Here is a 72,089-nt window from a genome sequence, read left to right as displayed (position 1 = left end):
AGCTCTCCGTGTGTGTGGCACCATTCTTGGGCAGGCTGTACTTTCTTTCGCGCTGGGCGGCTCTCCTTATGGGGCACACTCCTTGCACGTGGAGCTCCCCTACACGGGAAACACCCCTGCGTGGCAGGGCACTCCTTGCGCACATCAGCACTGTGCATGGGCCGGCTCCACACGGGTCAAGGAGGCCCGGGGTTTAAACCGCAGACCTCCCATGTGGTAGACAGATGCCCCATCCATTGGGCCAAGTCCTCTTTCCAGAAGCCCTAAATTGATTTTATCAAGTAAATGTAATCAGAAGCGCCTCGCTGAATTTAAAACAATCAAAGAGTATCACACCCAGAGGAAGAGATTAGTTTATAGACACAATCTTTCTCTTTTTGGGATTCACAAAAATAATCTCAAAAGTGTCACACCAGCCTAATCCTCCATTTTTGTGCACATCACATCTCCCCCCAAACTGCGCCACATTTCCGATCTCACCTACATGGTTCAATTTACATTCTTTTTCCATAATTTCAACACACTAGTTAACTTATTATGCTTATTGTTGACTTCCTCCTCTCTAAAATGTAAGCACCATGAGGATAAGGACCTTTGCCTGTTTTGTTCACTGAAAAGCACCTGGCACCTAGTAGGTGCTCAAGAAACACCCGTGGGCTGATTCTTCATGGCCACCAGCTCCTGCCCAACCGACCCCACTAGCCCCCTGCCTGACCCACCACCACCGCCCCCCCCTTTCCCAATCCATTCCCTGGTGTGGCATTTTTCAGAGTGCAAACCTGATCACGTGTCAGCTTTGTGCTGCCTGCACCTGTGCTCCCAGACCGCAGGTCCCCGGGCTCTTAGGATAAAGTCCATCCCCTGACACAGCCCACACAGCCCTCCATGGCCTGCTTCGGCCTTTCTTCCTCTCTCTGCTCCAGCCACACTGGCCTCCCCGCAGCTCTGCCGTTTGCCACGATCACTCCCACCCCAGGGCCTGGGCATGGGGAGTTCCCTCTGCTTGGCGTGCTCTGCCTTCCTCCTTCATGCCTCCTCGTTCTTCCCTGGCACGGCTTCCCACCTCACGGGTCAGACGCCCTCGCCATAGAATCTCACATGCCCTCCATGTACTTCTCCATAGCACTAGTCAATTTTACACCCATCAGGGGTGGTTTTAACTGCTTTCTCCCTGATGATACAGCCCGCCATGAGGGTGGGACTATCTTCATTGCTCACCATTTTATCCCCAGTTCTGAGCAGCATGACAGGCACATAGTAAACACTCAATAAACATCTGTCAAATAAATTGAGGAAACTAAGCCCCAAGAATTGAAGTGACTTGTTCAAAGTGAAACAGCTTGGAGATGACCACACTGGACTCAGTACACTGAGTTCAGGACACTGCCCAGACTTCAATACACTTGCCTTCAACAGGCAGTGCCAAAGGTTCCCCAGAAAGAGGAAAACTGTAGCTGACAGCACAGCGGGGTAAGGGTCCAGGCAAGGGGATAGAATCTGGGACTTCCTTGGAGCAACAGCTCCAGGCAGTCTGATTTGATTCTCTCAAGACAAAGGGTCAATATTTTTGGAAAATATTCCACACTGAATTCCCCTCTTGGAAATTACAAATCGCATCTGCATGTTGAAGGCTCCAAAAAGTCTGAAGGCTGAAAAGAAACTTCCAGATAAAAGGTAAGCAGAAGATGGTATTTGCACAGAGGAAACATTTCCTCACACCTCCAAATAATAGGTCCTGGAAGCAGGATTTGCTGAAGGTCAACTCCAGGTGCAACCAAGTGGGCACTCATTCTTTCAAAGAATTTTTATCAAAGAACTACTCGGTGCTAGGCAGGGGCCAGGTGCCAGGGAAACAGCAGAGGGGAAGATAAGCTCGGCCTCCACCCTCAAGGAGCTTCTGTCCTAGTTAAAGTACCAAGCACAAAATCAGTTGAAAAATGAAACAACCAACTGGCCCCTTCATTGCTGAGTTGAAATCCCAGTATATGCATGTTGTGACTGGGCGGTCTATAGTCCCCGAAGAGGGACCTATACTGATGACACCTCAAGGCACTGGGCCCAGGTTGACAGGAAGGCCAGGGACAGACAATGCAAGTAATCCATCCTTGCTGTGAATCTGCTCAAGACAAGTTCTCCCAGTTGCCTTGAGCAGCACGCATGGACGGGGTCCCCACAGATGGACTTCCACATGTCTTCTCAGCAACCTCCTAAGTAGAGACACAGCAGTGCCTCTGGGTTATGACTTAGGAAGGGTGACATAGGGGCCCGGAGCTATAAAATTCCAAACACATTGGACCTGACTAGTGAACCGCATGCAGGAAGGGAGGCGTCCTTCATAGACAGAAGCTCTAAAGCCAAGCAAGATGAATGTATGAATCTCTCATTGAAAGGGCTAAAACATTTCTGGAGAGCAAGGGAATTACTTAAATGGAAAATAATTGTTGAAGATCCATAATTACTAATCCAAGATGTGTCGAATGACATTGAGGTGTTCTATTTAATGTACTGTCATTACTATCACCTTTAACAGAATTTAAAAATAAGCGTTCTTCTGATGGCCCGAATGCCCATACCTAGTTTCCACATAATATCTTTAAGTCCATCCACCTGGAATTCTCCAACCTTGGGAGTGTTCAAGAACAAAACCTCCACAGCTGACGAGGGGGAGCCACCAATGTCCGGTCCTTGATGACTCTGGCAGCTGCTGAAATGTTAGGTAAGTTCCTTGAACAATTTGTCCAAACGGGCTGTTACAGAGCCAATGTTCATGACACACTCTCTTAGCTAGCAATCCCCCTATGTTGTGTAGGACATGAAAAGCAAATTGGATGCTGGATATGGGATCCCAGCCTGGCAGTTTGCCCTGTCTGACCCTGCCAGTGGAGCGTGGAGAATTTCCCAACATTCAAAGAACTCTGGGTGCTGGATGAAACCAGCAGTAGATAAATAAGGCTTGACTGACCCCGTGTGGTGCTCTCTGAGAACCCACTCTTGGTGGTCCGGAGAGGTGGGCAGAAGACTGAGTTCAGGGCAAATGTGGGTGATGCCTTTTATATTCAAGATGGGGATAAGGGTAGGAGGGCTCAGCTAGTAGTTCCCACATGCTACTCTGTGAAGGGACTTCACCAGGATTACTCGTTGCGCAGCACTTGTAAAACAGAGTCCTAGACCATAGCCCCAGCGATTCGGATGGGTAGTCCTGGCATGGGGAGTCTTTAATCTGTATGTATTTAATAAGCTGTCCCTAGTCAATTCTCCTGCATAACCAGTTCTGGAAGGCACAATTCTGAACAACCCAGGGATAACCTTTGTGGTAGTTATATCCACCTATGGTTAGGTGGGGTCCAGTGAAAAGGTTTGACCAATGAGTTGAAAGCAAAAGTGCTGTGTGTCATCTCCAGGCTGAGCATTTAAGTGCTAATGTGAGACCCTCTAGAGCTCTCTTTCTCAGTTTGGGATTGTAGCCACTACAACAGCCTGGATCCCTGAACAACTGAGCAGAATACCCCTGCCCACCTGCAAGGGACATGTAACTCTGGGGGGTTGAAAGCCACTGAAATGTTTGGGTTGTTTGTTACTGCAGCATAACCCAGCCTATCCTGACTGATTCAACTTTTAAATATGGGAATATTTTGTTTCAACCCCAATTTACCCTCCCTAAGGCATAACTTAGATACACATCAATTTTTTGAGCTTTGTGAACAATTCACTTAATGCTTCAGAGTTTTCATAGTGAACACTTATATTATACAATGGAAGCTAGAGGACACTAGACTGGACTAAATCAATATTGGCTCCTAAACAAATTCCAGAACTTGTTTTTCTTGCTATTTTCTTGATTTACTAAAACTAGTTATCTCCTAGCCAGCATCAAACTTTAATGTATATACATAAAAATCATCTGGGGGTCTTGTTAAACTGTACAATGTTAAAATTCAGTCAGTCTGGGATATTTCTAACAAGTTCTTAGGTGATGTCAAAGCTACTGGTCCACAGATCACACTTTGAGGAGCAAGGTTTTAAGAATACTTTTCTCCAAAATTAATTATTGAACTAATGATTAAGTTAATTTTATAACAACCATAATTACAATAACATGTTATCTGTAAAACCATCTATAGTTTCACACGTGTCCCATTTCAGCTTCATAATAGCCCAGCTGCAAGGGAGACCAAGTAGATATCCTTATCCCTACTCTGCAGATGAGAAAAAAAAAAAAACAGAGAGATTGAGACTTCCTTGGGGTCACAATACTAGGAAATGTCAAGGGCTAGACTAGAATACAAACCTTTTTTATGCCCTGAATCTGCCAAAATAATAGTCTCCAATGTTTCATCAGTTTCATCCCAGCAAGATTCTAAGCATGGGTGTATATGTGTGTGTGTGCCTGTTGGTGTATATATGTGTATATGTATGTGTGTATATATGTGTACATGTGTATATGTGTGTTTGTCACTGGAATTCTTGGGTCAGTTCAACTTGGCCGCTCAGTTACGCGAAACACTTTGGCTTTCTTGGGGAAAACATTGCCATCTGGTGGCCTTTCAAAGAATTGGTTTCTAGGATATTAAGTCCAGGTCCTACCCTTGCAACTAGAGCCCTGCCTTGGGCTTCACATTTCCAGTTCCTTGGTCAACACAGGCATGGCATAAATCATGGACCTTACCTTCTCTGAGCTCTTGAGACAGGGGAAGAGACAGGCAGCATGAAACAATTTGTACAAAATTTGTGTCCTAACTTTGTGATCAGAAGTTATGGGTAAGTTTTCACATTTATTAGCTGTGTAACCTTGGGCAAGGCATTTGACCACTTTGATCCTCAGTTTCCTCATTTATAAAAAGAGAATAAAACTAGGCTTGCCTAGCTGGGTCACTGGGATGAAGACAAGAGATTTGTTTCCAAAGCTAAGAGGGACTGGAAATGGACAAATTCTAAGGAATGAGAATGGTGAAGGTCATGATTCCAATATGGCACCAAGAATTTGAACCTGGTTGACAGGAAGAATGGTGGTGCCATGGAGAGAGAGAAGGCGGACAGCTCATTTGGGGGAGATGACAAGTTTCAATTTATGTACAAGTCTGAAATGACACCAGGACAGCTAAGTGGCATATCCGAAGCAGTTGGAAGGAGCTGTGGAGTGAAGATACAGGTTTGGAAAGGCAAGAGAACACAGTGGTCAGGCACACGGGCCTGGAGCTCAAAGGCCTGGGTTTAACTCTACTCTCCACTGCTTCTGACCTATATGACCTTCAGTGAGGTACTTAATCTCTCAGTGTGTCAGATGGCACCTGTAAGACACAAATAACAATGGTTGCAAAAATGAAATGAGTTAGTACAGGTACATGGGTTATATTGAGTGCTTTCTATTTAGTGGAATATAAGCTCCATGGGGACAGGAGCTTTTTTGTTGATCTATTTGTTTCTACATTTCCTGGCATGGATTTGGTACTCAATAAATAGTCATTGAATAAAAGAGTGAATGAGTGAATGAATGAATGAACGATAGACATAGGACTAATGAACAGAAGAGCTGTTAGAGGGAGGGAGTGAAAAGGGAACCCAGCAGGCTGAGCCACGGGTCCTGCTCGGAGTTAAAGGGCTGATGGCCACCCTCCAACCAGTATTCCTTTTAGATGTACAGAATGAAGGTTTTCCAGTGGAAAGGAAAGGAAAGTTGGAAAGTGGTTCCCAACTAGGGCAGGGTCTGGAGACATTTTGGGTTCTCACAACTGAGGGGGATCAGGTACTGGCAGCTAGTGGACAGAGGCCAGGATGCTGCAAATTTCCTGAGGCAGCTCCCACAACAAAGAGTTGTTCAGCCCCAAATGTCAACAGTACTGAGGCTGAGAAACCCTGGACTAGACGTAGGAGTCTAAAAGATGATTCCAGTCCCACCTGTGACCTTGTCAGAGATGTCTTTTAATTTTTCCTACCTCTCCTTGAGTCAATTTTGTTTAATAATTTTTCTAGATGTTTCTTGAACGTTTAAACATTGTGGGCATAGAGCCATCCATATTACTCTTCAGCTATCTTTTCTGTTGTATACTTGTTAAAAGTGCTCTTTTAGATTAATTGAGATATACGTTCTCTCCCCTATCATCCAAGTGCATTCATAAATTTCTATGAAATGAATTCGTGAAATATGGATGAAATCAACTGGTTAAAATATTACTAAACATCCTTATCTACAGCATCCAATTCTTCTGAATCATTTTAGACTTGAATTGTCAATGTCCATGTTTTCCGTACATTGTTATCCTCTGTGTCATCAAGAGTGTTTGCTGATGACGCATTTTATAAAAGCATGCTCCATTATTGTCTCCAGGATTTTCATTTTTTTCTCAAAGAGTACAACCAATAGTATTTGGTATCATCACAGAGTTGTGCATGCATTACCTCAATCCATATCGTCAGGGACATCTTGATCCCTCCGAGTTTGTTTCCTTATCTGTAAAATGGGAACAGTACTACAGACCTGAGCGTGGTGGTAAGGAATGGGAGGACATATTCACAGCACCTGCCACGTGATGGGCCCGTATTAAACCCCACTCTTACTATTCCTTACTGCTCTCGTGAAAGGCAAGTGTAGCCCAAGCAGAGCCTTCTCTGCTGGGTGTGTTATTGAGGCTCAGTCCTGCTTGCAGAGCTTGAGAGGGCCACTTGGAAGAGGTCACGTTCATTCACTCTTAGCTCCCACCACCCTACACACAAAAGCAATCATGCTAATAATGGCCCTGGCTCCTCTTTGCATCTGTGCCGATGTAGGTGGAAGGTGGAGGAAAGCCGGAGAAGGAGAATCCTCTGCTTAGCATCAGTTCACAGTCTGCTCACAGCCCGAACCCCGACTCCCGCGCCAGGCCCCTGGCCTGGAAACAGGTAGGAAGACCGAGGCTGCCATGACCTATATGCATCCAGCCACCTCGTGTGTCCAGAATGGCACAAAATATGGTGATACAGCCATGGACCGAGCATCTCCTTGGTCAACTTCCATCACTCTGCAAGCAGAAATGATCTCTCAGGGCCACTCCCTGCCCCGGTGGATGGCTTCCCTGCCCCCATTCGCTTAGGAATGCTCTTGATTTTAACCTAGGCCCATCTGGATGAAGACGTTTGCAGAGAGGGGACTGGGGCGGGAGGCAGTGCCTGTCCTGATGGCAGGATCTGGAAGCGACCGGACGCGACTCTTACAGAAGTTGCCAAATGCCTCTAAAGGCTTCCACAGCAAAGAAAAAACAAATCTGGGTAAGTTCTTGTGCAGGCTGTGCGTTTACGTAGACACGGCTGCTAGCCAGCATGCCCGTGCATGGCCCTGCAAGCACGTGTGACTTACACCGAGCTTCTGGCCTCCCTGAAGGCACCACGTCACCCTCGCTAACGCTTGTGAGTCCCAGCTGTTAGAGACCCCGCCCCACATGTGCCCTTTCCTCTCTGGCCTGCTCCGGCCAGGGTTTGGAGAGGACTCCACAGCTGGCACAACCGACTGTGCCTTTGTTTTATGAGAACAGAGACCCAAGTGTCAGTTCTCTTCTGCCCTGAAACCTCACAGGGACACAGGGAAAAAAGAAAAAGGGGAAGGAATAGGTCAAAAATGCACTGCTGGGAAAGAGTAGAGCTCTTGGTGGAATAATAAGAGTGAAACTTTTCTGAGCGTTTACTTTATACCAGGCACTGTGTGAAGCACCTCTTGCTTCATTATTTCATCTAACAACCCTGCAAGCTCAAGAGTGCCCATTTTACAGCAGTAACATGGCCTCCAGCCATGCTGTCGCCTCACATCAGCTCCTTCTCAGTCTAATCAGTAACTATGACCCTCGGGTAGCACGGCAAATGCCAACCTTTCCACCCTCTCGGGGGGGGGGGGGGGGGACAATACCACCTTCGGACCAGGTCACGTACCCCAGTTGTGTCACCCCAGGGTGGGATAAATCTGGGTTCCGGTTTGTGTTCGTGCCATGTACAGAGGTCCCAGGAGGACTGAACTCCAGTTTCCTGCAACAGTGACCGGCCTCCTTCCCTTCTCGGCCACCCCAGTCCCTCCACCCCCACCCCCATTCTCCTGGCGCTTCCTGGGATCACTGCCCAGTTAAACCACTACCTCTCAAAGCCCTATCTCTGGGTTCCTTTGGGTGACCCGGTCTAAGACACACAGTAATCACAGAGTTAAAAAGGCAGCCCCCTTTCCTCCGCGCCCTTGTTTGTTTGCCCGGAGCTCCCGCTATGGAAGGGCACGGATCTCCTTGCCTCGGTCCCGCTCACTTGAATAACTGTGGCCTGTGAATTATGTTAGCTCCTCTCTCTGGCTCGTTAACAACATTATTAAATATTGGGTGAGGAGGGGGGCCCATTAAACCCCACAAACTGAAAATAATTCTTTCCCAGACAACGTAAGCACTGCTATTGCTGCTCAGGGGCTGAGAATTCCCCCCGCCAGGGAGGACAGTGGTCCCTCGTGGTACAACAGCGAGAAGGACAGGTGGCAGGAGGGGAGCGCACCGGCCGCCCTCGCCCCAGCGAGGGGGCTGCGCTGGAAATAGTCCCTCCTGACCCGGCACGCTAGCCGCTGGCCAAGGAAACACTGCAGGAAGGTGAGGGCCCTGTCCTTGAGGAAGGCGCCAACGCCGTGACCACAGGGACAGCCCCGCCACCACGCAGCTCCCAAACCAGCCGTCCTTGTGGATCCAAAATAGGGCAGTGCCGCCTGGACCCAGGAGGGACTGGCTTTGAAGCTGGTCCTTTGACCCCGAACCTGCTTAATTGGCTCTCTTCCCACCCCTCGAGCAGGTCTGTTTCTGTCCCTCCAGGGGAAGTGGCGTCATACCCAAATGGTTTGGACAATGAGCTGAAAGGCATCTGTATTTCCACTGCACCTGCCATCTTCTCACACCTGCGGCCAGGAGGACTCTCTCCAAAGCCACCCCCTGGGGACCCGGGCTCTGTGGCCTGCGTTGTGTGCTGCGCCACTGAAGGAAGTGCTGAAGGACAGAGCCAGTCATCTCGCATTGCGCCCATCGCACTTCAACCCTGGGGCTTTGGTCCTGCCCAGCCCCGACCCTCTGACCCTCTGGGTGTCCTGAGCGATGGGCTGCAGTTGAAGCCTCAGAGCCCACAGCTGCCTCAGAGCCCACAGCTGCCTCAGAGTCCACAGCTGCGGAGTGGGATTATAATCACAGCCACTCCAGACATTGTGCGGAGGAATAAATGAGATAATACACGGCGCCTGGGGGGGCAGCCAGCTGGGAAGAGCCGATAGTTCCAGGCAGGGCGAAGGGGTGGTTAGTGTGGACGCAGATGCTCTCTTTTTTCTTTTTCTTTTTTGCTTTTAATCAAGTTTTTTTTAACCTTTTAAAGTTTTTACCAGAAGGAATCAAGCAGAAGGCATGAGTGCAGGGGACATAGTCTTCCAACACTTCTCCTGTCAATCCAAACCTCAAAAAGACTCCTTTTGCAGCGTAAAAAGGCTTTTGCTGTTTTTAAGTTTATTTCTGAGTTGCAAAGATTATTTCCCCTTCCCTGTGTTTTTAGAATTTCCTGTATTCCCCCGTTCGGTCTTGGCTGCCGCAACCAGACAGACGGAAAGCGCGAGGACTTTCTTTTTCTTGCATCTGCAGTGGACACCTGAGCAGCAGGCATTAACTGCTCCAGGTGCGTCGGAGATGCAGTCAGATGTTTTCTTGTGCAGACTCCAGCAGCTGCAACAAGGCTATGCACTTCGTGGCTCTGAAGCAGGCTAATAAGATAGGGAATTAACAGACGGATCTGGAACCTACCCGAGAGTCCATGTGGACATCAGAAGCGCCCAAGAAGGCTGCTGGAGGACCCCCGCCCCGGGATTCTGCTACGTAGAACAAAGGCTTCTTCCTGGGAACCAGGAAAAGCCTGGATGTTCTCCAGGAACTTTATCGTTGGGTCCTCACTAAGAGATTGATGGGTGGGGTTAATCAATCCAAACAGCAAACAGCTGGAACCCCCTCCCCTGCCATTAGCAAAGGGGTGGGATAAGTAGCAGCTTAAAAGCAAACCTCAGGCTTGGGCTCGCTCGCTCTCCCTGCTCTCCTGCCTCTGAACCTCTTCTTTGCCCTCTCTGCGCTGCTTTCGCCATTTTTCCTCCTCCACGTGGTCATGCAAGTGAACCTGGGGACTCACAATCTATAACGGGGAATTGTCGCTTGTAAACCAGCCCTCTTCATCCCTTTCGCCCCTTTTCTCTCTGCCTGGGACCCCTGCTCTGTTATTTTCTGTTATTTTCTCCCATTTCTCTTCCCTCCCTACCTGAGTAAATTACTGGCCTAACTTACCCCGCGTGCTCTTGAAATTCATTTCTGCAGCATAGCCAAGAACCTAGATAGAATCGGTGACAAATTCTCAATAAATATCTGCGTGAAAAAAAATGGCTGAGCCAAGCCAGGCTGAAGACATTGCTTAAAGCTGGCATTGACTGAGGGCTTAGATGCCAGGTCCTGCGCTCACTCCATCACGGGAATTCCTACTTTACTGTCGTTTGATTGCTCCCCACTTCCGAGGTTTCCTTCCACCTGCTGAAACACTCCTGGCTCTCTGCACCCCCACCCCACCCCCCACCCCTTCAGGGGTGAATTTGGAAAAAGAACCTGGGCGGCGCGGCCGAGCCCCTCCCCCCACTGCCCTCCCTTTCGGGAGCGGGCTCCTTGCTCTTTGATGATGCGAGTTGTGAAGGTCCAGGGCTTTCGCTGGCCAGTAAGTAAATGTGTCAGTTCTGGGGTTCAGTGTCAGGAAATCCGCTGGCCCCTGGATATTAGGTTCGTGTTGCCTAGCCTCTTTCAGTAATAAGGTGATGTTTTCACCTCCAACAGCCAACTCTTTTGTCTTATTCAGGAATCAGCGCAGGCTCAGGTGGGGAAGGGAGGTGTGACTTTTTAACTCCCTACAAGACTAACAATCTCTGCACCAACCCAGCGACGTGGGTAACATTTATCTGTCCCTCCCCACTTTTTTTTTAAGCTCAGAGAGATTAAGTGACTTGCCTAAAGTCACACCGTAGAGCTAGGATTCAGACTTCCCTGTGTTTGACCCCGAAGAATGGCTCTTACCTCTTAATGTAGCTTTCACTGAAGGCACATGAGAATAACGCATTTTCAACCTCATGAGAAGAGGGCACAGAGCACCTGTCTCCTCGGGGGACCCGGCCTGGACCACCAGGTGTGCTCCCCCAGACAGCCCTTAACAGTGAGCACTTTGCCCAGCTCCCCCCCTGCTGGGCCTTGCCGGACCGTGCCTCTGGTTGTCAGGAATTTTGGCCATACTTGTCTTTTCTTCTCCTCCCTACTTTTTTTTTCATCATTTGGTAAAAAGTAATCCAGGCCCTGAGGGACATAAAATTCCAAGTTACACCTCTCTGAGCATTTCCAGATTTCTCCTGGTTGGCTCCTTTCTGGTCCCTTGCATTTGCTCCTGGAGGAGGTCATGATGACGTGGATTTCAGGCCCCGTCCATTTTCCACACAGCTGGGTGACGCTGCCCCGTGGCTCTGTAATCAGGAACCAAATGCATCCTCATTGCTTTCCTGTGCCATTTCTTTAGTGCTTTGGTAAATACTCTCACGCGCTCCATTCTGTGGCTATCTATGGCGGAGGCCAGGAATTTAGATCTGTAATGGACTCTATCTTCTCCACCCTCCTACATTTCCTCCTCTTATTCTCTCAAATAACAGTAGTTTTCTGCATCTGAAATACAGAGCCTGATTGTAAACTTAAAGAGACCCTGCCTCTCTAGTATTACAAAGGAGGCACAAGTTAAGTGACTTGCTAAAGGTCACACAGAGAACAAGTGGCCAAGTCTGACTAAACTCTCAATCTCTTGACTCTGAATCCAGTGCTCATCCAGAATGCCACACCACCAATTGGTTAAATTGGTCCACTGGGTTTACAGTCTTGAGTTCAGGATCTCATATTGAGTTAAGCACATTCATCCCATTCTCCATCCCATTGCAAGCCGAGTTCTGTCCCAAATGTTCCATCAGGGTCTAACCCCATCTCTTGCCTCTCTGCCCTCTGCTAACTCTCCTTACCATTTTGCAAAGCCAGTTCCTGCCCTGGGCTTTGGCATTTGCTGTCCTTCAGACTGAACACTTCCCAGATCTTTGCATGAATCTCTCCTTCCAAACAGGTCTTGGCTCACATGTCACCATCTCACTAAAATTGTTCACTTCTATCACTTTCTACATCCCCTACCCTGCTTTGTAGCTATAGATAGAGATGATAGAAATAGAGATAGACAGATATAGATGATATAGATAGAAATGATTTAGATGTAGATATAGAGAGATAGAGGTAGATACAGATAGGGATGATGATAGAGATAGAGATACACAAACTTTTTTTTTCTCTGAAGACTGGTCTCCTGCTCCAATGTCCAGAAGGACCTGTAACACCAAGTGGCAAGTGCTGGCTTATAGGCCTACACCTGACCCCACTAGACAGAGTTCCTTAGACAGGAATTGAATTTCTTCTCTCCCCAGTCCCTTACACGGCCCCAAGGATGAAGGGACCCCTGCATGGTCTGACAATTAGGTAGAGTCGTCCCCAGTTTATACTTGAGAAAAGTGAGCCCCAAGGAGGTGAGAGCCCCAAAGGCAGTCCTCAGTGGACTTGAACTAGAAATCAGTGTACCCAAGTGCTCATCCAGAGTACTTTCCACCAAGGCTCCCTTCCCACGGCTGGGTCTCCCCACACCTGAAGAAGGAACATCTTCAAACTCGAGTCCTGTTCCCTGCTTTGGATTTTTAGAGTACTTATTATCTCTGAAATATTGTTTGTTTGAGCCCTTGTTTTTTTGTCTGCCTCCGGCATGGAAATGTAAACTTGGTGAAGAGAGAGTCTTTGCCTTGTTCACCACTGTATCCCCAGTGCCTGGTGCCGGGTAGATGATCGATAAATAATGAGTTTATTATTAATATTATTGATTAATTGTTGTTAGGGCCAAAATATACCAACTATAGGGTGGCAGGCTATCCAGAAGGCTGTCATGAGACCTAGAAGGAAATTAAACTACCGAGACCAGACGTAGTGAAGCTGTCCTGAGTGGCCCTGGGTTCCAACCACCCTGCAGGGCACCACCCCTCTGCGTTCTGAGGGAGGCCCGACTTCCACAGGAGAGAGGTCACGTTTCCGCCTGAAACGCTGGAACCTGGGCAGAATGTCAGGAGCCCAGGCCGGAGCAGGGAGCTGTTCCCTGTATCTTGTGCCTTCAATAACAGGTTCTCAGATCCATCAGACCACACAGGACCAATGTTTCTCTTGCACTCACCACCTTGGAAATGCAGGTTGTTGGTGGCCACTGCATCTTCTATCTACAAGAATAAGACAATAAATAGTAAACGGCACCATTAGGTATGCAGCCAAACCAACCCACTTATCAGCAAAAATGAATGAACTGGCTCCTGGTAAAGACATTTGGGGTGTCAGTGGGGAGCTGGGGAGATGTTTCAGGCCCAGTGGCCTCCTTTCTGTGACTTCTAACATTACAAACCAATGGGTGCCAAGGAAATCCTTCCCCCACCTCATGAGCCCCTCAGTCAGAAGTGAGGAGGGAGTCACCACTCAAGCGATCACAGTCTCCTTTCCTAGACCAGCACTGAGACCCTCGGGGTAGCCCAGTCTTTATCCCGCCATTGGCCCAAGCCAGGAGCAGCTCTGACTGCTGAGAGAGCGGAAGCCAGCCAAGTACTAGGGATGCAACGGTTCAGTTCTACAAAGTTACCTGAGAACCCTACAGTGCCCATGAGGCAGCCCAATACCGTCCAGCCCTCAAAGATGGCTCCAGTGTTCATGATTTATTATATATTCTATTTTTCATATTTATTTCTCCTCTCATTTGTGCTTGCAGTCTGCTCTTTGTGTCTGTTTGCCATGTGCTCTCTGTGTCTGCTTGTCTTTTTGTTTTTTAGGAGACACCAGAAACCAAACCCAGAGTCTCACATGTGGGAGGAAGGCACCCAATCTCTTGAGCCACCTCCATTTCCTGCTTTTTGTGTCTTTCATTGTGTTTCCTCATTGTGTCTCCTCATTGCACCATCGTGTTGCTTCAGCTCAGCTTGCCACACCAGCCCATTGTATCAGCTCACTGTCTTGTGCCTCTTCTTTAGGAGGCACCAGGAACTGAACCTGGGACCTCCCATGTGGAAGGTGGGCTCCCAACTGCTTTAACCACAGCTGCTTCCCTATATTCTATTTTTGTTTTAACCAATGGCTAATATTAATAATATTATCTGCTAGGCAGTCTTCTAAGTAAATTACTTGTATAACTAACACAATAAAACCCTTTGAGATAAGTATATTTATTATACCTGTTTCAAGATGTGAAAACTGAGGCACTGAGTGATTGATTTGCACAAGGCCATGCAACTAGTCAGTGATAGGCTATCAGGGATTTTTCAAGACCAGAATTTCTTGTTAGTACAACTTTAGCTATATCCTTCAGTTTGCAACTTGTGCTGCTTTCACTGTAATAAATTTCTAAATGTTGAAGTTTTGGTTTCGTTCATAACCAAAGAGTTGTTTAGGTGAGAGTTTAAAATTTTTCACATGGTTTGAGGTTTTGTTTTTATTTATTTGCTTTTATGAATTAGAACTCTGTTTACGAGTTCAGGAAAATAACTCCAGCTAACTTAAGGAAGAAAGGAGAATTGGTTATGGGGGTATAAGGGCCTTGTGTACTCCAAAAGCAAGAGTGCAGAGGGGACATAAATTAGTGACTGAGAAGTCATCAGAAGCCTTTCCCCATTTCTACTCTCTGCTCCCTCCTATGCTTCTATTTCACTTCTTTTTTTCCAACTAATTTTTTCTTTACATGACCAATCATGATCACTGAAAATCCCCAAATCAGTATATTGCAAGTCTAGCCATCTGAGAGACGATATTTTTCTTTCTGTGTCTCAATTCCAAATTCCACAAGAAGGAACTTTGGCCCATCTGGGCCAGGTGTCCAATTCTAAATCCATCAACCAAGGCCAGGGAGGTGAGGTCAAGTTGTACTAAATAGCTGTTGGAAGCCTAAATCTGGGAAAGATAGTTTTGGGGGCCAGAAAGAAGGAAAGAGGAGTTATTGTTACCAGATTAGACACACAACAAGGTGTCCACTATGGTCTGTTTTTTCTTATTTATTTCTGGTTTTATTACATTATGGACAGAAAATATAGTCTGTTTTATTTCTGCCATTATGAATTTACAGAGATTTTCTTAACTATGGATTTTTTTCTCATTTACTTTTACAGAGAGAGAAATGTGAAAAGTTCCCACTATTGTTATTTCTATCCCTTTCTTACTATATTCTAATACTATATTGTTTGGCACAGAAAGTTTCAAACACATTACATTCAATTTAAGAATTATTTTCTCATTCTCTGGGATGCTTAGTGAAAACAGAGACTTTCAGGGGTAGAAGAAATTTTCAAGGTCAGTTAGTTCACTCCTCCTTCGAAGCCTGCCTGTGCGCTCCAACATTCCCCCAAGTGGCCATTCAGCTGTGTTCACACTCTTCAGTGTTAGTCAGCACGTGCCCCAGCGCCTGCCCCGGAAGCCCACTCCATCATCAGGCTGCTCCGACAGCCCAGAAGTTCTTTCTCCAATTGGATGGACGCTGCCTTCCAGTCACTTCTAACCACCCGTCTCAGTTCTAACACCAAGCATCCTCTTCCACCCGGCATCCTTGCTCATTTTTCAGACGAGCTTCTTTTTTTTTTTTTTTTTAAAGATTTATTTATTTAATTTCCCCCCCTCCCCTGGTTGTCTGTTCTTGGTGTCTATTTGCTGCGTCTTGTTTCTTTGTCCGCTTCTGTTGTCGTCAGCAGCACGGGAAGTGTGGGCGGTGCCATTCCTGGGCAGGCTGCTCTCTCTTTTCACGCTGGGCGGCTTTCCTCACGGGCGCACTCCTTGCACGTGGGGCTCCCCCACGCGGGGGACACCCTTGCGTGGCAAGGCACTCCTTGCGCGCATCAGCCCTGCGCATGGCCAGCTCCACACGGGTCAAGGAGGCCCGGGGTTTGAACCGCGGACCTCCCATATGGTAGACAGACGCCCTAACCACTGGGCCAAAGTCCGTTTCCCTGAGCTTCTTGAAACACAAAATTAGAGCCCTCTTTCTGGATGCCTTTTCTGACAGCTTCAAATGCACCCATGTGTCACAAACTCCACAAGCCAGTTGGAAAAGAAATTCTTCAGTCCCCTTTTATAAGGATACATATGAATGCATTTAGGGTCTACCTAGACAGTCCAGGCTAATCTCCCCATCTCAAGATCCTTAACATAATCACATCTGCCAAGACCCTTTTTCCTTAGAAGGCAACACTGACAGGTTCTCAGGATTCAGACCTTTTCCCTTTGGGGACCTGCGCGTTAACCCTTATGGAGCATCACAGCCTCTTCACAAATTTGATTAAATCTCAAGCCCTCCCTTCAGAAAAACTCTCACAGGTCTGCACACAGTTGGCATCCTGTGCAGCGCATTCTTGGACCCCAGATGAAGATGCCTCATGTAGAGACTGAACGCTCTGATGGGACTAGTTCCAGGAATAAATCAGCCTTGATTCAGAAGTCACTTTATTTTCAAACCATCTCATGTGATTCCAAAACTAGTGTCTTAGTTTGGAGGGAGCGAGTCGAATGAGAAAGACAGAGAGAGAGAAGTGACATTTAAAGCGCACCCACATCTAATTCGCAATCAGTTACTTTATTTTATTTACGCTTGTGAGAATCCAACATTATTTCCATTCTCTTCTTGGGGAAATGTCTTGCTCTGTATCAGTAAGTAAAAGATTAGGTGATCTGAAAGGTCATTCTGAAGCAGATTCCTAAGAACCGCGTAGGTCTGTGAATGGCAGGAAATGCCCCCTCTCCATCCTTTCCTTCCCTTCCAGCAGGCCGTGGGTGGCCCCTCCCATCCCACAGCCCACCCTGTTTTCTCACCCAGAAATCAATGTACACCGGACACCCGCACACATTGGGATAGGCTGTCGGGCTCAGAGCCAACCAGGAGCACCGGAAGCCTGTGAACAGATACCCCATCCAGCGCTGCCATGCCACGTGTGGGCATTACAGGATTCAGCTGGGAAAACCTTGAAAATTTGTGGTTAATTTGGTGGACATTAATTGTTTGGGGGTTACAAATCCCTTTGAAAATCTGATGAAGCTGCACATCCCTTCATGGAAAAGATATACCACGTACACAGAAACAAACATTTGCAACCAGTTTCAAGGGATTCACAGACTCCCTGAAGCTTACGCATGGCAGCCACTGGCCCTTGCAATGCGGCTCCTCTGCCCTGAGATGCACTGTGAGGGTAAAAGGCAGGAATCGAGATATACTTTAGGCATAGCACATACTTGGGGCTCACATTACATTTCCATTGGAAAACGCTACAGAGACCAAAGCGTTTCAAACTTGAGCTTGCTCTGGAGAGCTTGTTAAAATCCAGATGCTTGCCCAGTGGTTAGGGCGTCCGTCTACCACATGGGAGGTCCACGGTTCAAACCCCAGGGCCTCCTTGACCCGTGTGGAGCTGGCCCATGCGCAGTGCTGATGCACACAAGGAGTGCCGCCCCACACGGTGTCCCCCGTGTAGGGGAGCCCCACGCACAAGGAGTGTGCCCCGTAAGGAGAGCCGCCCAGCGCAAAAGAAGGTGCAGCCTGCCCAGGAATGGTGCCGCCCACACTTCCAGTGCTGCTGACGACAACAGAAGCGGACAAAGAAACAAGACACAGCAAACAGACACAGAGAACAATCAACCGGGGGAGGTGGGGAATTAAAATAAATATATAAATCTTTAAAAAAATAATAAAAATTAAAAAATAAAATCCAGATGCTTGGCTCGCTGCTGGGGGTTCTGAGCCAGCAGGCCTGGGTGGGACCTGAGACCTGCTTTCCTATTGTGGTGCTGATGCCATCAGTCCAGGGACCACGCCTTGACTCACAAGACTTGCGGGACCCTGAAAGCCCAAACTGTAGATACTTGCTTCAGCCCCTGTCCTGAGGGCCCCGCTCTAGTCCCCACTTTCTGAAGCCCTCCCAATGGCCGTGCCAGGCAGGGCTCCCCGTGCCACAGCCTTCCCCCTCCCTCCCCCAGCAACAGTCCCTCAGGGCTGAAAGGGGGCCTGGGGCCAGGAAGGAGAGGCCCTCGTGGGGCACCAGGAAGACGTCCAGTCTCTTGGCCGGCAGGTGTGGAGAGGACCTCTCGGCACTGGCAATGCCACCAGGAGAGTTTTGCCCTTCCCTCCAGCCCCACGGCCTCAGAGGCAAACCCTCGGGCCCAGGTGCTGGGGCCTGCAGCGTTTAAGGACCGGGTCCCAGCCCCTCAGGCCCAGGTGCTAGGGCCCCCGCAGCTCTTAAGGACCAGGGCCCAGCTGTCTGCACAAAGCTGCTTCTCGAGGCTGCGTGCAGCCTGTGTGATGGTCTCCGCTGCCTGGCACTGACGCGTTCACCAGCCCCTGAGTGTAAGCTCGTTCTGGGCAACGTCTGCTGGAAGGAACCAGAAATGCCGTCCAGTCCAACCCCCTCATTTTACAGATGGAGAATCTGAGGTGCAGGAGGGTCAAGGGACGTGCCTGAGTCACAAGCTCGTTAATCATATTGCCGGGTCTAGCACGGCACCGGGCGGCGAATGCATGTACCAGGAATGAATCCGCGATCGGTCCAGGAGAGGAATGCAGAGCTCTCGACGCGCAGTCCAGTGTTCCTGCTGCTACACCCCTCTAGCAGCCTGTCCTCCTCCCCTTCAGAAAACTGGGAATTCGTTTACCCTGCTGGTAAACAACAAGGGGAAGGATACGGGAGAAGAACATCAGAACAGAAGAAGAAAAAAGGAGAGATTTGAATTGAGAGTAACCACTAGCTCTAATCAACCCGCCCTCCTCTACGGGGAATTTTAGGATGTCTGCCCCGAGGCACTCTCCCTTCTGGAGACCCATCCCACGGAACAGCAAATACTCTAGTATCCAAATTAAGTATAATTTAGACCTTACTATTGAAGGTTGAATTACAAGGAACTAGTTGACATAATGTTATGATTTTATAATGTTTAACTAAATCATTACTAACCTTAATATTTGGTTGTGTTTTGTTTCTTTTGGTGTGTGTGTGTGTGCTTGCCTGTTTGCAAAATTCAGAACCCAAAGGTGGAGATATTCAGCTGTGCCTGTTGTTTATTGCTGATACCCATCTAATTGGTCAGCGCCTACACTTACTAGATGTTCATTAAGTTTTTTAACATTACCCCTGTCTAAAGAATAAAACAGCTTTGTCTCTCATGGGCTTACTTGGTCATCTTAGGTAAGCAACAACCTTAATTAACAACCTCCATTTGATCTTTTGAAAAAGGAACAAGTCATAAAAGGGTCCTAAACAGTAACAACAACAGATTCAAGAAATCAGAGGTCCACTTGGGCCCCCTCCTCACTGGATGGCTCAAATGTCAAGCCATGGAGGCTCCATCTCATCCAAAAATCACACTGCTGGGGCTAGTACTGTAAGGTCTTTGGACAGTAAGAGGAAAAGCAAGGTCTTTGGAGTCAGACTCTCCTGAGTTTGCATCTTGGTTCTGTCACTGGCTCATTGCAGACTTGGGAATGGTCACTAGATCTCTTCCATTTCTTCTCTAAAATGGGGCGATCCCCTCCTATCTCAAAGGGTGTTATAAAAGGGACATAGTATTTGTAAAGCACTGGCCTTATAGAAGCCAATCAGTGCATATCATCTGCTTTTCCATTCCACATCATATGCTTCTTTGAATATTCCCAATCCAAACCAAGAGTGGCAGAAAACAGCAAAGAAGTTAAGAACCTGGAATCATGGGACCTGGATTTGAATCCACACACTAACACCTTACTATGTGACTTTGAGCTAGTTGCTTAACCTCTCTGAGCCTCCTCATCTGTAAAAAGGAAGGGAACATACTACATACCTCTAAGACTTGTTCGGAGGATTAAATGAATTAATACATGAAAGTGTTTGAAACAGTACCAGGCATATAGGAAAACCACCTTAGCTACTGACTATTATTATTTATTATAGTAGATGTTCAATAAATACCAACTGAGTTCAAGTTGATCCACAATCTATCCTGGGAAGAGATGAGGGGCTCATTTGTTGGAGTTAGGGGCCCTCTTTTCCAATAAATCTCCCAGAGTATCTTATATCTTCAAAATCCACATTTCCATAGTTGAAAACCTACAGGAGGATGGAGGCCAGAACCCTGACTGGATTTTGACATCATTGTGGTACTTTCCTGACTTTTATTCCTCTTTTCCTATGTCCCTAAAAGGAACTTGCCAGGCAATATGATATTTTATCCCCATTTTGCAGATGAGAAAATGGAGGAAGCGGATTTGGCCCAACGGATAGGGCCATGTGGTCTGCCTACCACATGGGGGGTCCAAGGTTCAAACCCAGGGCCTCCTGACCCGTGTGGAGCTGGCCCACGCGCAGTGCTGATGCGCGCAAGGAGTGCTGTGCCACACGGCGGGGAGCCCCAAGCACAAGGAGTGCACGCCGTAAGGAGAGCCGCCCAGCGCAAAAAAAGTGCAGCCTGCCCAGGAATGGCGCCGCACACATGGAGAGATGATGCAGCAAGATGACGCAACAATAAACAAGACACAGATTCCAGGTGCCGCTGACAAGAATACAAGGGGACACAGAAGAACACCCAGTGAATGGACAAAGAGAGCAGAAAGCTGGGGATGGGGCAGGGAAGGGGAGAGAAATAAATAAAAAGCGAATCTCAAAAAAAAAAGAAAATGGAGTCCAAGCAAGAAACATTCTCTCTTGACTTCTCATAACTCTTTCTCATTACACTCCCACCTACCCCACATGAGAGACAGAGGGAGAAGCGAGGGGCGACCGCAGAGGGTGTGGCCTGCTGAGGACAAGCAGCCCTATGGGTGGGCAGCGCCGGCATCAAGACACACGGTCTAGGAGAGGTTTGCTGTCCAAGGCGTTCGCCAGGGGCCAGCCGCCTCGGCGTCGCCCGTGAGCTCTTTAGAAAGGCAGAATCTCAGGCCTCCCTCCGGACCTACCGCATCAGAACCTGCATCTTAACAAGATCCCCAGCTGATCTGGTCACATACTGAAGTTTTGGGAAGCTCTGTTCTAAGGGACACAGGGGGAGCTCGAGGAGACCTGGGTTCGCAGCCTCACTCAGCCACCCACTGGCTACGTTGCCTTGGAAAATTCGCTTACCATGCCTGAGCCTCAGTTATGCGCCACTAAACAACTAAGGAAAATTATAATGCCCCCCCCCAACAATTGTGAGGACTAATTTGGAAATGTATATGGAAATATTTTGTAATGTACTAAGTGCTAGATGAAAATAAGATTTCTTTGCCCTCTTCCCGTATTTTTTCAGGTAGTTTCAGTGCTCTATGGGCCAGGAAGACTCCAGTCTAGTCCGCTTTGGACCTGAGGGTAGAAGAGCCTCTGCAAGGGAAGGAAAGGGGCTCCCCTACCTGGGAGCACCACTCCCACTGCAGGTCGGCAGCCCTGCTCTTCAGGGTCCTTGGTCCTCTTTCCCAAGGCTCCATGGGGACTACCTAAAACCAGGCAGCCCACAAGTCCAATAAGGAGGGGCTCCCTGGGACAGTGCACAGGCACGTCGACCACTTCCCAGCGTGACCCTGCACAAGTCACCTCGGCTTTCCGAGCCTCAGTTTCTTCATCTGCACAATGTAGATAATACAGACTGTGCCAGACTGCAGTGAGGATGCTGTGAGACACTGCATGTAAAGCATCTAATACAGAACCTGGCACATGGGTACTGGGCTAGCAGCAGGAGTTACTGTTTTCACAATGAGAATTGTTATGATGTCTTCCATTATAGGTGTCTGGGCCTAGAATAGCTTAGGAGAAACATCCAGTCGTTATCCACTCACATATTCAAGCATGTATTAAGCCCCAATTGTATGCAAGGAAGCTTTATGTTGCAGAAAGATCAAATACTCTGCTGTCAGAAGAGCTGCATTTAAAACTCCAGGGTCCCTCCCTGCTCTTGGATTCTAGAGTGTGTCAAGTTTCAGTGACAAAAAGAACAGAAGAGGAACCCAGAGCAGGATCCACCCAGTGTCACCATATCAGGGAGGAATGTTCCCTTGATGAGGGAAAAAGATAGGGTTGAAGGGAAGGGAATGGAAGAAGGGGTGCAGGGAAAGTCTTGCTTCACAGGGGGCCTCCAGAACAGAACCCCAAACCAGAGTAATGTTTGATTTTATGTTCCTTGATCGGTTTATAACCTGCCAGAAGTTGGGACAATGCTTTAGAACAGCAATTCTCAAACTTCAGTGTGCATCAGAGTCACCCAGAGAGCTTGCTTAATATACAGATTCCTGGGCTCTAGCCCCAGAGAATCTAATTCAGCAAGTCTGGGAATTTTCACAATTGATAGCTATTTCTGTTGCAGGTAGAAGTCATTCTGTCCTAGGGACTCAAACCCAGTTCTTCTGACTCTAAATCCTGTTCTTTTTCTATCATAATGAGGAGCCCTGGACAGATGGATGGAAGAATGGATGGATGGATGGATGGATGGATGGATGGATGGATGGATGGATGGACAGACAAAATTAATTTCAGTTTCCCCCACAAAAGTGCACAAGGCTGCAGATGGACAATAGAGGCTTGGGCGTTGACCTTGCCTTGTCTAAAATCTCCTTACCATGGTTCCTGGGAAGCTGCTGAGCTCTGGAGTGCTGACCAGATGATCTGGGACACTGATCAAAGCCAGCACGGTGTCACAGAAAGGGCATGAGCAGTGGAGTCAGAAGACATGACTTCAAGTCTAGGAGCTGGTGCTCCCTGTTTGTGTGACCGTGTGGCATCCACTTTACTGCACCTTGATTTTCCCATCTGTAAGATGAGGATAAAGCAGCCAACCCACAAGATTGCTAACTACTAAAGTATAATAAAATGCTGGCTGATTTTTTCCAGCTAAGGACACAACCCCAGTCCCCACTCTCTTTGCCCTTCAGATCTGACCCTAAAGGGAGACTCTGATAGCCCTTACATTTACTTACACGTCACTTTCAGGTACAGAGTCCCTTTTGAGTCTCATCATAGCATGTTGCCTCTGGTGAGGTAGGTGGGGGTCATGATTCCCAGTTGACAGATAGATGAGGTGGTCAGAACGCAGAGAAGTGAAGCCACTCATCCACGGCCACCGGCCGGAATTGAGAAGCTGCAGAACTTGGGGACATCTTTTGGTCCTGACTCTAAAGGTATTTCAACCGCCCCCACTGCCTCCTTCTGAAGAGGGCGCTCTCCCATCAAACTCTACAGTCACCTTTGCCACAACCTGGGAGTGGAAGGGACTGCAGTTAAAACTAAATTGGTCAGAAGAACATATATTGTGTGGTTCCATTTCTACGAAATATCCAAAATAGGTAAATCCGAGGAGACAGAAGGCAGATTGGTGTTTGTCAGGGCCGGGGAGTGACTGTCTCAATGGGTATGGCATTTCCTTTGGGGGTGGTGAAAATATTTTGGAACTAGATAGAAGTGATGGCTGCACCACATTGTACTAAATGCACTAAATGCCTCTGAATTGTAGACTTTAAAATGGTGAGTTTTATGTTATATGAATTTTGCCTCAATTTTAAAAGTTAAACTGGACCCTAACGTTTGTAACGGGATTATAATTAGAAGCATTTGAATTTGCACCTTCTGTGAATCTATACCTCGCTGCTTAAGAGCGATTGGACTGAGGGCATTCCTGGGTGCTTTGCTTTCCTCTGGAAGTCTTCCCTTCGTCTTTTTGGAGGACTCTTTCCGCCTCTGGCCTTCAGAAGCCTTGTGCGTCCTGGTCTCTGATAAAGGAGCTCTGGGAAGAAACAACTTCTATTTATTCTAACTTGCTCTGTCACCTCTAATGTGCTGTCACACAAGTGACTTGCTGTGCGATGCTAGGAAGGAACAATAAAATGCACAATTAAGAGGATGGCGCATGCCTCCGGGGAGGCAGGCTCTCTGGAGGTCACACTTCCCAGTGAATTCATCTCCCGTGGACTGGACGGATCCCCCGGGGCCTTCAGAGGGCTCTGCCGCCGGCTGCCCACCTTGTCCTTTTTCCACTTTCCATGTGGAGCTGGGATTGGGTGGGAAGCGGGGAGGTGGGGATAGAGACGGTAGCTGGCCTGCGCCCCAAGGCCCTCCGAGGTGAGACAGGACCTGCCCCACCCTCTCCGTGGTCTCTCCTCACTCTAGGTCCAGCCTTTGCTTCAGGAAGCCCACCCAGCTCTGGCTGCCATCACTCTAGGTGACCTAGAGCTAAGGGATCCCACTAGGTATTGTTTTTTTTCTGATTTTTGAACATAAATCCAAGTGTTCCTGGTTCTCCCCTTTTTAGGAGAAACTAAAAGATTTGGGTCTTTCTGGGATTCTGTTAACAAAGCCAATTGACTTGAAAAGCGTATTGTTTCCTTCCTACCACAGTCCCAGACACCAGGGTACTATCCCCCTCATAGTGGCAGCAGATGGGGGTAGCAGGGGCTCTGGGTAAAGCTGAGAAGGGAGCAGAACATAGTCACGTGCTAGGCATCGCCCACGGCTATCTCCAACATCACACCGCAGATGCGGGGGAGCCCTGGCCTGGCTGACACTAGAGGCTGTGCTCTTCACTCCAACTTGGCCTTAGTTGATCCCAGGAGGACCATCAGACAAGACAAAGTCCAAGGCAGCAAAAACCAGGGGCACAATTCATGTCAGGAGCGTGTGCCACAGCCCTGCTGGGGACGGTAGCAGGGGCATCAGTCCTCACGCAATAAGCTGCCTCCAAGTAGCCGCCCAGTTGTCCTGATTACCCCCACTCTTGGGGGAGCCCATACACAGATTCCCACAACAAAGGAACAGGAAGGAAAAGTGAATCACGAAGCAGCAAGTTGGTTTTCAGCTCTCCGGAACTCAAGCCTGGGAGTCTGGCACTCCCTCCGGCCCCACTTGCACCTGTTTGTACACCTGTCCTGTTCCTGAGCCCCCAGGACACTGGGTGCCTCATCTGATACACTCCCCTGAGTTCCTGGAGGCCACCAATGGGGCCCAGAACCAGCACTCACTGGGGCCTTCTGGGGCCGAGACCAGCACCTGGTGGGCAGCCCACAGGTGACTCCTACACCGGGGACTTCAAGCCACAGTGGATGGAGATCAGCCCAGACAGAGAAAGGGCCACTTGATACCCTTCAAACCACATCCCGGCAGCACCAGGTACCACACTTCAGACCCTGTGGACCCCAATCTGTTGGCTTATGCCCTAAAGAAATTCCCTCACCTTTTCTTACCCCCCGACACCCAAGGTTTGAGCAGAGAGGCATGAGATCTCCTCCATGAAGCCAGAAACAGCTGTGCAAGTGGTCCCAGGACAATTACCTGCAAGGAGAGGACTATTGCTTCTTCCTTGGCACCTCCCACTTCTGGCTCATCCCCAACCCAGGTCCATCCTCTTCACTCTCCACACTTCCCAAGCAAAGATCTCTGGCCTCATCTGGTCCAATCCTTGAAGGCTGGGTCGTAAAGGGGTCTCATCACTGGGAAGAGCTGATGTTGAGTAGAGCCAAGGCCAGCCCACTTGCAGGATAGGAGAGGCTTAGTTCTGGGGGTAAAAAGAGTTCCAGAAGAGCAGCTCCTCTGCCCTATGCTGGAGAAATGGTCAGAAGGAGAGGGGAGGGCTTCAGAACAGTGGTCAGGTCTCCCCTTGCATTAAGAGAAAGATCAGGTGCAGGGTGTCTTAGGCATAATAAAAGGAAGCATCACTTGATAGAAAGAGCAAAGCAGGGATCTCTGTATAGTAACCATCCTACTCTTTCCAAACCCCATGCACCGAAAGGACACTCCAGTTTGAGGAAAGCCCTCCAGGCAGCATTTTCAGGAACATCCCCGTGGCACCAGTGGAGATGCATCTATACTGGTGGGTCTCCAGGAACCCGAGGACAGCACGAAGACTTCAGGGCAAGCTGGGCTGGGTGGGCCACCAGAAAGGGGCTCTACTAAAGAAATCCAGAAGGCAATTTCTGGAAGTGATAACAGAAATGCCACAAATTGTGGCAAATTGTGACAAATCTAACCAGCATGTGAAGGACTGGGGGCAGGATATTAGCCTTCCCTTTATAAATTTAAATTTTGGACAGCTCATTCAGCCTAGGATGGGGTAAAGCTGACAGTGGGACTGGAGAGATAGACTAATAACTCTGAGCAGAGGGTGGAAAGTCCAGAGAACAGAGCTGAAGGAGACCCGGCCAAGAGGAAACACAAAAGCTAGAGGATTCCGTGGGACTTGCCGCTCCAGAGCTGAACTTGCAGCTTTGACAAAGCTGACTTTAAGCCGACCTTCAGCAGCGCTTCTTAGCAATGTACACCGGGCAATCGCTGGTAAATCTTTATTAATTTTAATTGGCGGCACCCATTTATAAGAACCATTAAAAAGGATAAATTGAGCCCATCCGGCGTAATGTCTTTTGTTAATTAGTTTGTCAGCACTGTTTTAATATCCCCTAATGACTTCATATTTCAGACCTGACATTAAAGGAGACGCTATGAGAAAGGAAATGGTCTTATCACAGTGTACTGTACCGTTTTTCTTTTTTGAACAAAAAGTGTCCTTCCAAATGCTGACCAAGGTTAGATGTCATTTAATTCTAAAAGGTAGGAGCTGGAGGACTTCAGAGACCCCCAATTCTCTGTGTAAGTCTGACCATCACCTCATTTCTCAACTTCCCTCTCCTTCCATCTCAGCATCCCAAGAACATGCATTCGTTTCTTCTTTCCTTCCTTCCTTCTTCCTGTATTCGACAGGAGGGTATTGAGCTCCTCAGAGCCGAGGAGATAGGTTGGGATGAAGTCAAGCAAGGCAGAGATACTTTGTAGGAAACAGACCCAAAGCTTTGGATTCTCCATCCCACTGAAGGACTTGTCTTAGTTTGCCGGAGCTGCTGTATAACAAATACCACAGACTAGTGGGCTTAAACAATAGGAAATTATTGTCTCATAGTTTTAGAGGCTCAAAGCCCAAAATCAAGGTGTCAGCAGGAAGAATCAGGCTTCCTCCAAAGTCTGTGACATTCAGGTGGTGCTGGCCAGCAGTCCATGACTCAGCCTCCGTCACATGGCCATCCGTCTCCTTCTGTCTCCTCTTCTGGCTTATACTCCCGTGTCCAACCTTTCTTTGCTTCTAAGGGCTCCAGTAATACTGAATGAAGGCCCACCCTGATTCCATTTGGCCTCATCTTAACAGATCCTATGCATAAATGAGTCCACCCGCAGGACGAGGGGTAAAGACTTGAGCATACCTTTGTAGGGACATGAGTCAACCCACAACAGGGCTTTTCTCACAAACTCAAGGCTATTATCTTTGTTTTGACAGGAAATTAAAAATGGAAGAGAAAGGAGGACAAGTAAATGAGATGGGCCTTGACTCCTGGTCCCTAACAATTTTGCTCTAAACTCAGATGAAAACCAGAACAGACACCAAGGCAGCCTCCCTTGGAAGGAGCACGGACAGTTTTGAAGCCAGAGATTGAGCACCCCTGGGATCTTAGCACCGCTGCTTCACCAACCTCTGTCCTGGCCTCCAAAGACGGAGACTCAGGATGATCCATTGGCATGCCGGAAGCTTTTAGACCTGTTTTATATGCTTTTAAATTCTAAACGAAGGAGGGAAATTAAGCTTAGCTGATGTGGAGTAAAGAGTTCCCCACTGTCGCCTGCCTTGGTCTGCCCTTATGAGGGACTTTGTGACTTAGGGTACAGGGCACTCCCTCAAGGAGGAGAGTTAACAGGGACGTCCCCTCCTCCACCGCCTGCCCCGGCTTGTTAGCTTACTGAGGGTTGGCCCGTTGGAGTTTACATTTGCCTGGCTAATGAATTTACAGGTAACATTATCTAGTTTTAACTGAATTAGCCTCCCAAAAAGGACAATTAGCAATCGTCGCATCAACCGCAAGCTGACATGAAAAATGACAGAGCTGAAACTTCTCCCACTCCTAGTACAAGCTCTTTGTCAACTGTATTATGAGGGAAAAATAATGTTGATCTAATCACATCTGACAAGCAATTGGCCAAAAAGAATATATGAAAAATTATCAAGAAGGCTCTTTGAAATGTAGATTTACATCCACTATTACTCACACTAAACTTTGCCCCAGGCATATTCTGTGCCTTGAGATATTAACTAACTATCATGGTACTAATTTATGCTTTATGGATAAATAAATAGACATTAATGGAGGTGCTGTTCAAAAAAATTCTCTGCGATCGTAAAAGTCTGGAGACCACCCACAGTGTGGAAATCATGGCAAGTACTTAACCCTCTTGTGTCCTTTTGTCTTCAGTTTTATCATCCATGAAACAGCAATAATTCTATTTTGTAGGGTTATTCTAATGACTAGAGATAAAGCACTTAATATGCCCATCACAGTACCTGACACAGAGTAGGCACACCACGAAAGAAGCTATCGCCCTCATCATCACCTCCTCCCCCTCCTTCATCGTCATCATCATCATCATCATCATCGTCACATCCCCAAGCAATGCTCTACAATCTCTTCCAAGGCAGTCTACAGCAATTATTCAGTCACACACGGTGAAAAAGGAAAAATCAATGCAGTTCCCTAGAAAGGGAAAATGAGAGTTTCTTGCAGCCTTGGAGCTCTGGGTTCACTTTCTCAGGAGAGGAACTTCCACACCCCTCCTCCGTTCTGTGGGTGAAGAGAGCCCTGGGACTGAGAAGAGCTGCAGGGGCACACCCTGTGTAAAGGAAGCCAAGCTGGTTTTAAGGCGGGGGGGGGCTGCTTCTCACCTCCATGCAATAGCTGCCTGTGGGAAGGTGGGTTCTAGGAGGCAATTCCATCCAATTTTTAAGAAACGTAGATATACTTAAGTGAAATCTCCCTGGTTGTTATCTTGCAGCTGTCTGTTTCAATGCTGAAAATAGCACATTCTTGAGTTCTTACAGCCTTCTCTGCCTTGAAGGTCCTCTTTAAAACAAATATCCATGAGGGACAAGAATACAAAGATGAGTAAGAAAAAAATGCTTGTTGTCAAGGAGCTCAATGTTTACGTGGCAACCAATAAGTTCACAATGATGGGTAATTTAAAAAGAGATGTATCTGATCGAACACAGATGTGGGGTACCTACCTCTTCCTTGGGGGAAGTTGATTTGGGCAAGGCTTCGTAAGAGTAGTGTCCCTTAAATTAAATATTTTTTAAAACTTTTAAATTGTGCCACTTGTCATACTGGAAAGAGTGTTTATACAATGTACGTGGACCATTTAAAAACAATAAACACTTGTGAACAGATTACCTAGCTTAAGAAATAGAGCAGTTTCCACATCTTTGGTGCCCCTCTGAGGGTCACTCTATAGTCTCATGCTTATATTTTAATCATTCCTTTCTTTTATTCATAGTATTTTATCACATGTCTATACCACTAAACATAAATATTTTTGCTTTGCTGGGCTTTGAATTTTATGTAAATGGAAAATACAGTGTTACTGTTCTGAGATATGCTTTTTCAACTCAACTTTCCTTTTTTTTTTTGAGAATTATCTATGTTAATGAGTCACTACCGTTAGTTTTTAATTGATGTATTATATTCTATTGTATGAACGTACCCTGATTTGCTGATCCACTTCACGCTTAATGGCTATTCAATTGTTTCCAGTTTCTTGCTATTATTAACAGGGAATGAAGAATGAACATTCTTCTCTTAAGTCTCCTGGTATCCATGTCTCCCACAAGAGGAAGTATCTGGTTTTTGCTGATGTATAGGAATGTGCTTAGCTTGAATATTGATTTTCTATCCAATCATTTTACCAAATGTTCTCATTAATTCTAAAATTTTATCTGTTGATAGTTTGGTATCTTTTCATAGACCACCATATCATCTACAAATAATGAAATTTTCTTTCTTTCTTTCCTATTCTTCTAAACATTTTTCTTATCTTAATACAATGATTAAAACCTCTAGTATGATATGGTATGAAAGTGGTGATAGCTGACATCTATGTCTAGCTCTTGACCCTTAAAAGAAGACTTTTTACATTTAACTATTAAGTGTGCTATTTGTTGTAGGATTTTAAACATAAATTTATTAGGTTAAGGATATTTCCTTCTATTAATTACTTGCTAATAGTTGTTATCATGACTGAATTTTTTATTTTGCTAAAAGTTTTTTCTGCTTAAAAACTCATTGTATGATCTTCCCCTTTAAATTATTAACATGATGAGTTACTTTATTCAGTTTCTTAACAATGAAGCTACCTTGTATTCTTGGGATAATATGTGAAGTTATGATTAATTCATTTTTATTAATGTATGGTATTTTGAACTGTCTTGATCCCTTTTAGTCCTAACAGGAATTGCTTTTGCCAATACAACTCTTTTAAAAACTTTGTGGGTGTCAGTGTATCTGTTGTGATCTGCTTTATGTGACACAAGCCACGTTCACAATTCTTTCTGAGGTATGCCTCTCTCTACTTTTGGTAAACTAAAGCCATTTTTCTTGCTAAGAGGGTCTACTATGAACTAGCATAAATCTTTCAGAGGGTCATATAGGCGCACTCTTGACTTGATCTTTACCTTAAGGACATTTCTTATTTCGAAAGTAATTTACTGGCTTGAGGCACAGTAACTAAAAAGCAATTTTGTTTTCCAATCCACTAAGTCCTGGCCACACTCTGGTCACTCCAAATTCTGCTTGGAAACTCAGCCGTTCTTTCTTAAGTTCCTCTTTCTTTCCATACCTTATCGTAGCCAGCTAAAAGAAATCAAATCTGCTCGGCTAGCTCAGGTGGTAGAGCATGAGACTTAAAAGAAAGCAAATGACACTTTCAATATTCTGCCTGAAAATCACCTGCCAAAGTCCACAACTTCATTAGACACTTTTCTATTATAAAATTACCACAGGCAATACCAGTTTGAGCAGACATTTTACTACTATACACATAGGTCATTGTTTTTCCAGACTTCTCTAACAGTTTCTTTATTACTTTCCAACCTCCGCAACAGTTTGCTTGAAAATTTTCCAGCCTTTGGAAATAGTTTCCTCTCTGCTTTTCCAGCCTCTGTTTACCACTCAGCCCTAAAGACAGTGCCCCATGCTTTATGTTTTTGTAGCAGTTGCACCTCTACTTCTAGGTGCCAATCTCTCCATCAGTTAGCTTTGTTATGTCACAAACCACCTCAAAATGTAATGGCTTAAAACGGCAATCACTTATTTAGCCTAGAATTTTGTAGATCATCTATTTGGGCTGGATTCCACTTGGTGATCCTTCTGTTGGTCTCAGCTGGGCTTACTCATGCTCCTGAGGTCAGCAGCTGATCAGCTATGTGGCTTGATTCTAATGGTTGTCTCGCTGGTTGTTGACTTGTGTCTATCATCACATCACGGGTTAGTCTAGGCTTCTTCTCACGGCAGTAGTGGAAGGGGTCCTAAGAGCAACAAGAGAAAGCCCCCAAAGCACAATTGCTTTTCAAGTTTCTGCTTACATCGTATTTGCTGAAATCCTACTGACAATCAGGATTACAACGTACTTCCTTGACCTAGCTATCATTAATTAGTACAGTTTCTACCAAAAAGTCTGTTAGGATTTTGATTGTTCAAGAAGTCTTAAATAAATGTAGGATCTTTAGAACCTTTTAAATTCATTGTTCCCCCTCCTGATTATATAAATATGCCATGGCTGTCATGTATCTTAATTCCAGATGGGGTTTTTTTGCTCGTTTTTTTAGGAGGTGCCAGGAATTGAACCTGGGACCTCATACATGCAAAGTAGGCACTCACCCACTGAGCTCCACCCATTCTGCATGTATTTTAAACTGAATACAATGTAATGTTTTATACAGTCAGTATTTACTTATAACTATCCACATAGTTACCCTTTTCATTGTCATTTACTCCTCAAATCTCTGAGTTCCTTGTTGGGATCATTTTCCTGCTAGCAGGAAAATACCCTTTATATTTCTTTTATTTCAGGTTCTATGGTGAAAATTCAAGTTTCCTTGTTCATTTTATCATCATTATTCTTTTTTAAAAAGTCTTATTGCATTATAGTTGACATATAATAAACTGCAAATATTTAAAATGCTTACTTTGATATATTTTGACATATATATATATACACACACACCTGTGCAGCTGTCATCACCATCAAGATACATCCATCACCCCAAAGTTTCCTTACACTCCTTTGTAATCCTGTCTCCATTTATTTTTGAGTAGTATTCTATTATATGAATATACCATATAGTGTTTTTATCCATTCACCTGTTGGTGGACATCTGGGATTTGTTTTTTTCAATTTGAAGCTATTATAAATAAAATGTACAAGTCTTTATAGGGACATATGCTTTCATTTCTTTTAAAGAAACACCTAGAAGGGGAATGGCTGGATCATATATTAAGTATATGTGTAATGTTCTAAGAAACTGCAAGACTGCTTTCCAAAGTGATTCACAATTTTACAATCCCCACACCAATGTATCAGAGTTCTAGTTCCTCTGAGTCTTCATCAGTGCGTTTTCATTTTAGCTATTCTAAGAAGTGTGCAAAGGTATATCATCATTTTAAACTTGAATATTCCTAATTACTAGTGGGTTTAAGCATCTCTGCACAGGCTTATTTACCACCCACTTATCTTCTTCAGTGAAGTGTCTATTAAAATATTTTGCCCAGATTTTTTTTACTTGTTTTCTTACTATTGGACTTTGAGTGTTGTTTAACTATTTTGGATACAAGTCCTTTTTCAGATATATGTTTTGCAAATATTTCCTCCCAGTCTGGCTTGAGTTTTCATTTTCTTAACAATGTATTTCATAAAGTATATTTCTATTTTTATTAAGTCCAATTTATTGTGTTTTGTGTATCCTATTTTCCTGCTTTCTGTATACCTTACCATTTTTTATGAAGTGCCAGACATTGTCTTATTTCCTGTGACTTTATGTAAGTCTTAAAATTAGGTAATGTAAGTCTTCCAACATTTTCTTTTTCAAAATTATTTTGCCTATTCTAGGTTTGCTATTCTCCCATATGTAGTTTAGAATCAATTTTTCAGTTTCTGCAAAGAAGTCCATGAGAATTTTGATTGGAATTATATTGACTCTACAGATTGATTTGGGAAAAATTGGCTTCTTTCAATATTGAATCACATGTCCGTGAACATTAGTGTTTTCTTTAATATACCTCAGTAGTGTTTCACAGTGTCCAGTCTACAGGTCTTGCAAATATTTTGTCAAGTTTATCCTTGGGTATTTCATTTCTTTTAAAAGTAATTATAAATGGTACATTTTTTTAGTTTCAATTTCAAATTGTTTATTTTATTATATAGAAATACAGTTAATTTTCTGTATTGACTTTGTATCCTACAACCTTGCTAAATTTGCTTACTAGTTTCGGTATTTATTTATAGATTTGTTAGGATTTTCTAGATATACAATCATGTGATCTAAAGTGAAAGTGAACTGACATATACCCCTTCAGGGACAGAAAACCTATGGAAAATTTTAGAGATCAATTCTCCAATTACAAAAAAAAAAATTTGGAGGAAGTATTTCTAGTGGATCCCATTTACAATAATGTTTCCATTGAACAACTCTCTCTATAACAGAACAGAAAGTTTTAACTAGCATTTCTGACATATGTCCAATTGACACATCTACAGCTCCCCAAATCCACACCCACACAGAGATGTAACATTAACATGTACTCCACCACTTGCCACTGAACAACGAGGCTCCTGTCATCAGTTTTTGGGTCTTTTTGGTGTGTGTGGTTTTTTAAATATTTTTTTAAAACTTTTTATTTTGAAAGGCATATATTCACAGGAAGCTGCAAAGATATGCACCGGGAGGTCTTATGCACCTTTATCCAACATCCTCCAACCTTATCATCTTGCATAAAGTACTGTCAGAACTAGGAAATTGACATTGGTACCATCCACAGAATTATACAGATTTCACCAGTTAAACATGCACTCATTTGTGTTTGTGTGTGTACTTCAATGCAATTTTATCATATTTGTGGTTTCTTCTAATTGATCATCACAATGGCTACAGAACTGTGCATCACCATGAGGCTCCCTTGGGCTTCCCCTTTATAGCCACAGCACCCATCCCTAACCCCTGGCAATCCTAATCTGATTTTTCTTTTAAAATTAACTTTTCTGTCATAGCTTTTTGTAAATATCATTTCCCCCACCCCCACCCCAAGATGGCTCCCTTGTCTGTTTGGTCATTGTTTTTGCTCATTGTTATGGGTTTTTTTGCTCGGTGTTTGCATTCATTGTCTGCTCATTGTTTTTGCTCATCATCTGCTTGTTTTTTTCTTTAGGAGGCACGGGGAACTGAACTTGGGACCTCCCATGTGGGAGGCAGGTGTTCAACTGCTTGAGCCACATCTGCTCCCTGCCCATTTGTTTTTGCTCATTGTCTGCTTGTTGTTTTGCTTGTTGTCTGCTCGTTGTTTTTGCTCAATGCCTGATCATTGTCTACTTGTTATTTGTCTTCTTTAGGAGGTACCAGGAACTGAACCCAGGACCTCCATATGAGAGGCAGGCACTCAATTGCTTGAGTCATATCCACTCCTCTTCTGTCATAGCTTTTTTTTTAAAGATTTCTTTATTTCTCTCCCTTCCCCGCCCCCCCTGCCCCCGTTGTCTGCTGTGTGTTTCTCTGTGTCCGCTTCTATTCTTGTCAGCAGCCCGGGAATCTGTGTCTCCTTTCTTTGCTTCATCTTGCTGCATCAGCTCTCCGTGTGTGCAGCGCCTTTCTTGGGCAGGCTGCACTTTCTTTCGCACTGGGCGACTCTCCTAACGGGGCACACTCCTTGCGCTTGGGGCTTCCCTATGCGGGGGACACCCCTGCATGGCAGGGCACTCCTTGCGTGCATCAGCACTGCGCGTGGGCCAGCTCCACACGGGTCAAGGAGCCCTGGGTTTGAACCGCGGGCCTCCCATGTGGTAGGCAGACGTTCTATTCATTGAGCCAAGTCCACTTCCCTGTCATGTTTTTTGATTGTTATTCCTGGAGGAAGCAAGGCCCATCTTCACCATGGAAGCTGAAAAAATGCCAGATACTGACTTCCCCAGCAGACTTTGCAGCTGGGGCAAGGGTGTCTGACCCATCAGCCAGATGCCTTTGGGACCTGCAAAGATGCAGACGTTAGGGACCAGGGTGACCCCACCTTGGGGGCAACACTATCCATTTTCCAGGTTCAGCAGGGTCACAGAGCCCATGGTGTTGCCACCACATCCAGCATTGAGGCCAGACAAGTGGGATGTCCAGGGCTTAAGGACAGAGGTGGCTGCTGTCTTCACGGGTCGGCTCCTGGGGCCATCTCTGCACTTCTGCATATCTGATCTCTGTTTCCTCCCACCTGTTTGTCTCTGTTTCAGACGCCTTCCCTGGCAGCCTGAGGGCATCCCAGCATCCTTTCAAACAAAGCTGGTTTCTGTAGCTGCACTAAAATCTCATCATAGAATACATTTCTCTGCTAAATCTGATTCTTGTAGATTCAAGGTTGAGTGAGTGAATTCAGGAGAACTGAAAAAAGAAAACTTTAACTGCCATGATCACCAATTAATGGTTGTTTTCCATGAAATGTGCATTGCTGTAGGCAGTGCAGAACCCCAGAAAATATTATTTTTTTAAGTATAACCTTCTTTTACAGAAGAAAAGAAAATACACCAGCCAAAGTTTAGAAAAAGAAAAACCAGATAACCAAAGCAAAAAATGAAATGTAATTTATGAACCAAGTGCATAAAAGCACACAAAAACAGCCTTTAAATATATTGCATTAAAAGAAGAGAATAAAGAAAATGTTGCTTCTTTCTTAGAAGGGAACAGGAAAGAATGAGTAGCAGATGACAGAGAAAAATAAAACACAAAATAACCTTTGGATCTGGCCTGATCTTAATCAAAATAAAAAATGATGATAAAGTGTAAAAAGCCTAGTTGACATGTGAACTTGGAAAAGGAAGGACCAAGTTGCAGACATCTTGAAACTAAATAAGAAGCAAAGACAATGCATGGGAATGAGCTGAGGTCCAGCAGACAGGGACCTTGAGAAACTAAACGGCATTGCCAGTAATTGTAAACTCGGCAAACATGTAGGGAATATTCCTAGGTCCATGGAGGTGGTGATTTTAGAAACATTCCAGTTGATCCTCACATCCCTAATCTATAGGTAAAGAAATGCGGGTCTGATACACAACCTTGCCCCAAAGTTGTGCAGTAGGAGTGGCCCATTGAGGCTTAAATGCCCAGTCCTGGTCCCTCCTCCTTCCAGTGCCCTGCTGGGAGGGGAGAGGGGAGGTGGAGTGGTGGGAGAGAGACAATGGCCCCAGGCAAAGCCCTCGGTTCCAGACCTCCCAGTGTGGGTCAAAGAAGGGGCCTGGGCTGTGCCTTGGGGCCCACAGGCAGGCATCCTCCGCGCGCTCCACCCTGGTGTAGATACTGGAGAGTAGGTAATGAACTAACTGCTGGCAGAGAAGCCAAAAAGAACTCTGGGCCCCAGATCAGATGGGTCCTACATCAACTCCACAGTTTACTAGCTTAGACCTTGGGTAAGTTACTTTCCTGTCTGGGCTGTTGTTTCCTAGTAAACGAGGAGACTGGATAAGATCACCTTTGCCACTGCTTCAAACCTAACAGTCTATGTTCCTAGCTATGATATGAAAACCTACAAAGGGGTTCTAGGAAAACTCTTGAAGCCTGAGAAAAACTATTATTTTCAGTTTACAGAGAAACCAATATTAGGGAATGACTAAATTAATCATAACACATCCAGATAAAGGAAATTTGCAATATAAAACATCTTGTGCTCAAAGAATGTTTAATGATATGGGGAAGCACTGAAATGTAAAATCAAGTGAAAAAAAAGAGAAAACACTGCATATGGCAATAATGACAAACATGCAAAGAAGAAAGAATGGAAGGCTCTAAAGCTTTGGCTCCTCACTGCTTCTTTCCTGCACACTTCTGCTCCAGCTGGGCAGAGCCACACCTCCAAAATGCCCCATCCCCTCCTATTCCATGCTTTGAAACATGCTCTTCCCCCTTTGCAGCCATCACATTTCTTCAAGAGGTGTCTTAAATGCAGTTCTTCTCTGTGCTCCCAAACCATATCAAACTACAAGGACTGTTGAAATGCCACAAGTAACATCTCTAAGTACCTATTATGCATCAGCAACCATTCTAAGCACTTCAATGTATTAGCACATTGAATCCTCACAGCATCCCTACAAAATCAGTCCTACTGTTTTCTTATTGATTGGCAAGGAAACTGAGGCTGGAACATTCTTTAATGGAACAGCAACAATCACTCAAGCACAAAGGCAATGACTAGTATCCATTGATGGGCCCTTGATATTTATGACTATCCTTATGAGACTTCATTCTTAAAGTTGCAGCATAGCCTAGTGTTGTAAGGCACTTAAGAGTAACCTCTTGAGGGCCTCCTTGTTACTCAAATGGCCTCTCTCTGAGCCAAACTCAGCATAAAAATGTATTACCTTCCCCCCAGCATGAGACATGACTCTCAGGGATGAGCCTCTCTGGCACCGAGGGATTACTACCAAACACCACCAAGCAATACAACTGAAAAAAGACCTTGAATAAAAGGGGAAGAGGTAAATACAAATGAGTTTATATGGCTAGTAGACTTCAAAATGAGTCAGGAGATCTTCCCAGAGGTAATGTCTCAGCAAGGTCTCATAGATAGCCAAAGTAGATACTACTTCAAATAGTGGGGCTCCTGAGGACTCTGGAGACACCAAGGCCCTACAGTCATATCAGACAGCTCTGGTGGAGGATGCCTTCCCAGTGGGTCCTACATTGGAGTTTGTGCTCCCTGGTGTAACAGAGTTGGACTCAGATATCACTTCTCTACACATGCCTCTTCTGTCCCCTTTATTTGAACCTATGGTTGGTGCTGGTATTGGTAGGTGTACATTCAAGAGACTTGAATCTCTGGGCTGTCCATGTGCCAGCTGGGCCCTGAGCCTCAGCAGAGTTGCAACACCTACTCTCCAGTTCGTTGGACTCACCCAGGACAACTAACAAGGAGGTGAGGATGGACAACCACCACACCAAGGAACCAAGAGAGTCTACAACTTCAAGCAAGAGAGTCGACTGAATCCTCCTCTCAATTAGAGGTGGAGTGTGCATCACCATCCCAGAATCTTCTGGACTGGCAAATAAAATATGGACTAGAGTAGACTTACTGGTATTTACTACAGACTTATTGTGAGTCTAGCAATGGAAGAAATTATATCATTGTTGTGGAGACAGTGACCACTAGAGGTGCTGAAATCAGGAAGCGGGACAAAGAGGTTTAATACGGGGGCAATTTCAGGACTTGGAATTTTCCTGAGTGACATTGCAATGGCAGATAAGGGTCATTATTTATCCTGCCATAACCTACAGAATTGAGTGGGAGGGAGTATAAACTACAATGTAAAATATAATCCATGATTTTGGGGAATGTTCCAAAATGTGTTCATCAATTGCAGTGAATGTACCACACGAATGAAAGAAGTTGTTAACAAGTGGAAGGGTGGGAGGTGTGGGGAGTGGAGCATATGGGAATCCCTTATATTTTTGTTTATGTAATATTTTATTTAATCTAAGTATCTTTTTAAAATAAATAAATAAATAATTTTTTAAAAAACTGAGGCTGGGGCAAAGACCCAGAAGGCATGAGACACAAAAAGAAGGCCAGTCAATGAGAATATAGCAGAGACAGAACAAAAGTCTATAGTACTAGAAAGTAACACATTATGATGAGTGTACCAAACACTGTCGATTTATGGATGTGATTGTGGCTGAAATGAGCAGTCTAGGAAGATCAATCTTAGTTGGAGGACAGCTGGAGGATAATATTGGAAATGTGAAACAGTGATTTTGGAAGTAGAGAGGATTGTGGTTAATAATATAAATACAGGAATGTTCTACTACAGGGTTTTAAGTATGTGGTGATACATGGGAAAATTATAACTATTGTTAATTCATGGATTATAGTCAACAACAACATTGCTGTTCTGTAGCAAAAGCAAAGTTGGTACTATGTTAATTCCAAAGGTGAAAAAAAAAAAAAAGAATATGCAACTTGGTTTTGTAAGATATGAATATGATTAAGCATTTTTTCTCTTATTCATTTTTTTCATTAATAAGGAGAACTTGACTATATCATTTAACTAATTGGTGTTCATCTGTGTATTTTTCTGAACACTAGAGGAACAACTGAGTTAGCAGTTGGTATTAGATGAGATAAAAGTGCCTGAAGGGGAGCGGGTATAGCTCAGTGGTTGAGTGCCCGTTTCCCATGTATGAGGCCCCGGGTCAATTGCCAGGGCCTCCTGAAAAAAACAAGGAGCCTGAAAGGAATAAGGTTGTTACTTGTTGAGCTGCCTCTTTCTGTTCTTTTATTTTTGTGAATTTGAAATGAAGTTGCTATTTTTAAAATGATAATAAAGTACTAGAAAGCAATAAAGTACACCCAAGATTGCACTCTGCATGGTGGAACGTGTCTGTGATGATTCAAAAAGGTCGTTACAACTTACTCCCAGAGGGGCTTCATATGTCAGAGGTTGGAGGGTCTCCAGCACCCCATCTGCTCCAGGGTGCCTCAAACTAACTTGCTCCCTCTGGCAAAGGAGAGTAAAATCAAAGTTCCAGACGCTCTAGAGGTTTCACCAAATTTTATTTTTCTGAAGACTTGTGCTTCATCTTTAAAGTACAAGTGAATTTTCCATTCTGGTCCACAAGATAACTAACTATATTTGCTTTCATGTCTAAAATGTTGCTCCAAATATTTGAGTACAATTAATGCTCCAAGAGGTTGGGACATTTACATGCTGGGGCCCTCCTATCCCCTGGCACACCCCCAGGCACCCCAGTGAGAGAAATGCCAGTCACCCGACACACAAGAGGATAAAAACTCAAAGTCTGAGGTGACTCGCCCATGCCTGTCCAAAGAGTTGGCAGAAATAAAAAGTGTGATGTGTTGTGCTGCCTGGGTATTTGGATGTTAGGCTATTCGGATTCTCAGTCAACATTCAGGTGTGTTGCGAAGGATTGTTTGACACCCTGCCTCACGGCCCCCTCTGCTCCCGAGACGGTCCTGTCAGTTTCGTTCTAGTCCTGGCATTGTCCTTCAGCCTGAGGGAGACGAGGCCTCCCAGGCCTGCGATGGGACTGCCCTTGGAAGCCGCCCTCCCAGGGCCAGCTTTCCCCACTGACCAAGTGAAGCAACTGCAAAACCCTTCTGGGCCCTTCCATCTCTCAGGTAAAGAGAAAGGCTACTTCCCAGGGCTTTAAAACCTCTGTGCCAGCTACATACGGTATTATGGGGCCACTGTTTAGACTGATGTGCACAAAGAAGTTAAAATGATAGGAGAAAAACATACTTTTTAATGTTGGGTAAAAGAGGCAGGTTGTGAAGTCGAATACGCAGTGTGAGCTCAACCTAAAAAAACAAATTGCATAAGCAAAGGAATTAGACCTTGGTGAAGAAGGAATTAGCCCAAGAGGTTAACAGTTGTAGTCCCAGGAAATCAGGAAAGTAGGATGGTAGGAGAGGATTGCTATTTGTGTTTTTACATTTTCTAAATTTCCTTTGTATGTGATGAGGTGGGAGGGATTAGAGAGAAGGGCCCTTTGCAGACTCAGGAAAATACCGATATGAACCCTATTATACAAAATATCTAGATAAACCAAAAATAGAATATTTTTTAAGTCTTGAAGGTAAGTATCCATGTATTTATGTAGCTATATATCCATACTAGGCTATTGTAGGAGCCAATTAATTGATGGTGTTAAAATAGACAAGAATAATTTGTTATTAGCAAGTCGATTGTCTTGAAAAGAGTGCTTCTAAAATTCTTGAAAGTTTTTACTTTCAGAAAGACTAAATATGTCCCCTAAATCCTGTTTGTGTTATGTACCACGTTCTTGGTTCCTTGGATAATTTTGGTAAGGATTAAATTGGCTCTTCTTCTAAACTATCACAAACCCAGAGTTCATGCAGTGGGATTCCGAGGCACATCTGATTTCAACCAAGACTGTGGTGGAGGGACAGCCACCCAAGGGGAAGTGGCCGGGAGGTTCTAAGCCAGCTCTCCCCCAACTCCCTTGGGCCCTTGAGGGGGCAGTTGTTATCTCTTCCGGGACCCCATTTCCTCAGCTAAAATGAGGAGCGTGCCCCAGACATATGAGAGGTCTCTCCCAGTCATTCATTTATTCATGTATAGTTATTGAGGCCTACAGGTGCCAGGCACAGCTACAGGCACCAGGGACAGCAGTGACCAAAACAAGTCCAGGTTTCCTTGGTGTTTGAGCGCCACCTTGGATGATTACTCACCTGCATCATGTGAGTTTCACTGTCCTGCCAACTAGATTGGGATTCGTTCTATTTCATTCCCAAAGCCCTAAGCAGCCTTAATTTTTCAATTAGGAGGAAAACAGCACAGTATCTTCACAGAGGAGGGATTTGATAGATGTTTGTTGAATGCATAATAAAGATGATACAATAGGTTGGGCACTTTATAGGCATTCTCTCCTGTTGTCCTTTTGTCGACTCTGAAAGGTAGGCAATGTACTGATAAGGAAAAAGAGATTGAGAGAGGCTAAGTGACTTGCTCAAGACACACAGCTTGTAAGAGGTGGATCCTGGGTTCTAGCTTATGTCTCTACACGAATGAAAGACGACAGAGTGGGAAACAGGGCAGTTCCTGAGACAGCTCACATGTCTTGTGGGGACAATATGTTCTTCAGAGAATGGAAAGATTCTTGAGGGCAGAGAGGGCTGGGAAGAAATCAGGGTAGAAGTGGGGCTTCAGCTGGGCTTTGAAGGATGAGATGGGGGGAGTGGTGAAAAGCACAGCCTGTGAATCTATGAAGACAACCGTCCCCAGGCAAACGACACAGGATTGGGGCCGGCTGACGCAAAGCATCCTACCCAGATGGTTAGTCTGATGAGACCCTGCTCTGACGGCTACAAAGTTATGAGAAAACAATTGTTCAACATGTGCAAAATTGCACCAAGCGAATGGAGGAGCTGGAAAAAGAAACCAGGGTCCTCCCTGGCGTGAACTTCAAACGCTGGGGCAGAGCTGTTGGCACTCTAGCTCCTGGGCCCAGCCCTGAGCAAGGCGCTGGGGGAATAGGTACCCTGCCTGGGTCCATCTTTGGTGAAGTAAGGAACAGCCCGTGGTACCCTGCCACTGCAGAGATGCAGCCTCCACACTGCGTGGCTCAGGCCCAGCAACCTCCAGGAAGTGGCGATTTCACAGATGCCAAGACGTGCAGCTCCCCTTCCAGGATGACGAAGGCAAAGCGCCCTGGACTTTGGTCCTGATGACCAGGGTTCTAGACCCAGTTCTGCCGTTTATGGAGCCGGAGCAATTCGCTGCGCCACTCAAGGTCCTTGAATAGTAGTGTAAGGGAGGCAATGGCCTTGGCGGGGCTCAGATCAGCTGAGATCAATTTAACAAGTCAAGACCAGGATTTGGGGAATCGAAAATATCACTGTGACTTACAGGTGGGAAGTGTGGTGAGCTTTGTTTTTCACTTAAGTATTTGTTGTGGGTAGCAGTGTAAAGTGGACTTCACATCATGCATCATGCTCAAAAACATTTGAAAGCCCCTGACATAACGTCTCAGAGTCAGACAAACTGCGTTTGAATCACAGCTTAGCCACTTTCCAGCTGTGTGAGTTGTATTTGGCTAGTCTATATAAGAAGAATACACCAGCTTAGATCAGCTCAGTGTTATACTCTCTACCGGTCTGTTAATTCAAAAACAAGACTCTAGAATGGTCATAGTCAAGAACCACATATGTTTGACTATTCTATATAAAAAAGATTAGGGGCAGATATAGCTCAAGTGGTACCTCCTAAAAACAAGCAAATGGAAAAACCAACTCTCATTGGGAAGTAGATGTAGTTCAGTGGTTGAGTGCCTGCTTCCCATGTACAAGGTCCTGGGTTCAATACCCGGTACTAAAAAAAAAAAAAGACTACACCAACTTAGAACAGCTCAGTGCTATAATCTCTGCAGGTCTGTTAATTGAAGAACAAGACTCTAGAATGGTCATATACAAGAACCACATACTCTACTATAACTGTATAACTCTGACATGTGCCAGGTGAATGATACTTCTAAAATATCCAAACAGGTCATTGCCAAATGCAACTTAAAACAATTATTTTTCCTATAGTTCTTCCTCCTGTCAAGATCTGGACATCTCTAATAATGAAATAGGCCACTGAGACATATACTCAACTGAAGAAGCCAGAAGAAACATCATGATGGCCAAAGTCAATGAGACCACCTTCCCAGCATCTCTGGTCTGGGAAACCAGCCTGTTTCATCCTGCGGCCAGTACTGTCTTCCTGGCCTGCGGTATGGCTATTCTATATAAAAAGACTAGGAGCAGATGTAGCTCAGGTGGAACCTCCTTGAGATATATATCCAGGATAGCATCCATCAAAGATGAAGAAATATTCTACATGTATGACACAAAGACCAAAACAGAAAAAGTACACCAGCATCCAGTGCCAAAGAAGTGGCAAAATATGAACAGCCTGTGCCATGATCCAACTGCCCATAAGCTCTACACGCACAGTGACAGCTACTAAGTCCACTACGATGTTTATATTTGTAATGACATGTGAAGAAGACAACAGGAGGGTCCAGGCCATGTCGGAAGATGAAGGTCCTTGACACTGGAGGTAGGAAAACTAGACACATCTGTATTTGTTTGTTGGTTTATTTGCTGAGTAGTTCTGCTTGTGTCTTTCACTTACAAAGGTTTTCCTCAAATGCTTGGTGACCCTGGCTGTCTGTTCATGTATAAAAATGAGTCATCAAAAGCCAATTGAGGAGGCAGTTTTTGGGTCATTAGGCCACTGAACTCCTTTGCTCTGCACAAGCAACTAAACTCTAAAAGGCTGAAACCCCCAGGTCTCAGAAAATGGTCTGTGAAGTACATCGGGTGGGAAAAACCTACTTTGATCAGTATTAACTGGCAACCCAGATGGGACAATGGACAAAGGGGTCCCTGAAGAATAAGGAGTCTGACTGCCCAAGGTTCTGGGGCCCCAGAGAGAAAGAGGTATTGTCCTAGATACCCCCGTGAAAACCCCCAAAGAAATCTGGGCTGTAAAATAAGCGAATCACCCCATCCCAGAGGAGATCTTAAAAGCAATAAAAGCCAGAGGCATGGAGTAATGGAAAACCCAGAAACAAACTACACCAAAGAGAGGGAGGATTATGAACCATAAGAACAAAAAAGAAGTGTGTCAGTTACGATAACCTGGTTATTTAACCTGTTCTACTCCAAGGAACAACAGAGGAGGACACTTTCAGCGATTCCATCACCCAACCCAGCAAAGGACTCCTCTGGTCCTTCATGGTTAACCATCACTGGAGGAGCTTCCCCAGCTGGGCAGTACTGGAGACCAGTGTTAGAGGACCCAAGCATCCCACACAGCTGCTTGAAATATCCTGACTTTATCTTGGCTTAAGAAGTCACTGGCATCGGCACTGCCAAACAGGCTGCAATCTTGGACCTTCCCTTACCAATGGGAGTGTTGAGACTCCAGTCCCATCCTGACTCTTTAGGGTGAACCAGAGAGAGACACAGTGACCTTTTAGGGGCTGACCTGTCTTCCTACATATGTATTTCCAGGCTGCAAGGTTTTGAAATTTTCTGTATAGTTTATGAGGACTTTGGCACTTTGCCATCTGATGTCATAACCTCAGTTCACTGTTTGTTTTCAAATGCCCTGTTTTCATAGAGCTTTATTCTCTCAGATGGCAGAATATTTTGGGGAAATTTGAAAAATAAATTAAAATTAAGATCTTGGCAGACTATAAACACACATACACATAAATCTGTACATGACTGTATAATTATGATGAAGTACCACTGCATATCATAGTAATTTTTTAGACAAAAAAGATATTTAAAGACCAAAAACTGTGCTGAGGAGTTTGCCTTGCCTATCTTTGATATATGATAGGCTACAAGAAAGGAAAGTATTGGCTGAACTGAATAGCGAGCTTGATCTTTGGGATCCATGCCAGTATTGTATTTTACAGTACATGTTAATAATCTATGTTTAATGTTTGTGTTCTCTTTCATTATTTTAATTAGGGTATATGGCTATTTTGCAATCATTTTAATGATTATTAAGCTATTTGAAGAAAAGAGTATGGATTTTTCATGTCTTGAGGTTTTGTTCATGCCCCCTATGAATGAAAAGTGTGATAAAGACTTTTTTAAAAAGCATGTAAGTTTTTTAGTTTGTAATAAGTACTTTCATTAATCTTGCTGCTTATGTGCCAATTAAGTGGAAAACAACCCTTGCTGAAAAATCCCCCCTTTCCATTCTCTTTCAGTTCTGTGATATTGTTCAAGAATGAACCAATAAAATACTTTGGTTAACTTTTTTATTCCCTGGGGGGGAAGAAAAGCCAATTGGTACCCTATGACCCAACAATTCCACTCTCAGGTATTTCCCAGCAGACAAGCAAATAAAATATGCGCCCAAAGAGCCATACAAGTATGTTCGGTCCCACCCCAATCAAGATAGCAGAATAAGGAGCTTCAGGGACCTGTCCCCCCGCAGAAGCATTGGACAACCAGCAAGAACTGGCAGAAACATCGTCCTCAAAACTCCAGAAAAAAATTGAAGGACTGTAGTAACAGGGCGAATGCCAAATCAAGAAAAAGGCTCCTTAGAAGTGATAGGTTCTTGTGGCACCCTGGCTGGCCCCGCCCTCACCTCTCACTGGCTTGGTGCAGAGCTGGCCTGTGCTCCCTGCACCAGATCCCTGCTCCTCGTTCTGGAGGGAGCAGAGAAACCCTCGTGCTCATATATGTCTGGCCCAGTCTGTCTGGAGGTGGCCTCGGGGCCTCACCAGCCCTGAACTTATCCTAGAAGTAGAAGACAGCTCACAGTACTCTCCTACCAAACGCAGTGGGAGAGCGGTCAAGTCACGCTACCTGGGACAAGGATTTCTGGATGTGGGACATAAGTGCAGTGCTGGGGACTGTGAGGAAACTGTATCCAGGGGAAGAAGGGACATTTGTGTCTGTGCAAAAAGGGGAATTCTTAGGGCACTCAAGCATGCCTAAGATGAGATGCATGCTCAGAAAGGATCAGGGAGGTCCTTATACCTCGGCCTGGAGCTATTCTCCAAACTCATTATAGGGAAAAGCCCTAAGTAGCGCACTTGCTCAGGTCAATCTGCAAAGGTTTTCTTTTTCCCTTCTTTTTTTTTTTTTTTACCTTCTAGCATTCAAGGAAATCTCTATCATAACTCTATCTGGATATAAACTTAAGAAATAGACCCCTCATAGTCTAAATTCCAGTATTGCACATTAAAATATCAAAATATCCAAGTTTCCACATGACTACAAAACAAACAAAGAAACAGTAAGTGATGACCCAGGCAAAGGAGAAAATTAAAGCATTAGAAACCATCAATGAGGAGAACCAGACCTGGAATAGACCAGATGAAGACTTTTTAAAAATGGTCCTAATTATATTTAATGAACTAAATAAAAACATGGACAAAGAACTAAAGGAAATCAGGAAAACAACAGGTGAACACAAAGAGAATATCAATAGAGAAATGGAATTTATAAAAAGGAACCAAACAAAGCTAAAGACCATGGTAACAGGAATTAAAAATTCCCTAGAGGTGTGCAGCAGCAGATTGGAGCGGACAGAAGAAAGAATCATGAACTTAAAGATAAGACAATTGAAATCATCCAGCCTGAGGAGGAGAAAGAAGAAATAATGAAGAAAAGTGGTTTAGAGCCTGAGGAACCTGTGAGACACCATCAGACATACCAATATATGCATTGTGGGAGTCCAGGAAGGAAGGAAGGAAGGAAGGAAGGGAGGGAGGAAGAAAGGAAGAAGAGAGGAAGGAAGAGAGGAAGGAGGGAGGGAGGGAGGAAGGAAAGAAAGAAAAAGGCAGAGTATTCAAAGATATACAGCTGACAACTTCCCAAATTTAATGAAACACGTGAATATACACATCCAAGACACTCAACAAAGTCCAAACAGGATAGACTCAAATAGACCCATACCCCAGAATGTTACAACCAAACTGTCAAATTACAAAGATAAAGAGAAAATGCTGAAAGCCGCAAGAGAGAAGCTATTTGTCACACACAAGGGAGCCTCAATAAGATTAAGAACTGATTTCTCAATGGGAACCATGGAAGCAAGAAGGCAATGGGGTGACATACTTAAACTGCTGAAAGTAAAAATTGCCAACCAGGAATTTTATATCTGGCAAAACTGTCTTTCAAAAATGAGAAAGAAATTAAGACATTCCAAGACAAACAAAAGCTAAGGGAGTTTGTCATCACTAGATCAGCCCTACAAGAGATGCTGAAGAGAATTCTCCAGGTTGATAGGAAAGGACTATAGACAATAGATCAAAGTCACATGAAGAAATAAAGATTTCCAGCAAAGGTAATGATATGGGTAAATATAAATGCCAGTATTATTGTATTTTAGTTTGTAACTCCACTTTTTTACCTCTTACAGGATCTAAAAGGTGAATGTATAAAATGTAATGATAAATGAGTAGTTTTGGACTCCTAATGTATAAACTTGTAATTTGTGACAAGAACTACATAAAAATGGGAGGATGGAGAAGTATAAGAGCATAATTTGTGTATATTATCTAAGTTAAGTTGGTGTCAAAGCAAACAAAATTGCTGCAGTTTTAGAATATTAACTATAAGCCCTATGGTAACTACAAAGAAAATATCACCGACAATGCAAGCTCACAGAGACAGAAAATAGAGCACAGGGTACCAGGGGTGCAGGGCAAGGGAAACAGAAGTTAATGCAAAATGGGTAGAGGGTCTGTTTGGGGAGATGAGAAAGTTTTAGTAGTAGAAAGTGGTGAGCATGATTAATCCCATTGAATGGAATGCTTGGGAGTGGTTGAGATGGGAAAGTTTATGTTATATATATATGTGCCCATAAATTTTAAAAAAACACACACAACTAAAAAGACAATAACAATTGAAGGCAATACATGATCCTGGTCAGAATCTAACAAGAGAGGAGAAAATAAAAGGACATTATTGAGACATGAAAACAATGGAATATAGACAATAAGCTTTCTAAAAATGTTAAATTTCTTGAACTTCATATCTTCACTTTAAGGTGGATACAGAAATGAATATCCTTTTTCTTAGGACATGTATATGGCAATATTAAGTGTTCAAGAACATGATGTATACAACCCGCATTCAAATGTTCAGGAAATAGATAGATAGACAGACAGATAGATAGATAGATAGATAGAATGATACTGCAAATGTAGCAAAATATTAAAATTGATGGATCTTGGTATCAAGGGGGTTAGGAGTATATTGGAGTTCTCTGTACAGGATTTGTGTTATTTTTTTAAGTGTTCTTAAAAGTTTGAAAATGGGGAAGCGGACTTGGCCTAGTGGTTAGGGAGTCCGTCTACCACATGGGAGGTCTGCAGTTCAAACCCCGGGCCTCCTTGACCCGTGTGGAGCTGGCCCATGCACAGTGCGGATGCGCGCAGGGAGTACTGTGCCACTCAGGGTTGCTCCCCACGTAGGGGAGACCCACGCGCAAGGAGTGCACCCCGTAAGGAGAGTCGCCCAGCGCAGAAGAAAGTGCAGCCTGCCCAGGAATGGCACCACACACACCGAGAGCTGATGCAACAAGATGATGCAACAAAAAGAAACACAGATTCCTGTGCTGCTGACAACAACAGAAGCAGACAAAGAAGAACACGCAGCAAAATAGACACAAAAAACAGACAACTAGGGGGGTGGGGAAGGGGAGAGAGATAAAAAATTAAATTTAATTTAATTTTTAAAATATTTTTAAAAAGTTTGAAAATGTTTCAAAATTTAAAAGTTTTTTTTCTTTAAAAAATACACACGTTTAATGTTGGTCTGTTTTAATTCTAAATAAAGCAATTCCAAAAATACAAACTGAACATCAGAGCCATGTGACTCACCATGATAAAATAAAAGACATTCACAATAATTACGTCTAAAGACAGTTCAGCTTGATAAATCATCTTCCAAGTATGTTAAAGAAAAAGTTACTAAAATACTGCTGGTGTTAAGTTAGAATTAAAGGACTTTTGGGAAAATGAAATAATATGATATAGGTGGCATGAATAAAGGTTACATGGGATTTACATTTTCCATTACCCCTAGATATAAACAAATATTCAAAAATCAACACAAACTCTGTGTGTTATTCGGAAAGGCAACCTTAAATTAACAGCTAGGGGAAAAATCAAGTTTTGATGGAGGCAAACAGAAGTGACAGTTTTTAATTTACACTTTTGTAAAGCTCATTTATATCTGGTCAACCAAGAACCAAATGCAGAACAATGAAATTCTCTGCTTCTTTCGGCTACAAATGTGATAACAAAAGGTCATCTTTTGAAGATGTTTAAAGAAATAAAGCAACTTTTTTTATAAACAGTCAAATAATCAATTAAAGGAATAAACAAGTACTAATCCACATTTTTACTGCACTGTAATCATTACTTTACATATTTTTCATTCTGGCAGCAAATTCCTCAATTTTTGGGCTAAAATCCACCAATCATTTTTAAGAGTAAAATGAATAGCTACCAAAATAAACATATTCTTCTATTTACTCTTTGGTTAAAAAAGAAAACAAACAAAACAGAAGAAACAGAAGGCAACTCTAAAATTGGTGATAAAAGAAACTGGTTTTTTAGGGTTTTTTACATGTAAAATAAAGTTATCGATTTAAATCTTGGTACATTTTATAAAAACAAGAGGTAATGTTGTAATAAAACAGCAGGAGCCCTGGCTGGAAAAAGTTTTTTAAAAAACAATGTTTGTAGAAATTTTATTTGTCATAGCCTAAAACCCAAAACGATACAAGTGTCTTTAAATAGCAGAATGGGTAAGTAAACTATGGTAGGTACACACAACGGGTCAGTAAACAGCAATGAAAATGTTGTCTAGCTACATGCAACAGTATAGATGAATCTTATGAATAAATTGCTGAATAAAAGAAGTCAGAACCAAAAAGGATACTTGCTATATATGACTCCATTTACTTGAAGTCAAAGACGCAAATGCATCTATGGTGTGGATAGTGAATATAGTGTTATCCTTGGGGTGGGGAGAGTGACTGTTCTACCTACATAAAGTAGATTGAAAGAAAAGCAAGGGAAAATCAAGAGAAGTACACCATTCTCAGCACAGTACAGGTCCAATGGACAAAAGTTAAGTAAAGACATAGAAATCTAATCAAACTAATCAACAAGGTAAATCTTCAAATCATTTAATCCTAATTTAAGGACACACACATTGTGATTCTGATTGCAAGGGCATTACATTTACAAATTAATTTCAGAAAGATTGATATTTTTTAAAAAAACAACAACAAATCAATTTTATTGATACATACAAAGCATACAATCCATCCAAAGTGTACAATCAATGGTATTTGCTATAATCACTACATAGTTGTACACTCATCAATTCAATATTAAAGCATTTTCATTACTCCAATAATAAACAAAAAACAAAAATTCATCACCTCTCAATCTCTCTATGCTTCCCCTGCCATACACAGCTGCTATTCTATTTCTGTCTCTCTAGTTTATTTGTATTTATATTTTGTATAGAGGGAGTCAAGCAATGTTTAGTATCTTGTGTCTACTTTCTTTCCCTTAATAAAATTTCTCCTTTTTTTTTAACCCTTACTGGAAGATTATATAGTTTGCTTTGGTTGTATTTTTATAATAAATTGTTTCAACCATGAGCCTGGAATGTCATTCCATTTGTTAGTATAGAGAAAAGCTATTGGTGGTTGTATATTTATCTTGTTCACAGTCACCTTTTAAAGTACCATTATTAAGTCTAATAATTATTAGTTCTAAGAGTTTATTATTAGATTGAATTGGCAATCCTACCTGATTAAAAAAATTTTTTTTCTTTCTTTAGTTGTGTTCATAGAGAAAATTTTATTTTCTTTTATTTCATTAATTGAGAACCTCAAAAAAAATTTCAGGACACGCAGTGATAACAGAAAACCTTGCCTCATTATTGACATTCATGGCCAGTTTTCTCAGGGACTGTTCAGAACCAAAAGGGCAATGTCTCCTTCAGCCCCCATCCGCAGGCAGTCAGCAGGGTCCTGCCCTCGCCAGTCCCGACAGCCCCAGCCTCTCTCCACCTCTCTCTACCTGCCCAGCTCAGGCTGCCTCCCTTGCTCCTGAGTTGTCACAATGGCTTCCTAACCAGCCCCCTTCCTCTCCTCCTGTCCCTCCCTCGGGCCCTCGCCCATGCAGTCTTCCACAGTCTGCAACCAGAGTGAGCTTGAAAAATGCAAACCTGGTCACGCGCCCCACCCTTCTCCCACTCTTCTGAGGATAAACATGACACAGGGCCCTGTGAGTGGGCGCCAACCTCACTCTCCAGCTTCACCTCATCCACTCTTCCCTCCCGCTCAGAAAGAACTGACTTTCTTTTGGTTCCAGGGTACTCCCTGCCCCTTCCTGTCTCAGCACTTTTGCACCTGCTCTTTTTTTTTTAACCTGGAACACCCCACACACATACACACACACACACACACACACTTTGCCTAGCTAATTTATGTATCTCACCAGTGCCACTGACTCCATAGCTGTATACTGTACAATTATTTGTTCCATGTCTCCCTTGATCTCTAGGCTGTAAATCCCATCAGGGTAGGGGCTGTCTTTCTTCCACCTTTATCCTAAGCCTGGCCCTTAGTAAATGTTCAATAATTTTTTTTGTAATTTAGCACATTTATATGTGAAAGAATAAACAACTAGAAGCCCTCTTGATATATCTATAATACACAAATACATATATAAATATTTTAAACCTTTTATTTTAATAATATTCTGTATCACTTCTATTAAAATCATTCCATTATGAAAATTTCTTGAAATATTGCTCCAAAACTCTAAATTAAGCAGAGCTTTATCAATAAGATTTTGAGCAAAAGTCTTTAGAATTCATAATTCTTCATTTTACAATAATACTTCCCCTTTTAAAATCTATCATGGTTTGTCACAAATTTAAAGTACAAGGCATCTAAGGTGATGAAAGGATAATACAATATATGTAGTATAAGCAAACCAGATCATTTCTCAAGTATTTATTCTTTTTTTATTTTAAAGGTTTATTTTATTTATTTTCTTGTGTCCATTTGCTGTGTGTTCTTCTGTGTCCACTTGTGTTCTTGGCGGCAACAGGAATCTGTGTCTATTTCTGTTGTGTCATCTTGCTGAATCAGCTCAACATGTGTGGCACTACTCCTGGGCAGGCTGTGCTTTCTTCGCATGGGATAATGCGGGGCACACTCCTTACACATGGGGCTCCCCTACACGGGGGACACCCCTGCATGGCAGGGCACTCCTTGTGCGCATCAGCACTGCACACAGGCCAGCTCCACATGGGCCAGAAGGCCCTGAATTCGAACCCTCAACCTCCTATTTGGTAGGCGGACGCTCTATCCCTTGAGCACATCTGCTTCCCAATGATTTATTTTTTTAAAAGTCACACACACCAAAAAAGTCCCACAAATTTGTTTGAACTTGTTGCATAAATTAAACATTTTTTTCTGCATTGTTACTTTGCAATATTCTACAAAACTCAAAAATAAAATCCATACCTATTACAGGCAGTTTATTTTCATATTTTACCTGGAAGAAACACTTTAATAATATAATCCAGCATTTAACAAATATAATCTCTAGAAGATAAAATCCCTAGAACATTAGCATTTTGTTGCTTGCTTGCTTCACATTGTTTTATCAGCTGAGTTCCTGGAGCTGTGTTAAGCAGGCCAATCCTGTCGATGAACTGTGGACGGACATTCCTGTAATTGTCAGGTTATGCACACAGCCAAGTACTCCTTGTGAAAATGAAGAAAACAGGGGAGCGGCTGTAGCTCAGTGGGTGAGTACCAGCTTCCGTGCACAAGGTCCCCGTGCAATCCCGATACCTAAAAATAAATAAATAAATAAATAATAAAAAGAAGAAGAAAACAGTTATGAGGAGAGTATATTTTAGAGTTTTAAAGAACTGAAACTGTTACTCTTCAGAAGAGGCACTGATCCAATTTTCTACTCAAACTTGTCAGGGCTTGTCTCTTCGCTGCACAGCATTCCACCACCAACCTGGGCCACAGACAACAGCTAACCAGCCGCCCCCCTGAGAAACCATGTAGCACTGAGACTCTCGCACTGGTCCCACTCTTCACTGACTTCTGGGGCTCTCTGAATTCGATGTTTTCTGCATGTAAAGGCAAAAATTCTTCTAATTTCCACCATCACAAGATCCCAGTTATTATAATGGCATAGGAGAGTTACAACAAAAAATGGAAGAAAAAAAAACAGGGATAGTGCCTGCAAAAAATAACCAAGAAGGGAAGCAGTTGTGGCTCAACTGATAGAGCATCCACCTACCATATGGAGGGTCCAGGGTTCAAACCCTGGGCTTCCTGACCCATGTGGTGAGTAGGCCCCACGTGCAGTGCTGCCGTGCACAAGGAATGCAGGGGTATCTCCCGTGTAGGGGTGCCCCATGTGCAAAGAGTGCTCCCGCAAGGAGAGCCACGCCACGCAAAAAAAGCTCAGTCTGCCCAGGAGTGGCAACACACCCATGGAGAGTTGACACAGCAAGATGATGCAACAAAAAAAGAGACACTGTTTCCCGGTGCCACGTGACAAGAATGCAAGCAGATACAGAAGAACACACAGCGAATGGACACAGAGAGCAGACAACTGGGGGGAAGGGGAGAGAAATAAATAAAATAAATCTTAAAAAAAAAATAACCAAGAAAACTGCACCTTTGGCATACACATCAGCTATGACAGACAGAGGTATTGCAAGGCCATTGTGTACCTATCAATGATGAGGCCAGAAAGCAACCCCACAACCACAGGAACTCGGAGAGAACTGTGCTAATAAAGCCATTAATGGTAATGCACATTAATTCTGCGTTACTGGGAAACTCAAAATCCTCAAATCCAGTATAATGAAATAAAAAGAAAACTGGTCTTAAGAGCAGCAAATTAAACAGACCCACAAAACCAAAGAACCAGAGAGCATGATCCCAACAAGAGACCAAATGGAACCTACTGTATCTCTTCCAGCAGATTGTCCAGACCCAAACAGGTTTACCAGTACATCACCTCCAGGGCTCAAAATTACACCTAATAGATGAGAAAGGGTCGATCAATTTCCACGGTTACTTGGAAACATGGCAGCAAGGATGAAGGTAAAAAGTCCAGAAGTTGAAGACAAAATATTAACTATAGCAACTTGTGCATCTAAAAATGCTTCTTGATATGACAAATTTGCCAAAAACCACACAAAGAGAAAAAAAGCTTAGTTTTGCTACTTTGCTACTTGAAGCCAGGACTTCATATATGGGAAGCGGCGCTCGATCACTTGAGCTACATCTGCTCCCAGGAGGGATTCCTATCATTTTACAGTAGAATATGACACTTGTGACAAATTAGCTTCCAATTCACGACTTGATGGAAGTTGTCAAATCTCCATAATATTACTGAAACTTATAAGAGACTTTTGGGGAATTTTTCCAGTATCAGTGTTTGTGCTCTCAGGCTTTTCACTTGAAAGATCATGAACTTTCACAGGAATGTACAGAGGTTCACTCAAAGAACTATTCACAGCTGTCTCTGTTGGGCAAGCAGCGAAGTACCCTTCAGCATCTGAAGAAAAAAAATCGTCTCAAATAGATGTTTTAGCAAAGGTGCTGAAGAATGGTTTGTTGTACTCAGTATAAACATATAAAGTAAGTTCTGAGGAAGCCACCCATATCACATTAACATGTAGGAGAAGAGCGATTCTGGGAATTTATTTGCTTCATGATAAATTCACACACCATTTGCAACACCTTTTTTTTTCTAAGGAGGTACTGGGGTTTGAACCCAGGACCTCCTGCGTGGGGAGCAGGCCCTCAACCACTCGAGCTACACCCACTACATCCACTCTAGGAGATGTAACAAACAAGCAAATGAAAAAACCAACTCTCATTGGGGAGCGGATGTAGCTCAGTGGTTGAGGGCCCGCTTCCCATGTATGAGGTCCTGGGTTCAATGCCCGGTACCTCCTAAAAACTGGGGGGAAAAAAAGTAAAAGCAATTCCTGAAAACTTGGCAGATTTGAGCCTAAAGGCGGTGGAGAATTCAGCACACCTGGCCTTCCTGCCCCATGATAGCATCGTGGCAGCCTCACCAGCTGACCCGCCCCACTGCGCCCGCGGCCTCGCCCTCACAGAGCCATCGCCACGCGGGGCATCTCGCTGCAGTGGAGGCCGAGACCCTAAAACCGCAGTCCCCTTCAGCGGGAGGCCGCCGACGCCTCCTGGCTCCATTCAGCTCTGTAGGGCAGGAAACAGACAAAGGGAACAGACCCGGTAGGCAGCCGTGGGCACAGAGGCCAGGAGTGGGCCCTGGCCCCACTGTCAACTGGCTCAATAACTATTTTAAATTAACCATTAATTAATAGAGCATGAGGCTTTCATACTTTATAACACACCAAATTCTGATAACCCACCAATTTCTGTTTTATCCCCCCAAGGAGTGGGTGGACACAAAAGTGCCTTTTATTCTTGTTTATAAGCTGTCCTTTTGGGGTGGCTAGGCAGAGTAAGGTAGGTAGGTTTCTTCTTATCTCAAAGGGGCACCACGACTCGTAAGTTTCCCCTGCTAAGCCGCCTGCTAAGCCTGGGTCGCGTGGCTTCCTGTACATTTTAATGGCCAGGAATGAATTATCCATTGAGACTTCTGTCCCTCTGATTTGCCACAACAGGGCTTTAAGAGGGGAAACGTAAAGGTTACAGAACTCTCAAGAACCCACAAACGCTCGGTGCTGGTTTCCTTGCCCAGTCCAAATCATGTTCGCCCTCCTGTAAGTCTGCCCGCAGTCATGCCTACAGGCAGGCACAATTAACTATGAATGGGGGAAGCGGATGTGCTCAACGGATAGAGCATCTGCCTACCAGATAGGAGGTCCAGGGTCCAAACCCAGGGCCTCCTGGCCCATGTGGTGAGCTGGCCCACACGCAGTGCTGAAGCGTGCAAAGGAGTACCGTGCCACGTAGGGGTGTCCCCTGCGAAGGGGAGCCCCATGCACAAGGAGTGCACCCCACAAGGAGAGTCGCCCAGCGCAAAAGAAAGTGCAGCCTGCCCAGGAATGGCGCCGCACACACGGAGAGCCGACACAGCAAGATGACACAACAAAAAGAAACACAGATTCCCAGTGCTGCTGAGAACGCAAGCGAACACAGGAGAACACACAGCGAATGCGCATAAGGCAGCAAACAATGGGGGGGAGGGGGAGGGGGGTGTGAAGGGAGAGAAATAAATAAAATAATCTTTTAAGAAAAATTGTGAATGCAAGAGACTTCCCCTCTCTTCACTCTTTATAATTCAGCTTGGACAATGAAGTATTGTAACTGTGGCACAATTAAGAACCCTGTAATTAAGGAAGGTGGGTTGGGAAAAGAAGGACCCTACGTCTGAAAATTCAACTGGAAGGGTGTGCGAAAGAGCAATATATACATTCACCACTAGAGAGCAGGCTTCCTGCTTTATTCCCCAGCTCACCCAATCTTAAATAGAGAAAGGATCTCCGTCCCACAATCAAGCCAATCTTCCCACGCATCCAAACACATTTAGACCCATGCGATTTAAAGCTAGACAAAAGTTTGGTGTATTTGTTTTGGCAAAACCTTACATTTGCAGAAGAAGAAAGAGAGTCCAAGAGGTTATGAATTCTCCCAGGCCAGCTGGGTTTCCTATTTATCATCCTAGCCCGCCTCTTGACAAAAGCCTCACAAAAATCTCTTTCCAAAGACATACAACACAGGTGTACACAGTTCGTGAAAGATGCATAGAGCAGTGCACTTAGGATTTGTGCACTTTGTGTATATGTAACACTTCAATAAAGAGTTCAGAGAGAGAGAGAGAAAATAACACCTTCTCCGAGACAGTGGAAGTTTTACCTTGTTTTGGTCTTAAAATGATTTGTGAGTTTGGCTAGTCCTTGACTAGTGGGCAACTTGGAGTCTGGCACCCCTCATTCATCTCTGTGTTCCCTGGAACCGGGGCTGGGTGACTTTAGCCCAGGGACCTGCTTCCTTACTTTTAAAAACAAGGATGTAGAATGCACATTACAGTCTAACTCTCTAAATGTGAAATATGTAAGTAAAATGCCTAAAAGAGTGCCAGACACATCTAGCTCGGTGTTATAGGGCAGCGTTTCTCAAAGTGTGGCCCGAGGACCCCCGAGGTTTGCCTAGAACTTTGCCCTCCATCTGGGTGAGGCTCGGTTTGCTTCATGCGTTTCATTCAAAACAGTGGTTCACAGAAGCACCCAGTTATGGGACTCTACTAAGCAGAATATAAAGAGATTTGCAAAATGTAAAGCAATGTCATTCTGCTTATAGTTTTTTTTTGTTTTGGAAAATAGTTATTTTTCATAAAATATGTCACTTATCGTAACAAGTAATGGGTTTATTATATTTATTTATATCTGAATTAATAAATAACGATTTCTGTTACTATTTTTAATATTGTAAGGCAAATGTCAAAATATCTCACATAAGCAAAACTCTTTAAGGTTTCTGGTAGTTTTTAAGAGTGTAAAAGTGTCTAAGACCAAAATTTTGAGAACCACTGTTAATGGGCTTAATCAAACCTTTCTTAGCTCTCTATTATTTGTCTTTCATTTTTTCAGAAGCAGAAAGCTGTATATCCAAAGATGTTTATTTCAGCATTATCTACAGTAGCAAAAAAAAAAAGTCTAGTATCAGGGGAAAGCTTTAATAAATATGCCACATTAACTCAGTGGAATTATATATTATAGTATTATACAATAATAAAATAATGATTATTATGACATACTATTAAGTAAAAAGACAAACTGGTACCTACACTGGTTATAAAACTGTGAGACTGGAATCTAATACATAAAAACGAAACCATTCAACACCGATCATATTACACTTAAACGTTGAGGTGGTGTTTTTAATTAAACTAATGACTATTGCTATGGTACTACATATTTTTTTAACGGTATTTTCAAGTTACCGTTGGGGGGCGCCCCAGGCTCCCCAAGATCTCTTACCCTAGGAGCAAAGAGGCTATTGTCCTTTTTCATTCACAAGCCAAAAAGCTTCTCAATTTTGAAAAGCCAACTTCCTCCAGCAAAACCCAACAAAAGTCGTTGTCGCCAAGGCCTCTGGGAACAATCCCTGACAAATGGCAAATCTGTGCAAACACACAACTGCCCTGGTCACAGCAACAGCCACCGCCCCGCCTGCGAGAGCGGGTGCCGAATGGGAGGTTGTCAGGGCTCTCAGCCCGCGGAACGGGCGACAAGGGGTCTTTGTGAAGAAACAAAAGTGCATCTCCCCCTCACCAGGAGTTCTCCAGCACCCCCTCCTGCCCTGGCTGCCTCCCATCACCCCCCTACCCCCCCTCTCCGCACACAGAGTGTAGATTTATGTTTTGCTTCACGAGCATGTTAATAAACTCCCTCTTGAGCTGACTGCTTCTGAGCTTTTGAAGAGAAAAACATTGCCAGAAGGAGGATTCATGCTTCAAGGAATCCTTGTCTTCAGTCCATTAACTAAGTCCCCTTCACATCTTTCCAAAACCCACCTCGGGTAATCCCCCTTCTTAACTCCAGAAGTGCCTATGGCCCTATTTCAGAAGTGTGTGAGACACAAAACGCCCGGGCCATTAAAGAGAGGGTTTTATTCAGGCGATTGCAATAGGGAGAATATTCATTAATGCAGAGAAACATCTCAAAGAAAAGGAAGGGCCTGGGGTTTAACAGAGGCAAGTAATCCAGGGAGTCAGAAGGAAGAGCGGACTGCAAGTTTGTTTGAAGGGTGGGTTGGTTTTATCTCAGGATATAAGGAATGCGTGAGGGCAGGGTGGTCCTTAGTCCTCAGAACATAACAGATGGGGGGGGAGTTGTGGTAGAGGAGGAAGAGGGGGTACCTTCCCTGCTTTCCCAAAGCACAGGGCTCAAATGAAGTTCAACCTTGTCAACAGGCTACGGAAAAGGTGACCTCCCTTGTCGTTGAGCCTGGAGGAAATGGGGGGTGGGAGGTTTCGGGGGCCACCAGGCTTGCTGGGAGCTGGGGAGGAACAGATGTGTCTCCAGGTACTCTTTTGTCCACTACGATTTCACTCTTCGAATCCAGAAAGTTTACTACTCTTATCCACCTATCTCCTCAAGCCCCTTTCTTCCCTTCCCTTCTTTCTCAAATGGCAGGTGGGTGAGGCTAGGGTTCAAAGAACACCGGTTTGATTCCTTGTATTCCTCAAAATGCACAAACACGCACACACACACCTGGCTCTGCTCCAACCCGTCTAGAAGGAAACCAGCCACCACCAGAGGAATCTGACCAAACACATAGGGTTTCTTAAAGCTGTCTTTTGACGAGAAAAATATTTTTAAGATTGTTGAACAGTCACCATGGAAAGTTGTAATTTTCCGTAGCAGTAAGGACAGGCTTTTTCCTAATGTCTTCTTTGATAAAGGCAGGCATTCCTAGCTTCTTTGCCCCAGTTGCCCCTCTCGTGAACTAGTCCAGACAGATGTGTGCATTTTTTCTGTTCCCATAGTGCTGGGCTTAAGGATGGAAGAAAAGATGAGCTGTTTCCCCCATTAGTGACTCTTTCCACCACTGGCCAGGATCTGTCTCCGTGGGGCTTTGGGCTGCAGGCTGAGAATAAAGCTGTCGGGGTGGGGGCCACTTTGGAAACAGGGGGACTGATGGGGACTTTCCATCTGGAATCACAAGGCTCTGGGTGGCAAGGCCAGATGGAACCACGATCTGTCCAGGAAGACAAAGCTCCTCTTTGAACTGGTCGCTGCACGACCGAGAATGGGACGTGGACAACCAAGGGGTAGGAAACAGATTGGCTATGAAATGCCAAGGGCAGATTGCTCCGACTTTGGTGAACTAAGCCCTGAATGTAGTTCAGCAGGGACCTTTCCTGAGCTAAGGAAAACAAGGATTGAAAAACTTGGAATTCAAACTGGGGCTTGAGACAAACAACTCGCAGCCAGCCGGGCTCCGTCCTCTTACATCATCTTTCAGCTGGGAGCAAACTGCTTCGTAAGTGCATCAGCACGAGGTTGGGACTTCAATTACTGTAAAGAAGTTGATAACTGTTGAGTGTCCCTGTCGACACTGTTAATGAACATCCTCTAGGCTGCACTTAAGCCAAATTCCAAGGTATAATTAGGGATACCGAACAACGGTATAATGTAGATGGCGAGCACATTTGAAGCTCCCAACATACAGTTAGAGGGATGGAGCCGATTTCCCGTGGCCCAGGAGATGAAAACCATCTGTCCCAAGCTTGCTTCCTAAGTCTTTCCTTCCTGGAGCACCCTTTGTGTCACCTAATAATGCCAAAAGTAGTCCAACCACAGAGCTGTTAGCAAGCTGTGTACCCTGGAGCAGGTCACGGACCCCTTCTGAGTCTTAATTTTCTTATAAAACAAAGCAGTTCGAAGTGAATTAGTCATTTTCAAACTCTTTTTTAAAGCAGTGGAAACTTTTTTTATTTTATTTTATTATTTATTTTATGTTTTCCCAAAGGAAAATCTTATTATGAAACTCAATTTGTAAATATCTTTGTGTCACAGGGAGGAAGTATAGTAAACATGCCTCTGATCAGACTGCTAGAGTGAAATATTTCAGCTTTTTGTGTCTTAAATCCGCCAACAGACTCTAAGTCCTTATTATTGGATCATTCTCTGTAAATAGTAAGTGCTTAGTAAACGCTGTATAAGAAAATATTTGTGCTTCAGTGGGAAACTACGCCTGGTTTAGGGCACACGTTTCGGGGTTACTGATTGTGTTCTGTGGGGGCTCTGGGTGCTCGTGCATTTCACTGCCTTTTAGCTATTTTATAACTCTCTGAATTGTAGATAACTGTAGCAGTGAGAATAAATCTTGTCAGTTGACAAAAAAATGAATTTGGTCCTGCATAGTTCAATTGACTTCCCTCCCCGTTCCCCATGGGAAAAGTCAGTTTCTTCTATTTGTAAATATATGTCGGCATTCCTTTATATAAATTTGTGCTTCTTTTGAACTTAGTTGTACCATCTTACGGGCTCCTTCATTAATAATGAACTGAATAAAGCCTTTAGCATGTGTTCATTTTATATATTTATGTGAATAATGTTTAGCTTTTTTTAAAAAATTGCCTTATTTTTAAATTTTATTAATAAAAATTAACATTTGGTTCATTTTTTTTTCTTTTTTAGTTTTTTCCACTAATCTCTAGTAGCATTTATACTCTCCAAACAACTAAATTTTTTTAAAGAAGTACGGGGGATCGAACCCTACATCTGCACCCCATCTTAATTTTTTTAAAGATGTGACAGAGATCTCTTTAGAAAAGCAACCCACACTCACTGGAGATAAGAAATAAGAGGAAAAGCCAGACAGTTGCTGGAGCTCAAGAAGAAGAGATATGGGGAAATGCTGCCTGATGGGAGATGAGGCCTGGAAGGGGGGAAGCAACCCACACAGCAACCCAGCAGACAGAAAACAGAAGTGAATGCTTTGACCCCACCCTCCTGCCTGCCTCCTGTGGGCCAAACCCAGCTGGGAGTTGTAGAGCAAGGAAGAGTACATGTTACCCTACCCATCCCCGTCAGCCTCCTGGGCACAGAGCAGGATGGAGACAGACGCACTGCCTCTCAAAGAGCTAACAAAGCTAGCCTGGGGTGGGAACCAAAGCTCCCACACAGCTCACTATCCGTATTAAGCTATCAACATGACTTACCATTCCACTGTCTTCATCATAGTAACTTTACTATTCCAAAAGACTCTTGCCCAGGAAGATAAACGTTGCAAATAACGTTATTGTTCATTCCAGGAACTTCCTGAAAGATACATCATCTCTTCAATCAGAAGCATCAAAAGACACATTATACCCCAGGACTCTTTGCACCTGTCTGCTGGGAAAACCCCTCCTTGCTGGGTCCACCCATCAAACCATTAGATCATGATCCTTACCCAGTTCTAGCCACGCACCTGCCCCCACCTGGTAAGAGCCACCTGAAACTGGACTTCAAAGTCTCAATAAATATCCCCACGTTGCCCTCCCCCTTTGAGCCACTGCCGACTCTGCAGATGGCATGTTCCCTTATCATCATAAGCAATGCCCTCAGCCTTGTCTTACATACTAGTTGCTTCAGTGGTATTTGGGGATCTAATGTTCAACGGAAGGGGGAAATGTTTGGAGTCAATTGTGTGGATGAGCCTGGATTATCTGGGTGGAGGTGGGGAGGGGTCCGTACTGCTCAAGCTGCTCAAATTCGGGTGGATGGTTGCATTAATATTCTTTCTTTCTCTATGTGGATATGAACTCTAGAACACTGGGGCTGGAAGGAATCCTAGGGATGATCTAAGCCCTTCCTCATCCACGGATTAGGTCATTGGGGCTCTGATGTAACTGCCCTTTCAGGTCACTGGTTAAGTCAGTTGGGGGCTGGGATTTGAACTCAGTCCTTGCAGCCCTTAGCTAAGTGCCCTGCATTCATTTGCTCCCTCTCTTACCAGTCATTTGAGTCATTGGCTGCCGCCAGGGCACCCGGCCAGCATGATGAGTGCTCAGAAGTGGAGTCACATTTTTTAGACATTTACGCTCTTTGCCCTATGCTCCTTTCAGCCAGATCCAGGGCTCCTTGTTCTTTTCCTCCAAAAAGCAGTGAAAGGGCAGAAAAGTGAAAACGGTCTGTGAGGACTTCAGCGTCCAGTCCCTGGAGTTGAAACACTTGGGAAAAAGAAAAGATTCTGGATAGAAACCAAAAAATCTAAGACAGACTTTCGGTGAACTGAGGTTGGAGGGGAGAGGGGCGGCCTGTGTCCTGCTCTGGGGTCAGAGCCCCAGGGATGCCCACAGATGGCCCCAAGAAGGAGCGTCTGTTGGACAGGGCTCCGGAGAGGGGCTTGGGGTTGTCTGCGACGGAAGCAGCAGAGGGCCCCCACCCTCGCCCCTGCGGCCACGTGGACAAGACCCAGGGGCAGCCAGGGACCACACGCCCCAGCTTTGGATGGGTCTTGGCCCATTAAGACCCTGACACTTTAAAACAACCCCGTGGGAGACGGAATCCACAAACGGGAGAGGCCAGGAAGCTCTGGCCCGCTGCCTGCAGCAACCAGTCTAGGAAACTGGCCACTATCTGCAACCACCAGCCCAAGAAGAAAACTACAATTCCTGTAACAACGAACCCAAAATAGCCAGGGCTCGCTCTGTAACTGACAGCATCCCTAATTTTTGCCTCCCGCTTCCAACTTTGGACCAACCAGAGAAAACCAAGCTCTGAATAAACAGGCTCCGTTTGTTCTCGTTTGGGTGGTCTTCGTTTATTTCCACGTGTGGGAAGTCGTGCTGCAGATAGAGGGGCAGATGCCCAGAACCCAAGAGCTCCAGAGTTTCTCCCCAAAACTGGGTCAAAAGGACCCAGTCTTCCACTCCCAGCCCAGACTATGCAAACTCCCAACCAGCACCGGGAGGGCCCACTCTGGAAGTGGGGGCGACTGACCCTCCGATACACTCTGGTCAAAGCAGAGAGGAAACAATGCTTCCTGCCTTTGGGTTTTCAGAACTCCCTCACAAAGAGCCATTCTGGGCATAGATGCGGTTGTTGCTTTCCAAATAAACCAGTCTTCCCAGCAAACAAAGAGGAGACCCCTGGGGGGAAGAGGGAGGGGGAAGTCCACCTGGGAAAGGCAGGGAAGCACCGGGCAGCCTCCCTTCCTCCCCCCCCACCCCACCCCCGCAGCTGCAGCTGATGGCCCGGTCTGACCTTGCAGGTGTCCCCTCCCCCCCCCCTGCAAGCTGATGGCTGGATCTCCAATTCCACTGCCAACGAGGACTAGACTTTCAAAGGGGGGAAGGAAGGAAGGGGAGGGAAGGAAAGTATCAGAAAAGGGAATGACAGTTTCGGAGAGGAGAAAGGGAAGTGAGAGGAGAGGGGGAGAGACTGGTGCTGGATGGGCAAATAACACAGGAGGAAAGAAAGGAAATGAGTTGATTGTGAAGTCCTGGCCCCTAAGGCAGGGGCCCTTTGGGGACTTGTTTTAGCTTCTAGGCTGCTAAAACAAATGCCATACAAAGGGTTGGCTTAGCAACAGGGATTTATTGCTTCACAGTTTCAGAGGCTAGAAGACTTGCTTCCTCCCAGGATAATTTCTGGCTGACCAGCAATCTTTGGGGTTCCTTGGCTTTTCTATCACTTGGCAATGCACATGGCAGTGTCATCTCCTTTCTCTTTAGGGTCCCGTGGACTTCCACCTTCTAGCTGCTTCCATCAGCTTCTCTCTATCTCCAATATCCTTTGCTAGTAAGGACGTCACCAAATTGAATTAAAGCCCACCTCATTCAGTTTGGGCACATCTCACCTTTTATCTTCAAAGGTCCAATTTACAAATGGGTCCACAGGACCAGTTTTTTATTTTACTTTATTTTATTCTGGGGTGGGGGAGCATAATTTAATCCCCAACAGAATTTAACTCTTGCCCCAGGGCCTGTCACCAAGGGCTCAGGGGAACTGTTTTCTGGGTCTCACCTTCAAGAAGCATCTCAAATTTAGATTTTCAAAGACCTCCAAAAGAGATGCTGAGAGGCACAGGCCTGCCTTTTAAGAAGATGATGCACGAGAGCCACTGAGTATATACGTTGAATGGACTGTACGAAGCATGGGGATGTGTCACATAGGGAAGGCAGCGGTGGGTGATGGACTTTGGTTAACAGAATATGAGAACATTCTCTCATGAGCTATAACAAATGTATAATCTTAATACAGGGTGCTAAAAATCAAGTGGGTTGGGGGAAAAAATACACCAAATGTGAGATATGGGCTATATTTTAGTAGTAATATATATAAATATTTTTAAAGATTTATTTATTTATTTACCCCTGCCCGCAGTATCTTGCACTCACTGTCTGCTCTCTCTGTCCATTCCCTGTGTGTTCTTCTGTGTCTGCTTGTCTTCTCTTTAGGTGGCATGGGAACAGATCCTGGAACCTTCCAGAATGGGAAAGAGGTGCTCAATGTCTTGTGCCACCTCAGCTCCCTTGTCTGCTGCATCTCTTATTGTCTCTCCTCTGTATCTCTTTTTGTTGCATCATCTTGCTGCGCCAGCACTCCATGTGTGCCAGCTCACCGTGCATGCCAGATTGCCTTCACTAGGAGGCCCCAGGAATTGAACCTGTACCTCCTATATGGTAGACAGGAGCCCAATCACTTGAGTCACATCCACTTCCCTAATAGTAAGATTTTGACAATGCTTTTTCACAGTTTGTAACAAATGTTTCACAACAGTGCAATTTGTTGGTGGTGGGATGATGTATGAGAGTCTTGTATGATTGATATGTATGTTTGTGTTGTAAATTCAAAACTTTACTATACACTTATTGTGTATGTATGTTCATGTATGAATGACATACTTTAATAAAATTTTATTTAAAAGAAGATGATGATGCTCAACTTTCCACTTTTAACTTGCCCTCCTCCTGTATCACACCAGCTGCTGTGCACTAGTAATCGGTTATTTTCACACATTCACTGATTATCTTTCCCCAATTTTATGGCAGTGTATTCTTTGTATTCAATAAACTAATCAAATATAGTTCCTCTGAGTGCTTTTTTTTTAAGATTTATTATCATTATGATTTTTTAATTTCTCTCCCTTCCCCGCTCCCCCATTGTCTGCTCTCTGTGTCCATTCGCTGTGTGTTCTTCTGTGTCCACTTGCATTCTTGTCAGCGACACCAGGAATCTGTGTTTCTTTTTGTTGCGTCATCTTGTTGTGTTAGCTCTCCATGTGGGCGGCACCATTCCTGGGCAGGCTGCGCTTTCTTTCACACTGGGCGGCTCTCCTTACAGTGCGCACTCCTTGTGCATTGGGCTCCCCTACGCAGGGACACCCCTGTGTGGCAGGGCACTCCTTGTACACATCAGCACTGCACATGAGCCAGCTCACCACACAGGTCAGGAGGCCCTGGGTTTGAACCCTGGACCTCCCATATGGTAGGTGGACACTCTATTAATTAAGCCAAATCTGCTTCCCCTGAGTGTTTTTTCTTAACATTTTTATTTTGAAAGAATTTCAGACTCACTTAGAGGTACACATAGAAATACTACAGAGTGCCCACGTACCCATCACCTAGCTTCTCACTGCTAATGATAACGCCCTACACAATCAGAATACAAGGATCAAAACCAGGAATTTATGTAGGTACGGAAATAGAGTATTATTAACTAATCTACAAAACTTATTCGATTTCTTTAAGAGCTTTTTAATACATTCATTCTTTAATAATTATAACTGTGATAGGCTCAGAATCATGACGTAACAGGCAGAAGATCCTAGCTTGCTTATCCAGGCAACCTGACCGTAGGGATTTGCTCCCCACCACTCTATTCTCCTACCTCTCCTCCTACATTAGCCAAGCTCGCCAGAACAGAGAGCCTTATACTATTATTACAGCACTTCAGCAAACGGCTGGGAAGCTATTAGAAGTGGTTGTAACACTTGGATGCCACCTTTAAAGCCAAAACATTAACTTCCTAAATCAGTTTGTTTCAGTGGCAAAGGTTTGCCAAAGGAAATGACTATTTCAGTCACCACTGATGAAACAATGTTCTCTGGACTCACAAAGTCTCAAGCTTTCAAACATTTCCCTCTGGTTGAAAACAACTTCAGCTGAAGCATTTTCAAACTTCAAAAGGAAGTTTCTTTGTGAGAAACTACAAGGGATGCAGGTGTAGTTAAGGCACACCCAAGCAGACGTCAGAAAACATCAGTGTTGGGGACTGAATCATGTCCCCCACGAAAGGCACGTTCAGGTCCCAACCCCTGGTCCTGCAGGTATGGGCCCATTTGTAAACTAGGCCTTTGAAGATGTTATAAGTTAAGGTGTGCCTAAATTAAATCAGTGTGGGCCTTAATCCAATATGGCTGAGGTCCTTCACAAAGGAAATTAGACTCAGAAAAAGAGGAGCCGCAGGAAGCAGTCAGAAGTTGGAGGTCAACAGAACGCTAAAGAGAAAGGAGAAGACACTGCTGCGTGCACTGCTGTGATGGAAAAGCCAAGGAACCCCAAATGTTGCTGGCCAGCCAGAAGATACCAACCCCAGGAGGAAGTAAGTCTTCTAGCCTCTGAAACCAGAACCCAATAAATCCCTGTTGCTAAGCCAACCGTTTGTATGGTATTTGTTTTAGCAGTTAGAAAACTAAAACAACTGGCTTCCTCTAAAAAATCACGGGCAGTTTCCAACTGTCTCACTCCCACACAACACAAAACCAAATGGAATCTGCAATGTGCATCGATCTACTTTACATTGGAGAATATCAATCATAATGGAGAAACAGGAAAAAAAAAAAAAAGAACATAGAAAAATACCTTCATGCCTGACCATGGCATTCGTGCTGCTGTGAAAATGTAGACATCAAATAAATGACCATAGAGGACTTTCTCCAATGCTGAGAGGTGACACTACCAAGTATGTCCCGAAGCCAGCTCAATTACTATAATAAAGATTCCCTTCTTTAAGGTAGCACCACGAATGTTAATATTTCGTGATTACATTTGTGGCAGAATAATTTGAGTTTATCATTTGGATTTACTCTCCCTTACACTCATCCCTCCTCTGATTTTGAGCAGATAGCCAGGCCCTTTGGAAATACTTACCTTTGGGATTCTGAAGAGCAGGAAGCAAAAGAACATCAAGTAAATACCTCCTTTGCTTTTTTTGCTGGGGAAAAAAAAAAAAGAACTACGTAAATGTAGTGGGAAGCGGATGTGGCTCAAGTACTAGGGCACCTACCTATCACATGGGAGGTCCCAGGTTCAGTTTCCGGGTCCTCCTAAACAAGATGAACAAGACAGTGAGCTGGCATGGTGAGCTGACGAAACAAGATGATGATACAATTAGATGGTGACACAACAAGATAATGATGCAACAAGGAAATACAATGAGAAACACAACAAGCAGGGAGCAGAGGTGGCTCAAGTGATTGGGCACCTCCTTCCCACATGGGAGGTCCTGGGTTTGATTCCTGGTGCTGTCTTTAAAAAAAGTGAAGACAGCAGACAGTGCAAAACAATGTGGGGTGGGGGGGAGGATAAATAAAAAGTTTTTTAAATGTAGTGAAGAGATATGTCCTATACAAAGAAAGGAATACAAGTTAAAAAGGCATAGAAGAGAAAATTCCCTGAGACTGCAGTGGGGAGCAGTGCATTTTTTTCTGGCAAGATATATGACGGGGACAGATGACTATGTGGTAAGTCTAAAGTCTTACCAAGGGTCTTTTGCCCCAAATGCAGCACAGATGCAGCAGAATCAGGGCCTAAAAGGAACATGCAAGCTGAGACGCTGGGGTCCCAGCAGTGACATTGGACTGGAGGCTGGTAGAGTATCCTGGATGAAGGTTTAGAGCTCAAGGCTTGAGATCTTTGTATAATCTGGGGCAGGTAGCCTGCTGTGAGGGAGAAACAACAATCACTGAATTTTCACTTTCCATCAATTGAACAGGTGGGATAAGCCAAGCGAATTTTAAGAATACAAAGAAATGTAATATTCTTAAACATCTGAGCTTGTGGACTAAGATTCACACCAACTGTACATTCATCTCTTGTTCATTTGACAACTAGTTACTGAGCTTCCACCATGTGCCAGGCACTATGATGGGACCTGGGGATGCAGTGGTTCCCCAAAAGCTTCCAGGGCTTACATACTCAGGATGACTAAAAAGAGCCCCCTTGGGATCTGCAGGGCTGACTATGGTAGGAAAAGACTCCAGGAAGTTTTACGGGTGTCATCAGAGATGCACACCTATGCTTCCACTGTTAACTTAGGTTCAGAGTGTCAATTTCAAAATTACACATCTAGAAATTTATTCCAGGAAATAATTATGGATGAATCCAGTGATTCTCCTGGAATAATGTTCATCTTACTGTCACTTATAACAGCAAAACCCTGGAAACACCAAAAATAGGAGATTCGTTAAATAAATGAATTGTTAAAGGTAATGGGTTGAATGGTCTCAAAAGTGAAATGTCCGTGTCCTAATCCCTGGATCCTGTGAATGTGACCTTAGCCAACTGGAAAAAGGGATTTTGTGGATGGAATTTTTAAGGACCTCAAGATGGGATTACCCTGGATTATCCAGGAGGCCCTAAATCCAAAGACAAGAGTCCTTATGTAAGAGACAGAAGAGGAGAAGGCTCAGACACAGAAAGAAGGCCACGTGACAACGGAGGCAGAGACTGGAGGGCATCTCCACAGCCACCGGAAACCAGACAGACCAGGAAGGAGTCTCTCCCAGAACCTACGGAAGGAGCTTGGTGCTGTGACCCCTTCCCATCTGACTTCTGCCCGCCAGAACAAGAGCGAGAGGATAAATTTCAGTTGTGATCATTTGTCCCAGCAGCCACCGGAAACTAATACCCCACTGCCCATTGGAACACCATGCAGGCATTAAGAATGATGTATATGTTATTTCTATAATTAAACTAAAAGTAAACATTAAATAGAAATACTTTAGAATATTTGACGACAGAGAACATCGTGAATAACATTGCTAAATTAAAACATCATAAAACTTTGAGAAAACACGATTACATTTTGATAAGAACTATAAAAATACGTGTGCATGCATCTGTATGTGCTGTGTATGTGGGATACAGGAGGACCCTGAGGATATACCACGAAAAAGGAGTTATTTCTGATGGGACTGTATTATGACCTGGGGGGCTCTAGGCACTTTTCCCTTCATGGACCCCTTTCTCCATAAAAACAAACATAAAGGGAGAGGAGGTAGCCCAAGCGGTTGAGTGTCTGCTTCCCATGTACAGGGTCCCAGGTTCAATCCCTGGTACCTCCTAAAAACAAACAAACGAACAAGAAAAAAAAATCTCACTGGAAAGCGAAGGTAGCTCTGTGGTGAGCCTCTGGATGAGGTCCTGGGTTCTGGCACCTCCTAAAAAATCAATAACAAATACAAAAAACGAACATAAAAATGATATTTTATGACTGCATTAGTATAATTGTTGTGGAAGCAAAGAGATTTAATGTTGTATATTGAAGGCCAGGACTCAGGAATATTCTTGAGAAGGAAAATTTATTAATGACCCAGCCAGGCCCAGGGGACTCCTGTCCAAAAATCTGAGCCCAGTATAGGATTTCTGGGTCCCTTTTATATAGAGGATATAGGTGTGGGGGGGTCAAATGGTGCTTTTATGAAAAAAGGATTTTCTTTGTTAGTTTCTTAGAGTTTTAAGTGTTTGTTTGAGTACCAGATAGCTTTTTTTTTTTTTAGATTTATTTTATTTATTTATTTCTCTCCCTTTCCCCCCTGCCCACACCCCGGTTGTCTGTACTCTGTGTCTATTTGCTGCATCATCTTCTTTGTCCGCTTCTGTTGTCAGCAGCACGGGAATCTGTGTTTCTTTTTGTTGCGTCATCTTGTGTCAGCTCTCCGTGTGTGCAGCGCCATTCCTGGGTAGGCTGCATTTTCTTTCGCGCTGGGCGACTCTCTTTACAGGGCGCATGTGGGGCTCCCCTACGCAGGGACACCCCTGTGTAGCAGGGCACTCCTTGCACGCATCAGCACTGCGCATGGGCCAGCTCCACACGGGTCAAGGAGGCCTGGGGTTTGAACCGTGGACCTCTCATGTGGTAGACGGATGCCCTAACCACTGGGCCAAGTCCGCTTCCCCAGATAGCTTTTGAATTAACATATCTCCCACATTCCAGGTAAGCTTGAATTAACATATCGCCCACCTTCCGTCTGGATGTAACTCTGAATACATACTCAGTCTACATCCTTTCTGAAAATTAAAGCCTATACGGTCTATATTACTTAATTGGCTTTTTAGTAACTAGGCACACTTGGATACAGAATTAAGTAATTTTTATTTCATGCACAGGCTATATTATAATGACAAACAGACTCCAAGCTGGATTCATTTTTGCATGTTCATTATTCTTATATTAATTGTTTTCTTCTGGTTATAAGGGAAATTAAAATTCAAAGATACTTGTGGGCTCCTAAACCTACCATGGGCCCTGGGTACTGAACCTCCTGTGCCTCATGGAGAAGTCAGCCCTGATTTCCTTCTGATGTTTATTTCCTTCTTTTTGTCTATCTGCATGTTCCAAATTGTCAATACTGAAGATCTAGGCTTTTGTTATAATGAAAAACTATTTAAACAAAGAGTTGTGCTGAAAATAAAATAGACTTTTTAAAAAGGGAGTACAGAATAAGCTTATTGCACTAAAATGACGTCAATGCAGAAGCAGCATCAAAGAGGTCTCTGCTCGAAAGACTGAGCTGGGGGAGCAGCTTATATGGTTTATATGGTGTGGGGGAATGGGGCGGGGTGAGGACGATGGGTACGTGAGCTCTGTGAACTACTGAGCGGGGAGGGGAATTTAGACTGTCAGGGCTGGTTGTCCTTGAGGCCCAGTTCATTAATTTAGCAACCAGGATTCTGGGTGAACCATCTGGTGAAGATCAGCAGACTTTGCTGGGTCAGCTCTACTTCTTTGTTACAGTTCTTTCTTCCAGTCAGGGGCAGGGGAATCAGCACCGCAAAGGATTATTGGTATGTCAGCCTGCTTCAGCTACCCTCCTTTTCTCCTTTGTAACCCCTTTGTAATGGAAACTCGAGCAAATCAAGACAGTTAGTAAAATAACTTCTCATGAATTACCGTGATCTAAAACTTTTGTGAAGATAAACTTAATAATTAGGGAAAAAAAAGAAAAAGATAGGACGTAGACACTGAGGAAAAGATAGAAGTAGCTGCCTTGCCAATTTGCATACAGGGCAACACTTTTTACAGTGATGGAAGGCAAAACATCAAAAACAAAGTTTTTGCATTTTTTAATTTTTTGATACCCCAATTTATTTTTATCATAACTTTTCTAAATTAATATATATGCTATATCTAACCTTTAAACTCATCGC

The 72,089-nt window shown here is 44.3% G+C and overlaps 1 non-coding gene and 1 pseudogene across 1 annotated transcript; both read right to left on the bottom strand.

The window, feature by feature from the left end:
* Window positions 1-9,526: 9,526 nt before the first annotated feature.
* Window positions 9,527-9,659, bottom strand: LOC111762976 (small nucleolar RNA SNORA31). The gene has a single exon (XR_002795960.1). It is a non-coding gene; the product is annotated as a small nucleolar RNA SNORA31 (small nucleolar RNA).
* A 43,509-nt stretch (window positions 9,660-53,168) lies between these two features.
* LOC101427235 (solute carrier family 35 member F5-like) lies at window positions 53,169-56,321 on the bottom strand (annotated as a pseudogene).
* Between the last annotated feature and the right edge of the window lie 15,768 nt (window positions 56,322-72,089).

The sequence above is a fragment of the Dasypus novemcinctus genome, chromosome 3 (assembly GCF_030445035.2).
Source record: "Dasypus novemcinctus isolate mDasNov1 chromosome 3, mDasNov1.1.hap2, whole genome shotgun sequence".
NCBI lineage: Eukaryota > Metazoa > Chordata > Mammalia > Cingulata > Dasypodidae > Dasypus > Dasypus novemcinctus.
The sequence above is the reverse complement of the archived record's forward strand: the minus strand, read 5'-3'. Positions and strand labels throughout refer to the sequence as shown.